Source organism: Musca autumnalis, unplaced genomic scaffold (assembly GCF_047663935.1).
Source record: "Musca autumnalis isolate F117 unplaced genomic scaffold, ASM4766393v1 scaffold_1, whole genome shotgun sequence".
Taxonomy (NCBI): Eukaryota; Metazoa; Arthropoda; class Insecta; order Diptera; family Muscidae; genus Musca; species Musca autumnalis.
Genome location: NW_027411644.1, coordinates 34,416,860 through 34,481,720, shown reverse-complemented (window position 1 = coordinate 34,481,720; position 64,861 = coordinate 34,416,860). Strand labels below are relative to the sequence as shown.

Sequence of the window (64,861 nt, the reverse complement as noted above, 5' to 3'; positions counted from 1 at the left end):
TACCCCTAACCGCAAGGGTATTCTCGAGGGAGAATATGTTATAATTGAATTCGTTTATTGAACTGAAAAAATGAGAATACATATTTGACAACAAACATATTGATACCAAAGCCAACTAAGATTATGTTAATAATATTGAACAAAGTGTTTAATGCTAAAGACCAATATTTGATTCAATTCTCAACACTGTACCTGAATTAAATATTTCTTACATTATAATTACAAAACAATACAAGTTGGAAACTAAGCAATGCCAAAAACTCCTTTAAAATATTCCAACTTCTGTGGAGTTACTGCCTTGGTAAAAACGTCAGCAACCATTTCTTTTGTTGAAAGATACTTCAAAGATATTTCATTGTTGTCAATTTTCTGTTTGATAAATTTGGCTTTAATATCCACATGCTTTGTCCTTGACGAATACTTGTTATTTGTAGCCACTTGTATAGCTCCTTTGTTATCACAATACAAAACCATGTTGACATTGTTGTTGGGATTGAGTTCTTTTTCTAGTCGTTTCAACCAAACAGACTCCTGTATAGCTGCTGTTATTGCCATGAACTCAGCTTCCGTTGAAGATAGTGCCACCGTTTTTTGTCTTTTTGTGGACCAGGATATTGCTGCTGATTGAAAAATAAAGACATAGCCAGTTGTCGAATGGCGGTCGTCCAAACTTCCAGCCCAATCTGCATCGCAATAGCCGGTAATATCTTCTTCTAAATTTTTCTTATAGATGAGCCCTTGTTCTATAGTTCCTTTGAGATAACGCATTATTCTTTTTACAGCTTCCCAATGCGCTCTACCAGGATTTATTCCGAATCGGCTCAGGATATTCACAGCGTAGTACATATCAGGGCGCGAAACCTGGGCAGCATACAACAAGCACCCAATAGCTTCCATATACGGTGTTTTCGACATTTTTTCCTTTTCAACTTCGGTTTTAGGGGACATACTTTCGGATAACTTCTTATTATAGTCCATTGGAGTTGAGGAAGGGTTACAGTCATTCATTCCGAAACGTGTCAAAACATCTAATATGTACTTAGACTGATCAATTTTGATTCCATCTTCAGTTCGGGATATTGTCATACCAAGAACATTAGACACTTCCCCCATGTCTTTCATTTTAAATGTTTTTGAAAGTGTATTCTTGACAGAATTTATTTCGTTTTCGTCATTGGAGAATATAAGTACATCGTCTACGTATATTGCAATATAAATCTTCTTTTCATCTGTCACCTTTGAGTATACGCATTGATCCACTTCTCCTTGTACAAAACCCATATCGATAAGTTCCTTGTTTATGGTTTCATTCCATACTCTCCCAGATTGTTTCAAGCCGTATATGGATCTGTTAAGCTTACAGACTTTATTAGAAGCATCACGGAAACCTTCGGGTTGTTCCATATATATGGTTTCTTTTAAAATCCCATTTAAATAAGCGCTAACGGCATCCATCTGATGAATCTTCATGTCATATTTTGCTGCTAATGCTGCTAAATACCTTATTGATTCATACCGAACAACTGGAGAATGTTTCCATATAATCGATACCTTCAGTCTGTGTAAAACCCCCTGTGACTAGTCTTGCTTTCCATCGCAACGTGTTTCCATTGGAACCTTGCTTGGTCTTGAACACCCATTTTGACTTCAGAGCTTTGCATCCTTCAGGAAGTTGAACCAAAGTCCAAGTATTATTGTCTTTCAAAGAATTCATTTCATCTTGCATGGCTATTTTCCAATGTTCAGAATCTTCAGACGACATTGCCTGTTTTATAGTCTGAGGGTCTGAAGAAACATATTCTATTGCAGAAAATGCCGTTGATCGTTGATTATGGTTTGCAATCCTTTCTGATCTTCTAATATTTTCAGACATTGGTATTGGTCGTGGATTACATTGATTTGGTTCCCATTCTTCATCATTTGGGTCCACATAGCCGTTGTTATCAAAACATTCTGAATCCAAAAACTCACTATCAGTTTCAGTATCACTACGAGGCTCATTTTGAATTACATTATTGCCATCCAATTCGCTTGACTCCATACTTGTTGATACATTATTCACTGTTTGGTTCAAAACATTATTCATTTCTTCATCTGGAGATTGAATTAGCAAAGGATTGTACAGATTAGAAGATGACGTTTCAATGTTTGAGTGAACATTTTCAAGAAATACCACGTCACGGCTAACAATTATTTTTTGATCACTTGGACCAAATAATCGATACGCTTTACTTTCCGTGCTGTATCCAACCATGATACATTCTAATGACTTTGGATCAATTTTAGATCTTCGTTGTTTTGGTACATGGACCAAAGCTGGACATCCGAAGACTCTAAGATGCTTCAAATTTGGTTTTCGACCAGACCATAGTTCTTCGGGACATGCTTCATTTCCTCGGCATGGCACTCTATTTATCAAGTACGATGCGGTAGAAGCAGCTTCTGCCCAAAAACGTTAATCTAATCCACTGTCGATAAGCATACATCTTACCCTTTCTATAATCGTCCTATTTATTCGCTCGGCTACACCATTTTGCTCGGGTGTATATGGACATGTTTTTTGATGTATTATTCCACTTTTTTCCAAGAATTCAGAAAAATGTTTGCCGGTGTACTCACCCCCATTATCCGATCGTAGAATCTTGATTTTTTTAGAACACTGATTTTCCACTAAAGCCTTGAATTCTAAAAATTTCGGAAATACCTCAGACTTTTTCTTGATTGGATAGACAAACAGTTTTCTTGAGTAGTCATCCACAAATGTCAACAAAAAACGAGCTCCTGAGAACGAACTTTCTTTTAGTGGACCAACAACATACGAATGAATAATTTCCAATAACTCTTTGGCTCGAGTACCGACTTCTCTACTCACTTTTCGGGTTTGCTTTCCCTTCACGCAGACAACACATGGTTCAGAACATTCTTTGCCAAAATTTATGCCAACATTTGCGCTCTTGACATCACCCAGTTTCGCATTACAGATATGCCCCATCCTGCGGTGCCACAAATTGAAATCATTGGCCATAGTAAAAGCTTTACCCTTTTCCTCTTTAAAATTGCATTCTAACCGGTACAATTGATTCTGCGCACTTGCCGTTGCTATAACACGTCCATTTTTATCAGAAATGCGGCATTTTTCCCCTTCAAAAGTCACCCTTTTTCCATTCTTAGCCATTTGTCGAACAGAGAGTAAGTTGGTACACAAATCTGGAACACACTCCACGTCTTTGATTGTAACACATCTCCTATTTTTTCCAGAGCCAACTTCAATATCAACATATCCAATGGAGTCCACTACGAGTTCATGCTTATTCGCAATAATCACCTTTTTATTAAAAACATCACGGATGTTGTACATGTGGTTCTTCTCATTCGTCATGTGGTTTCTTGCTCCACTATCAACGTACCAGGCATTTAAACAATCTGAACTTGAAGTGGATTCCGTAGCTTTTGCACACGCGCTCACATCGGTAGTTGTAGCAAATAAAACATCCGACTTCTTTTCATGCTTCCTTGTAGCTCCATTGTCATTTGACTTCAATTTGCTGGGACAATTTCTTGAGATGTGTCCAAGTCCACTGCAATTGTAGCATTTTATTTGCTTCTTACCTTTCTGATACCTTTAGATTGTAACGCCGATTCTTTTTCTGGAGCTCGATCAAATTTCGCATCTTAAAGTAAATAAATAATGCATATGTCGAGAGAGTACATACCTTCAAATACCTGGGTGTACTTATTAATGACCAATGGGATTGCTCGAAGGAAATACGATGTCGGATAGAGATGGCAAGAGATGCATTTTTTAAATATAAGAAAATCCTTGTCAATCATGATATAAACATCGAAACAAAAGCAAGGTTTATAAAATGCTACATCTGGTCAGTTCTACTGTATGCCGTGGAGACGTGGACTATTAAAGCTGCTGATATACGACGATTGGAAGCCTTCGAAATGTGGGTCTACCGCAGAGTTTTAAAAATACCATGGACTGCGCACGTAACAAATGCCGAAGTATTGACAAGAATGAATCAAAGAAGAGAACTCATAGCTACAATCAAAAAACGAAAAACCTCATATCTGGGACACATCATGAGAAATGTAAAATATAGATTATTACAAAAAATCCTGAAAGCAACAGTTGAAGGTCGGCGTACCAGAGGCCGAAAAGAGATGACCTGGCTAAAGAACATAGAAGAATGGACAAAATATAATAATTCGGCAAACCTTCTAAATGCGGCAAGAAATAGAAACACTTTTGAGATAATTGTTAATAATTTATAAATATATAGTACTAAATAATATCAAATTTAATATGTATATAAATAAGTAAATGAAATGTACCTCGATATGTATTGTATTGTATGGTCGCTTACATTCGAAAATCGAATTAGCAAATAAAGAAGAAAGTAGAACATTCTTCACCGTATGTGCGATCAACTCATCGTCAATGTTTAAGCCAGCATTTTTCACTTTAATAGCCACTATTACGATGTCATTGACGTATTCCTGAATGGATCCATAGTTCTGTAGCTTGATGTTCACAAATTGCTTCAGCAATTCAACTTTTCTGGTAAGGCCCGTATCTTCGTACGCATTCATCAACGCACTCCAGGCATTTTTCGCGGTAGTTGAAGTTGCAATGTGGCCGTAATTGTCTGGTTCAATCATCAATGTGATCTCGGCTAAAGCATCAGCGGCATTATCAACACATGCCGTCCAACACCCTTTAATGACCAGATATGATTGCGCTTGCCTGTTCCAAACATCAAAGTTTTCGCGTCCACGCAATCTTTCTAGCGGAAAAGCTATGTTATTACCAGCCATTTTAATTTTTTTCACAAACGTCACTAGTTTTCAATATTAAAAAATGTATCTATTTTGTTTTGCCGAATATTTTTTTCAAACGTGACTAAGGCCCATAACCTGTTATAATTGAATTCGTTTATTGAACTGAAAAATTGAGAATACATATTTGACAACAAACATATTGATACCAAAGCATACTAAGATTATGTTAATAATATTGAACAAAGTGTTTTATGCTAAAGTACAATATTTGATTTAATTCTCAACAGAATAACGGGCTTAACGACCCCGCGGTCCCCAATTTAGGATAGGGTATACCAGTCGCCCGATCACATGGGAATGTGACGAAAAAAAAACCCGCTTACGAGATCCAACCAAAGGTTGTTTTTAAGGCACTGCAGGTAGTACAGGGAAATTGTAAAGATACTTACGATCTTGTCGGGAAGCACCTTCACTCATAAATCTGTGCAATAGTCTAGAGTCACTATTCCATAAGACTGCCAACTGGAACCTGATAAGGAAAACAATAAGATATCGATGATTCTCCAGCTACTTAATCAGTGTGGTGCAGATTAACCTGCACCATTGCAGAGCTGCTGATACCGAGCTCCTACATACTCTCTCGACCTCCAATATTGATATTGCTCTGGTCCAGGAGCCTTATTTATACAATAATAAGGTTGCCGGACTGAGCAATAACAACTACACTGTCCTCGCTGCCTCGAATGGAGACAAGGTGAGAACATGTGTAGTTGCAAAAAAGAACCTAAAACTAATGCTTCTCTCCAATTTCAGCAGGGGAGACATCACCACCATAAGGATGGACAGAGGGCATAGGAAACCTTTTATAATGGCCTCTGTCTACATGCCTTATGAAGACCCCGACCCACCCGGTGGCATCGTAAATACTCTGATGGACGAAATGGAGAGCACAGGCCACATCATCCTTGGATGTGATGCAAATGCTCATCACTTCCATTGGGGAAGCAGTGATACCAACACTAGGGGTGAGTCCATTTTCAAATTCATTTTGCAAAATAATTTAAGAATTTGTAATAGGGGTATCACACCTACTTTCCAAAATAGAGTTAGAGGCGAAGTCATTGACATCACCCTAACCAATATGGAAGACTCCGAGGTTATGGACTGGAAGGTATTTGAAAAGTGTTCTTCCTCAGACCACAAGATGATACTCTTCAAAGTCCCCATAACTTCGGAGAAACAAAAACCATACAGGAATCCCAGGAGGACAGACTGGAACAATTACAGCTCACTAACGGCTTCGTTGCTAAGCAATCCCTAAAGATTGTCCACAGCAAAGGAAGTCGAGGTTACTGTAAATGATCTAAGTAAGTCACTCCTGAGATGTTATGAGGATTCCTGTCCAATTACCTACCCTGGGAAAAAATCTCAGCCGGTATGGTGGAGCAAAGACCTGGCCAGTTTTCGCAAGGCGGCCAGGAAATCATACAACAAAGCCAGCAAATCTTCGCTCAGTACAGATTGGGATACCTATAGGGTTAATTTCAATAAGTACAAAAGTGAAATTAAAAAGGCTAAACAGAGATCTTGGGCTTGCTTCGCTGAGTCCATAGAAGGAGTTAACGAAGCTGCCAGGTTTCGTAAGATTCTATCCAAGGATCCCAAACCCATGGGTAGCATCAAACGAGAAAACGGCACGTGGACTAACTCTGGTCTAGAGATTCTAAATCTGCTGTCAGAAGTGCATTTTTCAGGCTGTACAGACCTAGAGAGTGACTCGCAGGAAACGAATCACAATCAGACCTAGAGAGTGACTCGCAGCAATCGAATCACAATCAGGGCTGCACGGCACAGGACGAGCAACTGAATTACAGCTTAACTAGCATACCAAGAATAAAATGGGCGATAGACAGCTTCCAACCCTATAAATCTCCTGGACCGGATGGCATTATATTGGCTATGTAGTAAAATGCAGCTGATTCGGTACTGGCAACCATAAAGGAAATTTACAGGGCCTGCCTGCGTCTATCGTACATACCTAACCCATGGAAGGAGGTAACGGTGACTTACATTCCCAAAGCTGGGAAGCCTAGTCACACACTACCTAAGGACTATAGACCTATTAGTCTTTCTTCCTTCCTCCTAAAAGTCTAGAGAGACTACTCGACTACGACATCCGGTCTCATCTTGATTCCAATATTATAAGCAACTCGCAGCACGCCTATATTAAAGGCAAGGTGGTTGGATATATTGAGAGGAATATGGAGGGTTCGTGCTTCACACTTGCAGCCTTCCTCGATATAGAGGGAGCCTCCAACAATGTGAATCTGGAATCCATTCATAATTCGCTCACTAACGCAGGAGTTTGCTCTATCCTTGTTAGGTGGGTTGATGAAATGCTGAAGAGCAGAATCATCAACTCCCATCTAGGAGAGAGTTCCGTAAGGAAAAAGGTTTGCAGGGGTACGCCTCAAGGAGGAGTTTTATCACCCCTCCTCTGGCTCCTTGTAATAAACGAAATTCTTGTGAAATTCAACCAACTAAGGACCAAGGTGGTAGCCTATGCTGACGATGTTATTATCCTCATAATCGGCAAATTCTTGCCGACCATATCACCCCTTATGCTGCGTGCTTTAGAGCAGCTGTCTCGCTGGGCTCGCACCAATGGACTTGGTGTGAATCCAACAAAGACTGAGCTCGTACTCTACACGAAGAAGCGCAAAATTTCCGATTTCCCGCTACCAAAGCTGGACGGTGTTGCCCTAAAACTTTCATCGGAATCCAAATAACTCGGTGTTATCCTGGACCAACGTTTAAATTGGAAAAGGAATACTGAGGAGAGGGTTAAGAGGGGTTTTGTGGCACTCTATTCCTGCAAGAACTCCATTGGTAAAAGTTGGGGTCTCAGACCAAAGATCATACACTGGTTGTAAGATACCGTGGTTCTCCCCATTCTTACCTATGGTGGGCTTGTCCGGTGGCATGCACTCGAGAACAGTGCACTTCTGTCCAAATTATCTAGTTTTCATAGAGCCGCATCTCTGCTAATCTCTGGTGCCATTAGAAGTACACCTCAAGCCGCCCTGAATATGATACTTGATCTCCAACCTCTGGACATCACTATCAACTTTCAGGCGGCGAGGACGGCTTTCAGGCTTAGAGAGGCAGGTATGTGGTAGTGTTCACGACATTTGGACATGCAAAGGTCCTCTCCCCCTTTACCGATTTACCTGAGTTTAGTGGATCCAATCACATCAGTGATTATATAACCACTGTACTCAACTTCAACCAAATCAACGTTACAATCCCAAGCAGGGATGCCTGGTCTAGTGGTAGCCCTCCTCTTGGCGGTCTGGCCATCTACACAGACGGCTCCAAGATGGAGGATGGCACAGGTGCCGGTGTCTTCTGCGAAAACCCACCGATTAAGCAATCCTTCAAACTCAATGAGAATTGCAGCGTTTTTCAGGCAGAAATTTTTGCAATAAGGAAAGCAGTGGAGATGGTCAATGAACTTGGGAGCAGCCTTATAGGACCGGTGACTATTTTTGTCGACAGTCAAGCGGCCCTTAAGGCCCTCAAGTCGTGGACCATAAATTCAAAAGCTATCCTCGACTGCAAAAACGCTCTGCTTGAAGTACGTGATATCGTTGGTCTTTGCTGGGTTCCAGGACACAGTGATATAGAGGAAAACGAAGAGGCGGATGAACTAGCAAGGGGTGGCTCTCAGTCGATTGACTTACCAGCCGAGTCATCTACCAGACCACCAAAGTGCTACTACATCCGAAAACTTCGCGGCTTCTTTCTTGAGAGAGAGGGAACCTGGCTGTAAGGTATCCAAGGTAATCTGGCCTAGCTACTCTCAATCTAGAACCAATTCTCTCTTTTCACTAAATAAGTTAGGGATAAAGACCACTGTAGGACTCATTACCGGTCATAACATGGTCAGGTCCGTAACTTCTAGATGGGACAACAATAGTGTAGACTATTGTAGGCTATGTCAAGACCCAGAAGAAACAGAGACGGTCGAACATTTACTATGTAGGTGCCCCTCGCTACTCACGAGGAGACATCGATTCTTCGGTAGATATGAGATAAATACTCTGACTTTCTTCTCCGACATAGACCCCATCTACTTATACCAATTTGCCAAAAATCTTGCATGGCTGGCAAACAAAACTAATTAATCTTTTGCTTTTATTCCTCTTCACACAGGGGATAATAACCGGCTCTTCTCTGAACCATGGCCTCATCAGCCACACACCCACATCCACAGTACATCTTTTTCTTCACATCAAACAACCTCAGTCCAGCATCTATCTCATTACTCATCACTAGATGAGGATGGTTAGGATGGTCGTAGAGAAAATCTGATTAGACAGAAACTCGTTTTATTACAAAATAAAACAAATTAGGCCCAGAAATTTTTGCATTTTTTGCATATTTAGCATATCGTGCATTTTTTGACATATTTTGACATATCTGCATAAACTGAGCATATGCAAAACCACATGCAAAAATATATTGAAGGATTTGTGGTCTAAATATCCCACCGAAATGACTGAAATTTGGTACTAAGTCTTCGTTAGGGGTATGCAACTTTACAACTGAAATCTGTCCGCATAGGTCCACGTCTACATATAGCCGCCATAGAACGGTTCCTCCCGATTTTCGATATTTTGATGGTTGTGGCCTCAATATCCCACCGAAATGACTGAAATTTGGCATTTTGTCTTCGTTGTAGGCAATGAACGGAAAGAAACAAAACGATTCCCGTACCAATCACACAACGCCACAAACTTTTCAGCTTCTCTGAATCGTTTCATTCTCACAACCAAAACAAAAACACAAACTTTTCAACGTAAAAAGAAACCGTACGATTGGTGAAATGTAACTTCGGCTATGCTTTGCCAAGTTGTTTCATTCACCACCGAAACGACAAGTATTTTTGGGAAACGTTTGCCGTGCGTTATGGTCAATGACACACTCAGACACACACACACACACACACACACATGTGATTGCTTAACAACCCTATAAGTTAGCATCAGCATACCACAGTGAATTTTATCAACCACCAAACGTTTTTGATTTATTCACATGTGTTAAGTACTATTTAGTTTTCTATCTGTTGTTGTGGAGTTGAGTACTTTTCGCTTTTCGTTTTGTTCGTACTCACGAATGTAAACAAAACGAAACTAAACAGCGAGCTCGGTCAACGAGGGTTATGTTTCGTTTTGTATTGTTCCTATGGAAAGTACGAAACGAAACGATTGGAAATTTTATTTAAATTATTTTTACGAACTCTGGTTGTAGGTATAAAACTTTCCACCTGAAATTTGTCGGTATAGGCCCACGTCTTCATATAGCCCCCATAGAACAGTACCTCTGGATTTCTGAAATTTGGAATATCCCTCCGAAATGGCTGAAATTTGGTATTAAGTCTTCGTTGGGGGTATAAAACTATCCACCTGAAATTTATCGGTATTGGTCCACGTCTTCATATAGCCCCCATAGAATGGTACCTCCCGATTTTCGGTATTTTGAAGGTTGTGGCCTCAATATCCCACCGAAGTGACTGAAATTTGGCATTTTGTCTTCGTTGTGGGTATAAAACTTTCCACCTAAAATTTATCGGTATAGGTCCACGTCTTCATATAGCCCCCATCGAACGGTAGCTCCGGGTTTCTGGTATTTTGAAGGTTGTGCCCTCAATATCCCTCCGAAATGGCTGAAATTTTGTATTAAGTCTTCATTGGGGGTACAAGATTATCCACCTCAAATTTATCGGTATAGGTCTACGTCTTCATATAGCCCCCATAGAATGGTACCTCCCGATTTTCGGTATTTTGAAGATTGTGGCCTCAATATCCCACCGAAGTGACTGAAATTTTGCATTTTGTCTTCGTTGTGGGTATAAAACTTTCCACCTAAAATTTATCGGTATAGGTCCACGTCTTCATATAGCCCCCATCGAACGGTAGCTCCGGGGTTCTGGTATTTTGAAGGTTGTGCCCTCAATATCCCTCCGAAATGGCTGAAATTTTGTATTAAGTCTTCCTTGGGGGTACAAGACTATCCACCTCAAATTTATCGGTATAGGTCTACGTCTTCATATAGCCCCCATAGAATGGTACCTCCCGATTTTCGGTATTTTGAAGGTTGTGGCCTCAATATACCACCGAAATGACTGAAATTTGGCATTTTGTCTTCGTTGTGGGTATAAAACTTTCCACCTGAAATTTGTCGGTATAGGTCCACGTATTTATATAGCCATCATAGAATGGTACCTCCGGATTTCTGGTATTTTGAAGGTTGTGCCCTGAATATCCCTCCGAAATGGCTGAAATTTTGTATTAAGTCTTCCTTGGGGGTAAAAAACTTTGCACCTAAGATTTGTCGGTTTAGGTTCAGGCATTCATATAGTCCCCATAGAATGATACCTCCCTATTTTCGCTATTTTGAAGGTTGTGGCTGTAGCTATACATTTCTCTATTTTATTGACTTGTCTGAATAGAATTTTAAACAGAAAAATTGTACACACAAACATTTTTGTACCTATTATTGAAAAACTTGTTGCATAACAAAATATGTAAAATGCATAAATTTTGCATATGCAAAAATTTATGCATTTTGCATAATTTTGCATATGCCATATGTTTCGAGTGCAATGTAATCAGAAGCCAAAAATATGCCCAGTCCCAAAATTTGACATGAATCGGATCAAAAATAGGGGTTGCATAAAATTCCGCTGTCTACTCATCACATCCATTACTCATCACATCCATCACACCACTCCGTAACAACTAATCTGCAATAGACCAACCACCGCACATCAACACAGAATATACCAGTCATCACACACAACAGCTTTTTTTTTTTCATCACAACTCATCAACACCACACTCAACTTTAAACAAACAACCACAACATATAGCTAAATTTAAGGATGATCACAATGGACCTCAAGGTCTCCGAGTGAAGTAGCTGCCAACAACGGTAGCTGCGCGTCCTAAAACCAATCAAAATGGTAAACAGCTACCTTGAAGATAGATTTATTATTTTTCATAGAAGACCTCATGGCTCAAAATAAAAGACCCCTTTGGGTTTTTTTAGGCAAGTCTTGCTTAAAGTATTATAGATATAGAAGACTACTTTAAGATCTTCTACAGATAATAGAAGACCTTAAGGTCTTCTTTAGACCGTAGAACACCACAAAATCTTTTACAGAATGAAGAATACCTCAAAAAAACCTCTTCAATCGACCTCTATAGAATATCTTTAGGTCTTCTATGGGCAATAGAAGACTTCAAGGGGTCTTCTATAGACAATAGAAGACCTCAAAGGGGTCTTCTATAGACAGTAGAAACCCTCAAGGGGTTCTTCTGTAGACAGTAGAATACCTGAAGGTCATCTACAGCCCATAGAAGACCTCAAGGTCATCTATAGACCATAGAAGGCCTCAAGGTCTTCTATAGACAGTAGAAGACCTCATGGTCGTCCATAGACATTAGACGACCTCAAGGTTTTCTATAGTCAATAGTAGACCTCTAGGTATTCTATAGACAATAGAAGACCTCCAGGTCTTCTATAGACAGCAGAAGACCTCAAGCAGACTTTTTTTAGACATTAGAAGACCGCAATGACTCTTCTATAGATAGTAGAAGACCTCAAGAGCTCTACAAGAGACACTAGAAGACCTCACGCAGTCGTATGTAGGCAATAGAAAATCTTACGTGATCTTATTTAGACAATAGAAGACCTCAAGGTCTTCTATAGACAGCAGAAGACCTCATGGTCGTTCATAGACATTAGACTACCTCAAGGTCTTCTATAGGCAATAGTAGACCTCGAGGTATTCTATAGACAATAGTAGTCCTCGAGGTATTCTGTAGACAATAGAAGACTTCCAGGTCTTCTACAGACAGCAGAAGACCTCATGCGGACTTTTTTAGACATTAGAAGACCGTAAGGACTCTTCTATAGATAGTATAAGACGTCAAGATCTCTACAAGAGACACTAGAAGACCTCACGCAGTCTTCTGTAGGCAATAGAAAATCTTAAGTGATCTTTTTTACACTATAGAATACCTTAAGGTCTTCTATAGACAGTAGAAGACCTCATGGTCGTCCATAGACATTAGACGACCTCAAGGTCTTCTATAGACAATAAAAGACCCCAAGGTCTTCTATAGTCAATAGTAGTCCTCGAGGTATTCTATAGACAATAGAAGACCTCCAGGTCTTCTACAGACAGCAGAAGACCTCAAGCGGACATTTTTTGACATTAGAAGACCGCAAGGACTCTTCTATAGATAGTTGAAGACGTCAATAACTCTACAAGAGACACTAGAAGACCTCACGCAGTCTTCTGTAGGCAATAGAAAATCTTAAGTGATCTTTTTTAGGCACTGGAAGACCTCAAGGTCTTCTATAGACAGCAGAAGACCTCATGGTCGTCCATAGACATTAGAAGACCTCAAGGTCTTCTATAGACAATAAAAGACCTCAAGGTGTTCTATAGACAGCACAAGATCGCAAGCGGTCTTCTTTAGACAATAGAATACCTCAAGGGTTCTTCTATAGACAGTATAAACCTCAAGGGCTCTTCAATAGACATTATAAAGCACCACGCAGTCTTTTGTTGAGAGTAGAAGATCTCAAGTGCCCCTCAAGGAGTCTTCTGTGGAAAGTGGAAGGCCTCGAGTGTTCTTCTATAGACCGCAGAAGACCTCAAACTATTCTATAGACAGTAGAAAACCTCAAGGTCTTCTATAGACATTAGAAGATCTCAAGGTCATCTATGGACAATAAAATACTTCATGGTCTTCTATAAGGGTATCTTAAGGACTTTTATAGACAGTAGTGGAACTCATTCTATTGACAGTAGAAGACCTCACAATATCTTCTGTGGAAACTATAGGCAGGTCTTCCAAAAAAAAATTAGGAGACCTCAAGGTCTTCTATAAACAATGTAAGATCTTGGGGAAGATATGCCCATAAAAGACCTCGAGGTCTTCTACTGTCTATACGAGTAGAATACTTTGAGGTCTTGAACTGTCCATAGGCGGTCTTGAGGTCTTTCACAGTCCATAGATGACCTTGAGGTTTTCTAGTGTCTTGTATAGACATTAAAAGACCTCGTGGTCTTGTTTTACAGTAAAAGACCTCAAGGACTTCTATAAACAAAAGAAGACCTTAAACTCTTCTATACACAATAGAAGTACTCTGGGCCTGTTATAGAGAGTAGAAGACCTCGAAGTCTTTTGCAGATAGTAGAAAACCTTAAGGCCTGCTATGGAATGTGGAAGACCTCAAGGTCATCTATGGACAATAGATGCAGAGAGTAGTATATATCAAGGTCTTCTATAGACAATAGAAGACAGAAGAAGCCTCCTGGTCGTATATAGAGAGTAGAAGATCTCAATGGGTCCTTTAAATACAGTAGAAGACTTGACGGTACCCTCAAAGGGTATTCTATAGACAGTAGACGGCCTCAGGAGGTATTGTATAGACAGTAGAAGATCTCAGGGTGTATTGTATAGCCAGTGGAAGAGCTCAAGTTATGGTTAAGATATGGACATTAGAAGACCTCAAGATCCTTTATAAACAAAAGATCTCAAGGTATTCTAGAGACAATAGAAGACCTCAAAGTCTTCTATATACAAGAGTCTTCTATATACAGTAGAAGACCTCACGGTGTCTTCTGTAGGATACCACACGGGATCCTCTCTAGACAGTAGAAGATCTCAGGGGCTCTTCTATATATACTAGAATACCCCATAGAGTCTTCTGTAGACAGTAGAAATCCATAAGTGGTCTTCTATAGACAATTTAAGACTTCAGGGGGTATTTTTTAGACAATAGAAGGGTCTTTTAGGGGGTATTCTTAAGACAATAGAAGACCTTAAGACTAAAAGACCTCAAGGGGTATTCATTCTAAAGACAAGAGAAAACCTCAACAAGTCTACTGAAGATAAGACTTAAAGAGGTCTTCTAGGAAAATAACACATTTATTGGTGCTTTAAAAAAAAAAAACTTTTTTATTCTACATAACCTCACTTTTTTTTGTCAAAACATTATTCTTTTATAGTCATCGTTATTTGAAGATTTGCGCCGGCCAACGAAGGATGTGGCGTTTTTAATGGCATATTCTCTGGTTGCCTTGGTTCTAGACTCAAAGTTTTGCTTATAATTGGTGAATATAATTTCGGATCCAATTTTTCATCTTCTTCCGGTTTCCAAATGTAACTTAATGGAATGGCGGTAAGCCATACCAGAAGTACTCCGATCACTTGATACCAATAAAAGGATATTTCAAAGATTGAAAATGGACGATTGCTACCAAATGCTGTTGTCACCAAGGGAATATCGTCGGTGGGGATTGGGTTCGGTGTAGATACCAAATGATGGGTGGAGGAGGTGTTAGTGTTGCTGCAAATGGAACCAAGGTATTATGTATGCGTTATCTATACAGTCGATGGAATTATATACTTACATATCTTTCATTAATCCGTAGAAATTGTAATTTTCACATTCATCAATTCGGGTCGGAAGAGGATCGTATTTGATGGCACCGGAGTTAAAACGCATTTGGGCATTGCCAATAATCCACAACATTATGGACATGCTAACACCAATGGAAACTATGACCACCTGAAAAAAAGTGTATAGATATTATAAAGGATCTTGAGGTCTTCCAAAAGGGGATTGAAAATCTCAGGGTAATAAATATTACATTGAGGTCTCCCCAAAAGAATGGATGGTAAGCCTCTATGTCCAAATATGTACTATAGATCAAGGAGGTTTCTTGAATAGAAACTCTGTCTTAGTTTCCTAAAGATAATAGAAGGCCTCCACCTCCTCGTAATGTCTATCGAAGTCATTAGAATCTTCTCTTACCTTCCCCTTAACTCTTGGCACCAGCATGCCCAGGAGAAAAACGCCCACTACCACACCAGTATTTAGAGCTAGAATTGTCAAAATCGTTTGTAGAATGGAGCTGAATTGTTCCACCAAAAATCCTCCCACAATACAATAGCAACCCATGGCCACAACAAATATTTTCATTATGGCATTGGCCCGAGCATCGGTGTGACGAATAAACGGTTTGACATAATCGAAATATGCCACCCCGGCCAGGGAATTCAGGGTGGCCGACATGGTGCTGAGAGCTGCACTAAAGACACAGGAAACAAAAATTCCCGGCATACCGCGCAAATGGCCCACAACATCTTGTACGAAAAAGGGCATCAATTTATCGGGTTTCTCAACCACACCCGCCAATATGGGATCACAGCCAGCATAACGGGCATACATGATTACGCCCGTAAAACAATTCAAAAACATTATGATCAGGATACCAACGCCGGTAATGAGCAGCGATCTGTAGCGTAATATGAGAATTGGAATTAACTGGGGGTCTTATGATGTACCCTCAACTTACCTTTTGGCATTTTCCAAACTTGGCAGCGAAACAATGCGCTGTACACAGCTTTGATTGAGACCAATGTGACCAATCCATAGGCAGAAACCTCCGCTAAACATTCCCATAACCGAATTTCGTATGCGAGGATCAAATCCAAAACTGTAAGCCAATAGACAATAATATAAGATTTGTATTACTGTTTAAAACATTCTCTCTTACTATAGGTTCAAGCGTCCACCCTCTTCGGCAAGATTCAAAACTTTCTCCAAACCACCAACTTTGGCAACACCCAATACCGCAACCAACACTACGGAGGTTATCATTATTCCTGCTTGTACCACATCGGTCCAAACGACAGCCTTTATACCTCCCTGGGGGAAGACGAAAAATGAAACATATTGAGAAGAACGGGAAGAAGAATGCCGAAGGTAAACCGAAGAACTTACCAACATTGTATAGAATATGCAGATCGAACACACAATCGCATTTATCAGATGGATATTTATCCCAGTAACTGTAAGATAAGTGAACAATGTATTAGAATCTGACCTCAAGGTAAACAGAAGAAGTTAACTCAAGCTCTCCCATAGACAATGGCTTCTGAAGTCAAAAGAAGACATTAAGGTATTCATTCGATAATAGAGTACATCAAGTTCGTGTGAAGACAAGGTTTTCCATGGACAAAATCAGATCCTAGGCAATAAAATAACACAGTCTTCTGGAGACAACAGTAGATCTCAGGTCATCAGCAGGCAAAAAAAAAACGTAAATGCCTTTTAGAGACAATAGAAGACTGCAAAGTCTTCAATTCCGAATAGAAGACCTAAAGAAACCCTTATCGAAGGCCTATGAAGAAATCCCTATGGAAGAAATCCCCCTTTAGCAGTTCTTCCTTAGAGAGACAGGAAAAAAACCTTTCGGTGATCTTTTATAGAGTGAAGACCCCCTTATGAGGTCTACCATGGCGAAAAGGACACTTTCGGAGGTCTTCTATAGATCTTCAAGTTAAACAGAAGAAGTTAACTCAAGATCTTCTTCTATATAAGACCTTTTAAAGAGTCAGACTCTTTTCAGAAGGCCCATAGAGTGTCTTCTATAAGGAAAATACCCCTTTAACAGGCCTTATACAAGTACAAGAGCCATTAAGAGGTATTCAATAAGGGGAAGAGCCCTTTGAATGGTCTTATATAGAGACAAGACCCCTTTCAGAGGCCTTGCATAAGCAGAAGAACCTTTTTAAAAGTCTTCTATCTAAAGAAGACCTCTTTGGAAGGTCTTCTGCATAGTGAAAACACCTTTAGGAAGTCTACCACAGAGAGAAGATCCCATTAAGAGGTCTTCTCTGGAGAGAGGATCTATTTAGTGGGGGTCTTCTCCAGACAGATGATCCCTTTTGGAGGACTTTTATGGAGAAAAGACTTCAATGGAAAGTCTTTTATGGGGAAAAAATCTCTTTAGGAGATCACCTACATATAGAAGTCCCCTTTAGCAGGTCTCCCTTAAAGAGACGACCGATTTAAGAGGTCTTCCATCGAGAAAAAACCCTTTCGGCGGTCTTTTATAGAGTAAGGACCCCCTCATGAAGTCTTTCATTGAGAAAAGGCCCTTTTCGGAGGTCTTCTATGAAGAAATGACTTTTTTTAGGAAACTCTTTTTGTAGGTCTCCTATAAATAAAAGTTCCCTTTAGAAGGTCTTTCTTTCTTAGAGCGAAGACTCATTTATGAGGTCTGCTATAGAGAGAAGGCCTCTTAAGGAGGTGTTATGTAGAAAGAATAACTCTTTAGGAGGTCTCCCATAGAAATGAGGCATCCTTTAGGAGGTCTTCTATGAAGAGAAGAACTCTTCTATGGGGAAAAGACATATTTGGGAGGTCTCTTATAGATAGAAGACACTTTAGGAGGTATTTCTTAGAAGGAATACCCTTACGAGGGTTCTGCTATAGAGCGAAGAACCTTTTAGGATGTCTTCCTTAGAGAGAAGACTCATTTATGAGTTATTCAATAGATAAAATAACCACTTTAGGGGGTCTGATATTAATAAATTATCCCTTTCTGAGGTCTTCTATAAAGTGAAGATCCCCTTATGTGGTCTTCCATGGAAAAATGACCCCTTTCGGAGACATTCTATAGAGAGAGATGATCCCTTTAGGAGGTCTTTCTTAGACCGTAGACCCATTTATGAGGTATTCTATAAAGAGATGATCGCTATAGGAGGCCTTCTATGGAGAGAAGACTTCTTTAGAGAGAGATTTTTTGTAGGTCTCCTATAGATAGAAGTCCCCTTTAGAAGGTCTTTCTTAGAGAGCAGACCCATTTATGGGGTCTGCTATAGATAGAAGACCCCTTTAGCAGGTCATTTATAGAGAAGACCTATTAAGGAAATATTGTGTAGAAAGAATACCTCTTTAGAAGATCTCCCATAGAAAGAAGGTGGTTTTCTCTGGAGGGATTATCTGCTTAGGAGGTCTTCTGTGAAGAGAAGAACTCTTTAGGAAGTCTTCTATGGGGAAAATACATCTTTGGGAGGTGTCTTATACCTAAAGATCATGTGAAGACAAGGTCTTCTATGGACAAAATCAGATCATAGACAATAAAATAACTCAGTCTTCTAGAGACAACAGGTTGATGTCAGGTCATCAACAGGCAATAAAAGACGTAAATGCCTTTAAGAGACAAAAGAAGACTGCAAAGTCTTCAATTCAGAATAGAAGACCTGAAGAAAACCTTATCGAAGACCTCTGAAAGGGCTCTTCTTTCTATATAAGACCTTTTACAGAGTAAAGAGGTATTCTATAAGGAGAATACCCCTTAAAGAGGCCTCCTACATGTAGAAGAGCCATTAAGAGGTATTCCGTAAGGAGAAGAGCCCTTTAAAAGATCGTATATAGAGAGAAGACCCCTTTCAGAGGTCTTCCATAAGGAGAAGAGCATTTTTAAAGGTCTTCTATCGAAAGAAGATCCCTTTTTAGAAGGCCTTCTGCAGAGAAAAAAAACTTTGGAAGGTCTACAGAGATAGCATACCCCATTAGGAGGTCTTCTCTGGAGAGAGGATCTCTTAAGGGGAGGCTTCTGTAGGAAGAAATCCCTATGGAGAGAAAACTTCAATGGGAAATCTTCCTTAGAGAGACGACCGATTTAAGAGGTATTCCATCGAGAAAAAACCCTTTCGGTGGTCTTTTATAGTGTGAAGACCCATTTATGAGGTCTTCCATGGCGATAAGGACACTTTCGAAGGTCTTCTATAGAGAGATGATCCCTTTTCGCGGTCTTTTTTAGATAGACTACCGATTTATGAGAAAACACCACTTTGGCAAGCCTTCTATAGAGTGTAGACTTCTTTAGAAAGCCCTCTTTTATAAGTCTCCTATAGATAGAAGTCCCCTTTAGAAGGTCTTTCTTAGAGAGGAGACCCATTTATGAGGTCTACTATAGAGAAAAGACCTACTAAGGAGGTATTCTGTAGAAAGAATATCTCTTTAGGTGGTCTCCCATAGAGAAAAGTCACCCATTAGGATGTTTTCTCTGGAAGGATTATCTGTTTAGGAGGTCTTCTTCTTTAAGATGTCTTCCTTAGAGAAAAGACCCATATACGAGGTCGTTTAAAGAGAAAATAACCACTTTAGTGATCATTTATAGATAAAAGGCCACCTTAGGGTGTTCCATATTCAGTGAAGATCCCTTAATGAGGTTTTCCGTAGAGCGAAGACTCTTTTCGGGGTTGTACTATAGTAAGATGATCTCTTTAGGAGATCTTCTGTGGGAAAAAAGACCTCTTAAAGAAATCTTCTTAAGAGAAAAGACCCCTTTAGGAGGTTTTCTCTAGACAGATGGACCCTTTTGGAGGTCTTTTATGGAGAAAATACCTCTCTAGGATGTCTCCTTTCTTATATAGAAGACCCATTTATGAGGTCTACTATAGAGAGAAGACCTCTTAAGGAGGTATTCTGTAGAAAGAATATCTCTTTAGGTGGTCTCCATAGAAAAAAGGCCCCCTTTAGGAGGTTTTCTCTGGAGGGATTATCTGTTTAGGAGGTCTTCTATGAAGAGAAGAACTCTTTAGGAAGTCTTCTATGGGAAAATACATCTTTGGGAGGACTCTTATAGATAGAAGACCCTTTAGGATGTGTTTCTTAGAGAGAAGACCATTACGAATGAATGTCTTCCTTAGAGACGATCTATTTATGAGGTCTTTTAAAGAGAAAATAACCACTTATAGATAAAAGACCACCTTAGGGGGTTCCATATTGAGTGAAGATCCCTTTATGAGGTTTTCCGTAGAGCGAAGACTCGTTTCGGAGTTGTACTATAGTAAGATGATCTCTTTAGGAGATCTTCTATGGAGAAAAGACCTCTTAAGGAAGGCTTCTTAAGAGAAAAGACCTCTTTAGGAGGTCTTCTCTAGACAGATGGACCCTTTTGGAGGTCTTTTATGAAGAGAAGACTTCTTTATGAAGTCGTCTATAGAGAAAATACCTCTCTAGGATGTCTGCTTTCTTAGAGAGAAGAGTCATTTATGAGGTGTACCATAGAGACAAGACGACTTAAGGAGGTGTTGTGTGGAAAGAATATCTCTTTAGGTGGTCTCCAATAGAAAAAGGCCCCCTTTAGGAGGTTTTCTCTGGAGGGATTACCTGTTTAGGAGGTCTTCTATGAAGAGAAGAACTCTTTAGGAAGTCTTCTATGGGGAAAATACATCTTTGAGAGGACTCCTATAGATAGAAAACCCTTTAGGAAGTGTTTCTTAGAGAGAAGACCCCTTACGTGAGGTCTGCTATAGAGGGAAGAACCCTTTAGGATGTCTTCGTTAGAGAAAAGGCCCATTTATGGGGTTGTTTAAAGAGAAAATAACCACTTTAGTGATCATTTATAGATAAAAGACCATCTTAGGGGGTTCCATATTGAGTGCAGACCCCTTTATGAGGTTTTTCGTAGAGCGAAGACTCGTTTCGCAGTTGTACTATAGTGAGATGATCTCTTTTGGGAGATCTTCTATGGAGAAAAGTACTCTTAAAGAAGTCTTCTTGAGTGAAAAAAGACCTCTTTAGGAAGTCGTCTCTAAACAGATGAACCCTTTTGGAGGTCTTTTATGAAGAGAAGACATCTTTATGAAGTCTTCTATGGAGAAAATACCTCTCTAGGATGTCTCCTATAGATAGAAGTCGCCTTTAGCAGGTTTTCCTTAGAGTAACTACCCATTTACGAGGTCCTCTATTGAGCAAATTCCACTTTCGGAGGTCTTCAATATAGAGATGATTCCTTTAGGAGGTTTTTTTTAGAGAAAACCCCCTTTCGGAGGTCTTCTATAGAGTAAAGACCCCCCTTATGAGGTCTTCCATTGAGAAAAAACCCTTTCTGAGACCTTCTAAAGAGAGATGATACCTTTAGGAGATCTTTCTTAGACAGTAGACCCATTTGTGAGGTCTTCTATAAAGAGATGATACCTTAAGGAGGTCTTCTATGGAGAGAAGACTTCTTTAAGGAGTTTTTCTTTAGAAGGTCTCCTATAGATAAAAGTCCCCTTTAGAAGGTCTTTCTTGCAGAGAAAACCCATTTATAAGGTTTGCTATAGAGAGGAGACCCCTACATCTATACAGAGAAGACGTCTTAAGGAGATATTCTGTAGAAATAACACTCTTCACGTGGTCTCCCATGTAAAGCAGACCCACCTTTAGGAGGTCTTCTTTAGATACATAATCTATTTAAGAGGTCTTCTATAAAATAAGACCTCTTTAGGAAGTCTTCTATGGGGAAAATACATATGTAGGTCTCCTATAAAGGAAAGATCCCTTTAGGATGTTTTCCTGTCATTTATGAGGTATTTTATAAAAGAAAAAATAACTACTTTTGAGGGTCTTGTACTACTTGTGGGGGGCATATATTGAGAGACGATCTGTTTAGTAGGTCTTCTATGGAGAGAAGACCTCCTTAGAAAGTATTTTATGGAGAAAATACCTCTTTAGGAATTCTCCAATAGATAGAATACCCCTTTAGAAGGTCTTCCTTATAAAGGAAACCTCTTTGTAAGGTTTTCTATTGAGGTAAGATCCTCTAGGATATCTTCCTTACAGAGGCGATGCATTTATGAAGTCTTTTATAGCGTAGAATACCTATTTCGGAGGTCTACTATTGAAAAATGTTAACTTTAGGAGGTCTTCTATGGATAAAACACATCTTTAGGCATTCTTCTAAATAAAAAAGACCTCGTTAGGAGGCTTTCCATAGAGAAAAACCTCTTTGTGAGGTCTTCTATAGATAAAATACCCTTTATGTGGCCTTCTATGGTCCTCTTTAGGGATCAACTATAAAGGTAAGATCCTCTATGGTGTCTTCCTTAGAGAGGCGATGCATTTATAACGCCTTTTATAGCGAAGAAGGTCTATTTCGGAGGTCTACTATTGAGAGATGTTCACTTTAGGAGGTCAACTATGGATAAAACACATCTTTAGGAAGTCTCGTAAAAGGAATAGACCTCCTTAGGAGGCTTTCCATTGAGAAAATCTTTTTTGTGAGGTCTCCTATAAAGATAAGACCCTTCCTTAGAGAGGCGACTCATTTATGAGGCCTTTTATGGAGAAAAGTCACCTTTTTAGGGATCAACTATGGAGAAAAGGCCACTTTAGGCGGACTTCTATAGAGTGAAAGGTCTTGTATAGATAAAAGACCACTTTAGGAGGCCTTCTATAGACAGAAGACTTCTGCAGGAGGTCTTATATAGAAAGAAGGCGAACTTTGGAAGTATTTTACAGAATCTACTATAGAATAGAGTCCCCATTAGAAGGCCTTTTTTAGAGATAAAACTCTTTTCTAAGGTATTCAATTGAGGTAAGACACTCAGGGGTGTCTTCCCCAGAGGAGACTCATTTTTGAGGCCTTTTATAGCGAAGAAGACCTGTTTCAGACGTCTTCTATAGGGAGGTGTTATCTTTAGGACGTCTTCCTTAGAGAGAAAAACCTTTAGTAAGGACTTCTCGCTCGTTAGGGATCATCTATGGCGAAAATGCATCTTTAGGGGGTCTTCTATTGAGTGAAGACCCCTTTATGAGGATATTTGTATGAAAAAGACCCTTTGGGCGGTATCCAATAGAAAGAAGACTACTGGAGGTATATTATAGGCTGAGTACCCCTTTGAGAGATCTTGTATAGAAAGAAGACCACTTTAGGAGGTCTTCTATAGATAGAAGACGCCTTTTGGAGGTATTTTACGGGACCTGCTATAGAGGAGAGACCCATTTAGATGGTCTTTTTTAGAGCCTAGAACCCTTATAAAGGGTAGACCTATTTAAGAGCTAGTCTGTAGATAGAAAACCCCTTTAAAGGATCTTCTTTAGAGAGAGACCCCTATATCAGCTTTCCATAGAGAGAAGATCACTTTAAAACACTGATGGGCAGAAATGCTCTGCCTCACACACAAAAGTGTAAAAAATACATGAGTCTCTCGCAATTTGCCCATCAATGCTTTAAAACGGCAATCGGCACACAACAAGAACAAATTGAGCAAACGTTGTTGTTAGTTCATGGCAGAATGCGACACCTCTTTACTCGCGAGCAAGCAAAGAGAGTTTCTCTCTCCACTCACTAATTGAAAAACCATGCACTGACAACAGTGTTTGCTCAAATTGTTGTTGTTGTGTGCCGTATTCTGGTTCATGGTTTTTCAATTAGTGAGAGATGCGCTCTTTGCTTGCTCCCGAGTAAAAGGCTGCGGAATGTTGCTTTAAAACACACGCATTGCTTGCGGTCTCACGCATACGACTCTCTCTCTCGCTCTCTCCACAAGCAGCGTGTGCGTTAATGCATTGCTAAAATTAAAGATCATTGAAACAAGTGACAGAAGAACCTTCTTCATTGACTTCTGAACGAAGACTGAATGGTGGTTGTTCTGTTGTTATTCTCATCAAGGGCACGTGTGCCCCTTTTTGCCGGATGCTGCTTTAAAAGGTCTTATACAGTGAGAAGACCCTTTTGAATGGATTTTAGACAGAAGATACATTTATCAGTCTTTTATAGCGAGAAGAACCTTTTACGAGGCTTTCTTTAGGGGAAGATCCCTTTAGGAGTTATTCTATGGGGAGACTGCGCCTTTTGGAGATCTTCTAAGAAGAGAAGACTCATTTGGGTGATTTTTCTATGGAGGGAACAGCGTTTGGGAGGTCTTCTATAGAGAGAGAGAACCCCAGGAGATCTGCTATAAACGGAAGACCCTTTTAGGAAGGCTACCATACAGAGAAGAGGCCGTTAAGAGGCCTCACATATAGATAAGACCTCTCAAGGAGGTTTTCTACAGAAAAAGAACTCCTTGAGGATGGCTTTCATAAATAGAAGACTCCTTCAAGAAGATTTCTATTTATAGAACATTAGAAGATATCAATGTCTGAGATAAACCTTACCTTGAGCAAAGGCCAACGATGGAACAAACATGAGAACCGGTAGCATAAGGCATGCACTCATAACGAAGGTTCCGGTTATCAGTTTACGAGTCCATCTATTAAAACGTAACTGAAGATACTGCAAAGTAACGGAAATGTAGTTAATTTGGATTCTTGGGTTCTTTGGACCGAGCTTGAAACTGTATTCCTTACCTCATAACAATTTGTTATGTTGTTGTTGTAGAAGACTGGAACAATAATGTAATTTAAGATTGGTACAATGACAATAACCGAAGTCATCATAATCATGTAGCCAATGCCAAAGGAATAGTTTTCGGAGGGCACCGACATGATGGCTATACCCGAAAGTTGACTAAAAGAAAGAAAAACAAATAAAGAATTAAATTAAGGAATGGAATGAATGGATGGATGAATCTATAGTGCTTGGTGACCGTATGTTCCTTGAAGAAGATACTGGGCATCATGACAACTTGGAGATTTTCTGTTGTTAAATCAACCATTATTAACAGACTTAGACCTTGAGTTCTGAGATCTAAATCTCCTCTTCTCTTCCCATCTTTATTGCCGTGTTATAAAACTTATCCCAATCGATCTTATCTTCTTTTCACTTTCATTGCCTTCAGCGTACGTTTCGTGACTTACCTTGCTATCAGTGATATGGCTATGGGTAGGGTTTTCATTTTCTTGCCACCCATTAAATACTCCTCGGTGGTGTTTTTCGATTTCGAAAAGAAACCAAAATATACACCAATACCGGCGGATACCATTAGCATAACGGTGAATACGATATAGTCCACGGTGCCAAAGGAAAACATTTTGTCGGGTGTAGGTTTAGTTTCCATGGTGCTGGGAGAAGGAGATGCTTTAAACAATTTCACTTTTCCAGAGATTTTTTGTTGGCTCGCTACCTTGTGAAGATCTCAACATCTAAATCCAATCTGAAGCTGAAAATTTTGGCAGAAACACGAAAATAGCTGTTATTTGGTGTTTCTTATCAAATGCTACCCTACAACAGGGGGATCTAGTTAATTATATTTGTATTAGAAGTTATAACCTAGCCAGATTTTTTTTTTTTGACAGTGAAACATGGCTATCATGTATGACTTGTGTTTGCTATTACAGTCATAAAGTGTGGGACAAGCATCTTCCTGTAAAGTAATGCCCAACTGTAGTTTAGATTGACTCATCAGTTATGTACCTCAGATAGCAGCAGCAGTGTGGGTATCGTGATATCTTTATAGTAGCATTTATATGGCATTGACGCTGTCGGGATTATAAATTCTTGTTTTTTTTTTTTTGTAAGATAATCCGGTGCTCACCGCTTTCTATAACTTTTGGAATATGCTCTCTGTTGGAATGATGAAATCGTAGTGCAAAATTACTTCCAGAGATCAGATCGGAAAAAAGTATTTATGGTTATTGTTTTCCACACTTAGTAGAGGTAAGACCTGTTTATGAGGTGTTCTATAGAGTAAAACAACCATTTAGAGGCCTTTAATCGAGACAAAACTACTACAAGAAGGTCCGCTATAGAGAGAAGAGGCTTCAAGAAGGCTTTTATAGATATAAAATTCCTTTAATAAGTCTTCTATGAAAAAAATAACTCCTTAGAAAGTCTCCTACAAATACGGTAAATAGAGGAAACCCCTTTAAAGGAGGAGTGATCTTCTATAGGGAGAAGAACTCGTTTAAGGTATCCTTTAGGGGATCTTCTATAGACAAAGATCTTCTTAAGAGGTCTTCTTTACAGAGAAGACATTTTTAGAAGTTCATATATGGAGAGAAGACCTCATTAAGAGGCCTTATTACGAGGTATTCTATAAAAGAAATTCTCTTTAAGAGGTCTTCTATACAGAGAAGATCTCTTTAGGAAGATTTCTATGGAGAGAATTTATTAGGATGTCTAGTATAGAAAGAATACTTCTTTATGCTGTCTGATATAGAGAGAAGGCCTCTTTTGGAGATATTCTATAGAAAGAAGAGGTCGTATATACAGAGAAGAGGTCTTCTGAAGAGAGAAGGCTTCTTTAGGAGGACTTCTATAGATACTGCTATATAGAGAAGACTTTTTTAGAAGGTCTTGCATAGAGAGAAGTCACCTCTAGGAGGTCTTACATAGAGAGAAGTCCTCTCTATACAGAGAAGACCTTTTTAGGAAGCCTTCTTTAGAGAGAATACCTCTTTTAGGAATCTCCTAAAGGGAGAAAACCCCTTTAGATGGTCTTATGTAGAGAGAAGACCTCTTTAGATGATCTTCTGTAGAGAGAAGACCTCTTTCCATCATCTTCTGTAGAGAGAAGATAGATAGTCTTTTGTAGAGATAAAACGTCATTAGAAGGTTTTCCATAGAAAGAAGAGGTCTTCTATGTAGGGTAGACATCATTAGAAGGTCTCCTATAATGACTGCTGTAGAGAGAACGTCTTCTATACAAAGAAATCCTCTTTAGGAGATTTTCTATACAGAGAATACCTCTTTATGCGGTTTCTTAAAGAGAGAAATCCTCTTTAGGAGATCTTCTCTTTAGAGGACTTCTATGGAGGGAAGACCTCTATAGGAGGTCTTTTATAAAAAGAAAACCCCTTTAGGAAGTATTCTATTGAGAGAAGACACCATTAGAAGATCTTCTACAGAGAGAAGGCCTCTTTAGGAGATCCACTTTGGAGAGAATGCCTATTTAGAAGATCTTCTATAGAAAGAAGAGGTCTTCTATAGAGAGAAGAAGTCTTCTATAGAGAGAAACTCTTTTTAGGAGGCATTCTCTAGAGACTTCTCTAGAGAGAATACCTTTTTCGGAGGTTTTCTATAGAAAGAAGACTTTCTTACGAAGTCTTCTATAGAGAGAAGACATCTTTATGATGTTTAATATAGGAAGAATACCTCTTTAGAAGGTCTTCCATAGAGAGAAGTCTTCCCTGGGAGGTCTTCTATACAGAGAATATCTCTTTAGGCAGCCTTCTTTAGAGATAATACCTCTTTTAGGAATCTCCTAAATTAAGAAAACCTCTTTAGGAGGTCTTCTATAGAGAGAAGACCTCTTTAGATTGTATTCTGTAGAGAAAATACCTCTTTAGATGGTCTTTTGTAGAGATAAAATGTCATTAGAAGGTCTTCTATAGAAAGAAGAGGCATCACCAGAAGGTCTCCTATAATGACTGCCATAGAGAGAGCGGCTTCTATACAAAGAAGTCATCTTTAGGAGGTTTTTTTATACAGAGAATACCTCTTTATGCGGTTTCTTAAAGAGAGAAATTCTCTTTAGGAGATCTTCTCTCTAGAGAACTTCTATGGAGAGAAAACCTCTACAGGAGAAACCCCCTTTAGGAAGTATTCTATTGAGAGAAGACACCATTAGGAGATCTTCTACAGAGAGAAGGCCACTTTAAGAGGTTCACTATGGAGAGAATACCTATTTAGAAAGTCTTCTAAAGAAAGAATACCTCCTATAGAGAGAAGAAGTTTTCTATAGAGAGAACCCCTTTTTAAGAGGTATTTTATAGAGACTGCTCTAGAGAGAAAACCTTTTCTGGAGGTTTTCTATAGAAATAAGACTTCCTTACGAAGTATTCTATAGAGAGAAGGCATCTTTAGGATGTTGAATGTAGAGAGAATACCTATTTAGAAGATCTTCTATAGAATGAAGAGGCCTTCTTTGGAGAGAAAACCTCTTTAGGAGGTCTTCTATAGAGAGAAAACACCTTTACGAAGTCTTCTATAGAGAGAAGGTCTCTTTAAAAGATTTAATATAGAGAGAATACCTATTTAAAAGGTCTTGTATAGACTGAAGAGGTCTTCTGCTGTAGAGAGAATGTTTTTTATGTGGTCTTCTATAGAGAGAAGACATCTTCACGGGGTCTTCTATAGAGCGAACACCTCTTCAGGAGGTCTTCTGTACAGAGATTACCTATTTAGAAGGTCTTTCATAGAGAATAGACCTCTTTAGGAGATCTTTTGTAGAGAGAATTTAGAAACAAGATGTCTCATGTGGTTGGCAGAGGTCTTCTATAGAAAGAAAGCCGCTTTAGGGGGTATTCTATAGAGCGAAGTCCTCCTTAGGGTGTCTTCTATGGGGTGAAGACCTGTTTATGAGATATTCTATAAAGAGAAGACTTCTTTATGTGGTATACTATAGAGAGAAGACCTCTTTAGGAGGTCTTCTATAGAGAGAGGGCATCTTTATGAGGTATTCTTTAGAGAGAAAACCTCTTTAGCATGTCTTCTATGGAGTGAAGACCTCTTTATAGGGTATTCTATAGAGAGAAGGCCTAGTTATGAGGTAATTTTTTTAGAGAGAAGGAAGTCTTCTATAGAAAGAATGCAGTTTTAGGAAGTCTTCTATAGAGAGAAGGCGTCTTTAGGATGTTTAATATAGAGAGAATACCTATTTAGAAGATCTTTATAGAATAAAGAGGCCTTCTATAGAGAGAAAACCTCTTTAGGAGCTCTTCTATAGAGAGAAGACCCCTTTACGAAGTCTTCTATAGAAAGAAGGTCTCTTTAGGAGATTTAATATAGAGAGAATGCCTATTTATAAAAAAGTCTTCTATAGAATGAAGAGGTCTTCTGCTGTAGAGAGAATACTTTTTAGGAGGTCTTCTATAAAGAAAAAAAATATCTTCTATAGAGAGAAGAAATCTTCACGAGGTCATCTTTAGAGAGAACACATCTTCACGAGGTCTTTTGTAGAGAGAACACCTCTTTACGAGGTCTTCTGTAGAGAGAAGACATCTTCAGGAGTTCTTCTGTACAGAGAATACCTATTTAGAAAGTCTTCTATAGAAAATAGACCACTTTAGGAAGTCTTTTGTAATGAGAATTTAGAAAGAAGAGCTCTCTTCTACCGAGAGAAAACCCCTTTAGGGGGTATTCTGTAGAGAGAAGTCCTCTTTAGGATGTCTTTCATGGAGTGAAGACCTCTTTATGAGATATTCTATAGAGAGAGGGCCTCTTTAGGAGGTCTTCTATAGAGAGAATGCCTCTTTATGAGGTATTCTATAGAGAGAAGATCTCTTTATGAGATATTCTATAAAGAGAAGACCTCTTTAGAAGGTCTTCTATAGAGAGAAGACCTCTTTATGAGGTATTTTTTAGAGAGAAGACCTCTTTAGAAGGTCTTCTATAGAGAGAAGACCTCTTTATGAGGTATTTTTTAGAGAGAAGACCTCTTTAGGAGGTATTCCATGCAGAGAAGACCTCTTTGTGAGATATTCTATATAGAGAAGACCTCTATATGGGTTATTCCATAAAGAGAAAAGACCTCTTTAGAAGGCCTTCTATAGAGAGAAGGCCTCTTTATGAGGTATTTTTTAGGGAGAAGACCTCTTTAGGAGGTATTCCATACAGAGAAGACCTCTTTGTGAGATATTTTATATAGAGAACACCTCTATATGGGGTATACCATAAAGAGAAAAGACCTCTTTAGAAGGTCTTCCATAGAGAGAAGGCCTCTTTATGAGGTATTTTTTAGGGAGAAGACCTCTTTAGGAGGTATTCCATACAGGGAAGACCTCTTTGTGAGATATTCTATAAAGAGAAGACCCTATATGGGGTATTCCATAAAGAGAGAAGATCTGTTTACGATGTATTCTATAGAGAGAAGGCCTCTTTATGAGGTATTCTTTAGAGAGAAGACCTCTTTAGGAGGTATTCCATACAGAGAAGACCTCTTTGTGAGATATTCTATAACGAGAAGACCTCTATATGGGGTATTCCATAAAGAGAGAAGATCTGTTTACGATGTATTCTATAGAGAGAAGGCCTCTTTATGAGGTATTCTTTAGAGAGAAGACCTCTTTAGGAGGTATTCCATACAGAGAAGACATCTTTGTGAGATATTCTATAAAGAGAAGACCTCCATATGGGGTATTCCATGAGGAGAGAATACCTCTTTAGGAAGTCTTCTATAGAGGGAGGGCAATTTTAGGAAGTCTTCAATAGAGAGAATGCGTCTTGAATAAGTATTCTATAGAGAGAAGACACCTTTAAAAGGTATTCTATAGAGCAAAGACCTTTTGTGGAGGTGTACCATAGAGAGAATATCCCTATAGGAGGTTTTCTGTAGTGAGAAGACCCCTTGAAGGGGTCCGCCATAAAGAGAAGACCCCTTGAGGAATTATTTTATAGTAAGAAGGATGTTCTGTAGAGGGGTGTTCTGCCTTCTTTATAGAGAAGACCCCTTGAGTATGTATTCCATAGAGAGAATCTTATATATGGAGAATACACCTTGAGATAGGTGTAGAAGGTCCTTTTAGCAGCTCTTATAGAGATAGAAGATCTCTTTAGGAGTTATTTTGTAGAATTTCTTTTATAGAGAGAAGACACCTTAAGGTTATTTTATTGAGAGTAGAATCCATTAGGAGCTCTTAAGGGGGAAAACTTGTCTTAAATAGGTATTCTATAGAGAGAAGACACCTTGAAAAGGTATTCTATTCTTTTGTGGAGGTTTACCATATAGACAATATCCCTACAGGAGGTTTTCGGTAGTGAGAAGACCCCTTGAAGGGGTTCGCTATAAAGGGAAGACCCCTTGAGGAGGTATTTTATAGTAAGAAGGGTGTTCGGTAGAGGGCCTTCTTTGCAGAGAAGACCCCTTGAGTATGTATTCCATAGAGAGAGTCTTATATATAGAGAAGACACCTTGAGATAGGTGTAGAAGGTCCTTTTAGCAGCTCTTATAGAGATAGAACCCCTCTTTAGGAGTTATTTTGTAGAATTTCTTTTATAGAGAGAAGATCCCTTTAGGGTATTTTATTGAGAGTAGAATACATTAGGAGGTCTTAAGGGGAAAAACCTCGTCAGTAGTGCGATTTTCTAACTCATTTTTTGAGTTACCAAGAAAAATCGATAAAATTAAAATGCTTATAATTTCGGTAATTAACGAAAATTTTCGGTAAGTTAACAACCAAACCAAAGCTGTTGATAAATCCTACCGATAGCAACAGGGCTGTCAACTTTTATTGATACTTCTCATTCATAATTTTGCGTTTTACTTTTACCGACATTCGTCGGTAACTCAAAAAATGAGTTAGAGAATCGCACTACAGGAGGAGTTCTATAGGTAGAAGATCCCCGTCAGGAAGTCTTCTGTACAGAATATACCCCTTTAGGAAGTCTACTACAGATGGAACTCTGCATATGAAGGTCGTCAATGGAGAAAATTCACCTGTAAGAGGTCCTCTATAGAAAGAGACCGTTTAGGAAGTTGTTTAAAGATAGGAGAGTCTTTTAGGAGAACTTCTATAGAGAGAAGATCCCATTAGGGCCTCCCTTAATATGTTTCATTTTTCCTAAAGTCATCTTTAGTACCAATAGTATGACCATAGATGCAATTGAAGGATGTTTTGTTAACCCATAGAAGACACATTTAGGAGGTCTTCTGTGCAAAGAATGCACCCCTAGCAGGTTTTATATGAAAAGAAGACCGCTGTAGGTAGAAGTATTCGCAGAGACTAACCCTTAAGGAAGTCTTGTATCTATAGAAGATCTTTTGAGGATAATTTCTAGCCATGGATAAGCTCATTAGAAAGCCGTACATGTGTGAGAGATCTCTTATCTAACTTAGGATGATTTTCTATATTTTGAAGATCTCTGTAGGAGTGTTTATGGTCAAGAAGTTTTAGGATGTCTTCTATAGAGAGAAGGCGTCTTGAATAGAGGTCATTGGAGAGAAAACCTCGTTAGGAAGACTTCTATAGGAACCTCTTTAGGATGTCTACTACAGATGGAACTCTGCATTTGAAGGTTGTCAATGAAAAAAATGCACCTGTAAGAGGTCCCCTATAGAGAGAGACCGTTTAGGAAGTTGTTTAAAGATAGGAGAGTCTTTTTGGAGGACTTCTATAGAGAAAAGATCCCATTAGGTCCTCCCTTAGGAGGTTTCATTTTTCCTAAAGTCATCTTTAGTACATTCTATGGCCCTAGATGCCTTGGGACGACTTGTATCAATTGAAGTGTTAACCCATTGAAGACACATTTAGGAGGTCTTCTGTCCAAAGAATACACCCCTAGCAAGTTTTATATGAAAAGAAGACCTCTATAGGTAGAAGTCTTCGTATAGACTAACCCTTTAGGAGGTCTTGTATCTATAGAAAATCTTTTAAGGATGATTTCTAGCCATGGATGAGCACACTAGGAAGCCTTATATGTGTAGAGATCCCTTATGGAGATCTATCTAAGGATGATTTTCTATATTTTGAAGGCCTCTGTTGGAGTGTTTATGGTCAAGAAGTTTATATTGAGGATGTATTGTGTGAACACCTCTTTAAGAGGTGGTGTTTTATCTATGGAATATTCATTTGACAGTTCTTTCAAAAAATGTTCTATAAAGAACACTGTGTAACAAAATCGAATTAGTTGTCAATGAGAGCCGTACCTAAAATTTTCTGAGCGACATTTTTGCAGAACATTTCCAAGCAGAAAAACGTCATCTTGTGGTACTTTTATAGCTGCTCTTAAAATAAAGAACGAAAAGGACAATGAAGGAAGCGAGTTGGAAGGTCGAAGTGCTCTACGAAAATAATCCACATTCGATTTGACTGAAGACATGTCATCTCAAAAATATGCTAAAGCAACAGTGAACAAAGATATAACGCTAATTCCTGATGGCTTATAGGTTCTCTAGCAAAAACTTCATCACGCCTTCGGGGTTCTTAATATACTCACCAAGGGCTTTCTTCTCCAAATGAAATTATCTCTGTCCCAAAATTTGTGTTCACAGTGGAATCCACACGTCGGGGGGATATGACAAAAAAAAAAATACTCTTTAAAAATTAAACGCTAGTAAATTATTTATCCGCAGAGGAACCTTAATAGGTATTCCTTCTATAGAATGCACCTTTGAAAAATCTTGCAATTATAAAATACCCCTTTAGTAGTTGTTCAAGCCGTACAAGAGCTTTTAACAGATCTATATAAAAAGCGAGTCTAATATTATTGAAGTGATGTGAGTCGGGGTGAACTTATTCTTAATCCCCCCGTTTATGTTCGTGGAAATATATGTACATACATTGTAATATCTCCCAAGGAAGTCTTTTCTACAAAAGATTCTTTTATGCGTCCTTCTAACGCTGTTAGTGCTCAGTCTATACACGGTTCTTTTAGCCATCAAGAGCCTGGTAGAAGTTTTCCTATCATTCGATGAAATATTTAGGATATATTCCATCTATTGGATGACTCCTTTTTAGGGAATGAGAGACATAATATTTTCGACCCAGCCGAGTAATAAATTTTGTTTTATTAATAAATTTAACTAAACTACAAATACAAAACGATTCGAACTTATTAGCTAGCTAAGCAGGCAAAAAGGACCTTACGATTACTGTTTCAAATTGCCATTGCTTGGTGGATCTTCATTTCCCTCGGGTAAAATAATCGTTGTATTATTTCCATTTTCAGGATTTTGTGATTTCAATGGCACATTTTCCATTTCTTTGGGGACCTCTGGTAAAAATCTCCATATAATTGGAGAATATAGCTTCGGATCGTATTTTTCATCATCCTCACGCTTCCAAATATAGCTTGCGGCAATTGCTGTTACGGCAAGTATGACAAGGCCAACCAATTTATACCAATAGAAGGAAATTTCATAGATCGAAAAAGGACGATTACTTTCAAAGGCGGTGGTAACCAAAGGGGTTTGTAGGGGCGGCTCGGAGGTTGTTGTGGTATTCCTAAAGAGAAGCATAACAGAATTGTGATCTTGTAGTTTTTTAGGTGTGATAATTTAAAAATACTTACACATTTTTTATTAAACTATAGAAATTATACTCCTCACACCGCTCCAAGGTGGTGGGTAGTGGGGCATATTTCATGGCACCCGATTTGAAAAGCATTTGGGCATTCACAATAATCCACAACATAATGTATATGCTGACAGTAATACCGGTGAAGATACACTAAAGAGAAATGGAGGATAGAAAATAAACCCGTTATGATTCCTCTATTATACGCTTGTGTGTTTGCCTGGACTTACCTTTCCATTAACCCTTGGCACAAACATGCCCACCAAAAATACCCCAATCACAGCACCATAGCTAATACTGGTGATGGTGATAATAGTCTGCAAAATTGAATTGAATTTCTGCACAATCACCCCGGCAAAAATGCAATAGGTGCCCATGGCAACAACAAAGATTTTCATAATGGTATTGGCTCGGGCATCGGTGTGACGTATAAATGGCTTGATGTAATCGAAGTACACCACCCCAGCTAGCGAATTCAAATTGGCTGACATTGTACTGAGCGCAGCACTGAAGACACAGGATATGAATACGCCAGGCATACCCTTCAAATGACCCATTATATCCTGCACAAAGAAGGGCATCATTTTGTCGGGCTTCTCAACGACCTGCATGGAAAAGTTGAAGAAGAGATAAATTATATCAAATGTCAAAAAACCTAGATAATATATCTAACTCCAGAGAAAAATTATCTAGAAGCCTAGATGAATTATCTAGCACTTATGAAATTATCTCGAAGTAACTATCTAACAGTCTAGATAATTTATTTAACACCTAGAAAAACCCCTTATAATTTATCTATCACCTAAAAAATACCTAGCAGTCTAGATAATTTTTTAGCACCAAGAAAAATTATCTAGCTGTCTAGATAATATCTGTCTAGCACCTAGAAAAATATCTAGCAATCTAGATAATTTATCTAGTACCAAGAAAGAATATCTAGCAGTCTAGATAAATTATATAACATCTTGAAAAATTTTCCTGCAGTCTAGACAATTTGTTTAGCATCTCAAAAAATTATCTAGCAGTCTAGATAATTTATCTAGCACGTAGAAAAAATGTCTAGCAGACTAGAAAGTTTATCTAGGACCTAGCAAAAAATATCTAGTAGTCTAGATAAATTATCGAGCACCCGAAGAAATTATTTGGCACGCTAGATAATTTATGTAGCATCTTGAAAAAAATATTTAGCAGTCCAGATAATTTATGTGGCACCTGGGAAAACTATTTAGCAGTCTAGATTAATTATCTAGTAAAAAATGTATTTAGCAGTCTAGATAATTTATCTAGCATCGTGAAAATTATCTATCAGTCTCGGGGAAAACCAACGCTAGTCCGAAGGGGAACGGTGACGGTCCATCACCCTCAAAAATGGCCAGTGGTCAGAAGATAACGTCTTCACAACAACCTTGTGTGAAGAGAGTGAGACTTTCTGAGGATCCACACCCAGGTGCCAAGAGGATGATGGACCGCCAGTCAACCAGCATCGTTCGCGAAGGTGGCAGCTCTTCAATCGGTTAAGGGAGCTCAACCAGGGAGGGCCCGCAAGGGCAGCCCGGGACAAAATCCCCCAAAACCGGCCGGAGGGAAGCCACACGAGCTACATAGACCCGCGAGAATGACAGCCCCGGATGACCTTCTGGTAGCGATCATTGATAGGTCTGATCCTGAAGGCAGGATCAATGATGATCATTGGTTGCTGGTGGAGGGTCTTCTGAGGAGGGTCATTACGTCTGAAGATGTGGACGAGAGGAAGACCGGCTTTGGCAGGGCAAGGATGAGGAATCGCCAGATTTCCTCATTCAAACAGTGAATGGCTCTGACCCTCTGTGCGACGGTTGCAGGGTGGCTGCGCTTTCCATCCATGAAATCCCATCGAGGACTTTTCGACAACTTGGGTGCCACCTCCGGACTCGTATGTGGCAGAGGTGCTGAAGCTTATTCGGAAGCAGAATAGGCCTATCCAGACTGGCAGCTGGAAACTGGTGAGCTCCTTACCCGAAGGGGGAGGTACTTTAATGAAGTTCACCATGGACAGCTCGAGTGCGGAACTCATCAAGGCTCGTAAGGGAGAGCTGAACTTCGGGTTGGGTTGGCTTCGGTTCCGCTTCCCGCAGTCTCAGTAAGGAGTGTAGGCAGCAGGGCCTCTGCGTGGTGCAGATCAATCTGCACCACTGCAAAGCGGCAGCAGCCGAACTCCTTCTCTCCCTTACAAAGTCTGAGATTGACATCGCTTTAGTCCAGGAACCCTATCTCTACAAAAAAGGGTTTCTGGACTAAACGATGGGCGGACTCCCTATTCTACTCATCGAATGGGAAGAAGGTAAGAACTTGAAGAAAAGTCTAAATCTTATTCACCTCTATAATTACAGTGATGGCGACACGGCAGTAGTGAGGCTGGAAGTAGGCTCCGGAAGAGCCTTGGTGCTAGCCTCGGTCAACATGCCGTACGAGGTACCTGACCCACCAAGTCGATTGGTGCGCAAGTTAGTGGAAGATATCTCGGGCAATTGCAATCTCATAATGGGCTGTCATGTAAATGCCCATCATTTCCACTGGGTAAGCAGTGACACTAATACGAGAGGTGAGTCCATATTCGATTTTATGTTAATTAATAATCTACCTTCCAGAATAGGGTAAGGGAGGAGGTAATAGGCCTCACCCTTACAAATATGGAGGATACTTCCATAACAGACTGGAGAGGGAGGAATGCTCCTTTTCGGACCATAGGACGATACACTTTCGAGTCTCGAGTGGCAGTAAACGGCAACCACCTCATAGGAATCCCAGGAGAAACAATTGGGAGAAATACAACTCCATGGCCTCTTCAAGACTGTGGGAAATTTCTGAACTTCACACAGAGAGGGAAGTTGACAGTCGCGTTGAGGATCTCACAAATGTACTCAGGGATTGCTATGAAAAGACATGCCCAATAACTTATCCAGGTAGAAGAACACAGCCCGTTTGGTGGAACAAAGATCTGGCTAACCTAAGGAAGGCTAGCAGGAGAGCATATAACAAAGCGAACAGGACCAAGCTTAGTACGGATTGGGATTTGTATAGGAACAGTTTCAATAGGTACAAAAGTGAGGTCAGGAAAGCCAAGAGGAGCTCCTGGATTAACTTTAGTGAGGCGATAGAGGGAGTAAACGAGGCGGCAAGATTTCGTAAGGTAATCTCAAAGGATCCCAAACCTATTGGGAGCATCAAACAAAATGATGGCACGTGGACGAACTCCGCTCTAGAGACCCTTGACCTATTGGCAGAGACCCACTTCCCGGGATGCAAGGACGCTGATTCGTATCCGAGCTCGGAAATGAACAGAACCTATACACCCGACGAGAGGATCTTCGTTGATAGGTTGATAAGTGATTCAAGGATCTCTTGGGCGATCAGCACTTTTCAACCCCATAAATCTACTGGCCCAGGTGGTGTCATTTTGGCGATGCTTCAAAACGCACCACCGATATTGATCACTATACTGAAGGTTATTTTTAGGGCTTGTCTATTGCTGTCGCACATACCGGCACTGTGGAAAGAGGTAACAGTGTTATATATTCCCAAGGCTGGGAAACCAAGCCACGCGTTGCCGAAAGACTGCAGACCGATTAGTCTTTCCTCTTTTCTATTAAAAACTCTAGAAAGGCTGCTCGACTTGGAGATTAGATCCTATATAAATCGTGACCTTTTAAGCAGTTCTCAGCATGCTTATATGAAAGGGAAATCTACAGAAACAGCGCTACATGAGGTAGTGGGTTACATAGAGAAGAACATGGATAACTTGGATCACACATTGACCGCTTTTCTAGACATAGAAGGAGCGTTCAATAATGTGAAGCTTGAATTCCATTCATTCTTCTCTAGAGCAATTGAGTGTCCCCTCTATCCTAATCAACTGGATTGACGGAATGCTGGAAAGCAGACTGATCAATTCCAGTATTGGAGAGAGTTCCGTAAGGAAGTCAGTCACTAGGGGCACCCCACAGGGTGGAGTTTTATCTCCACTGCTGTGGCTTCTAGTGGTGAATGTGATACTCAAAGAGTTCGATAGACTGGGGACTAAAGTAGTAGCATATGCTGACGACGTTGTCCTTTTAATCAGTGGAAAATTCTTGTCGACGCTGTCGGAACTGATGCAGGGTGCGCTGGTTAAGCTCTCTCGCTGGGCCCACCACAATGGTCTTGGGATGATCCCTGCGAAGACTGAGCTGGCACTATTCACCAGAAAAAGAAATATTGCCGAATTTGTGCCGCCAACGCTGGATGGAGTGCGGTTGGATCTCTCTACGGAGGCGAAATACCTGGGAGTGGTCCTGGACCATCGGCTAAGATGGAAAAGGAACACGGAGGAGCGCACCAAGAGGGGTTTGATAGCGCTCTATTCCTGTAAGAACTCCATAGGCAAGAGTTGGGGCCTCAGACCACATGTAATACATTGGCTGTATAGGACAGTGGTCAGTCTCATTCTGACCTATGGTTGTCTCGTTTGGTGGCATGCCCTAGGCAATAATTCCAATCTGTCCAAAATAGCTACTGTGCAAAGAGCTGCGTCAGTACTCATTACTGGAGCAGCAAGAAGCACCCCTCAGGCTGCATTGAATGCCATACTGAACGTCCAACTCATGGATATTCTTGTACAGTATCAGGCATCACGATCTGCCTTGAGACTTAAAGAGCTAAATCTGTGGCGTGATTCACATCTGGGACATGCTAGTGTTCTACAGCGGATATGTAGTCAGATTGGACAGGAGACAGGGGAGATGAGAGTGACTACATCTCACCAAGCCTGGACTTCGACACAGCTGAAGTAATAATCCCCGACAGGAGTGAATGGGGACAAGGCAGACCACTTCCCGATAGCCTGTCAATCTTCACCGATGGGTCGAAGATGGAAGAAGGCACGGGATCTGGTGTGTTTTGTGAAGAACTAGACATCAGGAACTCGTATAAGCTTAATGACAATTGTAGTGTTTTTCAGGCAGAAGTCTTTGCGGTTTGGAAAGCCTTGGAGTTAATAGTGGGAATGACGGACCTTATAGATACGGCAGTCACTGTTTACGTGGACAGTCAGTCTGCTCTAAAAGCGCTAAGGTCATACAGTATTATGTCCAGGACAGTTCAAAGTTGCAGGTCTCTCTTAAAAACATGTAACATAGTTGTTAGGTTTTGCTGGGTTCCTGGGCATTGCAATGTTGAGCGAAACGAGATAGTTGATGAATTGGCAAGAAGAGGCTCCCAATCCTCGGACCTCACGGTGAAGGATTGTGTTAAGCCACCTCTCTGCTTTTTCCTCGACAAGCTCAGTAAGTTCTACGCAGTGAAAACCGTTAAAGTTTGGCAAGACGTGCCTGGATGTAAGGTATCTAAGTCAATCTGGCCGGTAATCTTAGGGCGTAGAACTGCGTCCCTCCTCTCACTGTGCAAATCAGAAATCAGAACCGTTGTGGGAGTCATAACTGGCCACTGCGGAATAAGATCTATGACATGCAAGTGGGATGGCAACAACATTGAGTATTGCAGGTTATGTGAGGATGAGGAGGAAACGGAGACAATCGAGCACCTTCTATGTAGATGTCCTAGACTGATGGTCAAAAAACATAGACTATTTGATGTACACGTGATTGAATCTCTTTCTTACTTCTCCTCTGTTGACCCTACAGTGCTGGTAGTTTACTGCAAGAGCCTTAAGTGGCTCTGGGGCAGGCCAGCACAGACCTAAAACCATTGGTAATTAAATCGTAGTTAGCTACTAAACCTTTTCTTCGTAAATAATTTGATTTCTCCTCTATAGTCACTAATTATTCTTATTCTTCTCTCTTGTCTTACCAATTTTCCACTTCCCTCCCTGTCCAACCTTTTCAACTTAATCTACCATCATCATTCTACACCGTCATCATCAGTATGCACACAACACCATATAGCCATCAGTCACACACAATCACCATCTGCGTGCACAAATCACCATATAGCTGCACTACACACACTACACCCCATACATAACTAACAACACATCTCACATCACTCACATGCCATCGCCAAATCAATAACCTGAACAACTTTTTAACAACACACATAGCCACATTCTTCATCTACAAACAAATAGCACAATCTATACACCATCACATCACAACAACAACCTGCATCTCTACAAAACACACAATTCAATAGTCTGGATGATCACAATGGACCTCAAGGTCTCCGAGTGGAGTGGCTGCCAACATGGCAGTTACGCATCCTAAACCTAACCTAACCTATCTATCAGTCTAGATCATTTATCAGCATCTTGAAGAAATATCTAGCAGGCTAGATAATTTATCTAGCACCAAGAAAAAATATCTAGCAGTCTAGAGAAATCATCTAGACCTTGAATTATTATCTAGCAGTCTAGATAATTTATCTAGCACCTAGAAAAAAATATCTAGCAGTCTAAATAATCTATCTAGCATCTTTAGATGATTTAACCATTTGTTCCGCTTATGCTCGCCGACCAGCCTGTTAACTTCCAGTGTCAGCTTCCTGACTCTGGGGTCATTGGGGTTGATACGGCGAAGCTCATCACGCTCATTTGCTAATCCCGTCGGCTCTGCTGGGAAGTTTGGTCTTACTTCGGGTATTCGACCAGCAGGGATATGGCGAGCGGCTGCAGCAGTGATGATGTCCCGGAACGTCCTTTCCGCTACCCGAACATCAGAAGGATTGGGCAATTCTCTGAAGCGGTGATTGGTGAACTCTCTGAAACTCGGCCAATCAGCTTTTTTATGATTGACGAACGTGCGGCGTTCAGAGGTGATGAAGTCGGGTGGTCTGCTAATGGAGACAATTATGGGGAGATGGTCTGATCCAAGGGAAATGACGGGTTGCCAGGTAACGTCATTTGTCAGACCAGGTGACACGATGGTTATGTCAGGCGAACTGTGACATTCTCCTCTAATTCTGGTAGGGGCGTCCTCATTGACCGTGCAAAACGTAGAGCTGTCAATCTGCTCAGCCAGCGCTGTACCTCTCTGGTCGTTTCCGAGGGCCGAATGCCACATCTCATGATGCGCATTAAAATCCCCCAGGACGATTATGACCTTGCAAGAGCGGGCTAATGTCAGGCCTATAATCAGGGATACAGCTATTTCTCGGCGGGATGTATACATTCAGCAACTCTATCTCGGCAGCTCCACACCTGACTGCTGCCCCCATACATTCCATGTATGGGTCACTAGAGACAGGCTCAAGCGAGATAGGTCTATATTGGACAGACTGGTGCAATAGGAAAGCCAATCCCCCACCTCCACTTCTGGTGCGATCTTTCCTCAGAACATTGTAACCATCACAATGCTCTAAGCTGTGGTTGTTGTTCAGCTTGGTTTCCTGCACCGCCGCGACCTTGATGTTCTTCCGACTCATAAAATCTACTATCTCCTCGATCTTACCTCGGAGTCCATTGCAATTCAATTGCAAAAAGGCTGCATTTTCGGGGATTGGGACAACAACGGCTGGTGTTAAAGGCTGCGTGTGCGGTTGTTGTCGTGGGGACAGCGGGGGAGTTTCGTAATCAGACGACGAGGGAGTCTCGTAATCCGACGACGACTCACTGGGAACTGTGTTCACACAGCATGCAGCAACATAGTCCCTGTCGTAGTCCCTCACGTGGACGAGTCCAAAACAACCCCTTAGATGCACCCACTCCTGCCATCTATTGCATCTCACCGAAGGTTTGATGTGGGTGAAGATGCGAATGAGACAAACTGAGCACAGATATATTGGTCCTGGGTTTTCCTCCGTCCCGGCACGGACCAATAGAATTCGGAGCAGGCATTCCGGGATATGCTGCTCCCAACACAGAAAAACGAAACAAATACGAACATGTACACACTGAGGTGGCAGCCGCTGGCCGGAACATTGGTTTTGTGTTGTTCCGGGTCAATCCGGTACGAAAGAACCCGCTGCCGTGGGATTGTCGCATCAGATCTCTTCATGCCGAGGATGAACCACCACAATTTACAATGGATGATGTTGCCAATGCCATCAGGAACGCTAAATCATCCAAAGCGTTGGGCCCTGATGGAATCTCCATGGTAATGTTGAAGCAGCTGGATGAGCCGGGAGTCGAGTATCTCACCAAAGTCTTCAACTTGTCGCTAGCCACCCTCGTTGTTCCCGAAGTCTGGAAAATGGGCAGGGTGGTCCCACTACGGAAGCCAGGCAAGGATGCCAGCAAAAGTGAATCGTACAGACCGATTTCGCTTTTGTCGCTCGTAGCAAAGACACTTGAGGCCTTGATCCTCCCCAGTATCAGAAATAGCTATCGAGTTGCCGATCATCAACATGGATTCCGTAAGCAGCACAGCACGACAACAGCGCTGCACGCCATTACCACATATATCTGTAAAGGACTCAACCAGAGACGGCCGTGCGATAGAACAGTGATGGTGGCTCTTGACTTATCAAAAGTCTTTGATACAGTCAGGCACTCCACGCTGTTTGAGGACATTGAGCAGACAACCCTCCGGCCAAGCTTGAAACGTTGGATAGTCAACTATATTTGTGGACGTCAGTCGTACGTGGAATTCAGGAATAAGCAGTCCAAACCTCGTAGAGTGAAACAGGGAGTTCCCCAAGGAGGGGTGATATCTCCGGAACTGTTTAACCTCTACCTCTCCTGTATTCCACCCCCTCCAGACGGCATTGAGATCGTGACGTATGCGGATGATTGCACGATCTTGGCGTCGGGTACCTATCCTGATGACATCTGTGAGAGACTGAACAACTATTTAACTGATCTTACCACCTTTTTCCATTCGAAGAATATGCAGATTTCCCCCACAAAATCTACAGCCACTCTGTTCACCACATGTACAGCGCAGTTTAGACGTGAGTTGAATGTCGTGGTCGACGGTAGCAGAATTCCGACCACAAACTGCCCTAAAATTTTAGGGGTCACATTCGACACTACATTCACGTCGTGCGCACACGCCACAGCTATCTGCGACAAGTTGAAAAGTACGAACAAGGTCCTCAAGTCCCTTGCCGGCAGCACTTGGGGTGCAGATAAAGAAACCTTGTTGACCACATATAACGCGATAGGTCGGTCTGTGGTAAGCTATGCGGCTCCAGTCTGGTCCCCGAGATTGTGTGATTCGAACTGGAAAAAGATTCAAACTTGCCAGAATGCCGCCCTGAGAACAGCGACAGGGTGCCTCCTCAAATCTTCAGTGGACCATCTACATGAGGAGGCAAAAATTCTTCCTGTAAAGCAACACAATGAGATGCTTTCGTTGCAGTACCTGCTTGGATGTTATCGTGTGAGCCATCCCAATCACCATCTTGTGGGTAGGCCCGGCCCATTCAGGGAGATCAGAAAGGATATCCATGCTCTAGAGGGAGAGGTCCAACGATACAGGAGAGAACCCCTAGATCAACAAGCATATCAAGCAGGATTGAATAGCATTCACACGGACGCAGTTGCCAAGGCCTTAAGCAATTATAGTGTGAATAAAGTACTCGGAGTACATCCTTCATCTATTGCAGCTGAGGAGCGTCAGCTGCCAAGACAAACTAGAGTAGTTTTGGCTCAACTACGCTCGGGATATTGCAGTCGCCTAAATTCTTATTGGGCGGAAATCGATCGCGCCGTGCAAGACATCTGCCCAGTATGCGGCATGGGCCCGCACGACACACAACAACTTTTTAACTGCCCCGCCAAACCTACCCATCTAACTCCAGTGGATCTGTTCCTACATCCCATCGAAGCAGCCACTTTTCTGGAACTGGAGATAGACCCAGAGCAAGATTGAACAGAGGAACGAACAAATAAACATAACAAAAACACTGTTACAACAACAACATCTAGCATCTTAAAAAAATAATCTAGAAATCTGTATAATTTATCTAGCATCTAGAAAAATTTTCTAGCAGTCCAGTTAATTTTTCTAGCACCCAGAAGAAATATCTAGCAGACTAGATAAATTATCTAGATTTTATATGGTAGATAAATTATCTATGGTGCTAGATGATTTTTAAAGATGTCCGATAATTTATCTAGACAGCTAGATAATTTTTCTAGCTACTAGACAATTTATCTAGACCCCTAGTTACTTTTTCTAGGTGCTAGATAAATTATCTAGACTGCTATATAAATAATCTATATTGCTAGACAATTTTTCAGGATGCTAGATAAATTATCTAGACTGCTAGATATTTGTTCTAGGTGGTAGAAAAATTATCTATGGTGCTAGATAATTTTTAAAGATGCTCGTTAATTTATTATACTGCTAGATAATTTTTTAAGATACTAGATAGCTTGCCTAGACCGCTAGAATTTTTTAGGTGCTAGATAAATTATCTAGACTGCTAGATATTTTTGATAGGTGATAGATAAATTATTCAGACTTCTAGATAATTTTTCAAGATGCTAAATAAATTATCTAGACTGCTAGATATTTTTTCTAGATTGCTAGATATTTTTGCTAAGCGATAGATAAATTATCAAGACTGCTGTATAATTTTTCAAGATGCTAGATAATTTATCCAGACTGCTAGATAGCTTTTCTAGGTGATATATAAATTATAAACACTGCTAGATAATTTATCTAGTTGCTAGTTAATTATCTAGACTGCTAAATTATCTAGATAATTTATCTGGCATCTAGAAACATTTTCTAGCAGTCCAGATAATTTTTCTAGCACCTATAAGAAATATCTAGCAGTTACGATAATTTATCTAACATCTTGAAAAATTATCTAGCAGTCTAGATAATTTATCTACCATCTTGAGCAATTATTTAGCAGTCTTGATAATTTATCTGTCGCTTAGCAAAAAGATCTAGCAGTCTAGATAATTTATCTAGCATCTTGAACAATTATTTAGCAGTCTTGGTAATTTATTTATCGCTTAGCAAAAATATCTAGCAACATGAAAAAATATCTAGGTCTAGATAAATTGTCTAGTATCTTGAAAAATTATCTAGCAGTCTAGATAAATTATCGAGCATCTTTGAAAATTATCTAGCACTATAGATAATTTATCTACCACCTAGAAGATAATTTATCTAACATCCTGAAAAATTATCTAACACTCTAGATAATTTGTGTAGCATCTTGAAAAATTATCTAGCAGTCTAGATAATTTATTTACCACCTAGAAAATGTATCTAGCAGCCTAAATAAGTTATCTTAGACCTAGGAAAAATATCTAGCTGTCCAGATAATTTATCTGTGACGTGGAAAAATGATCTAGCAGCCTAGAGCACCCAGAAAATTATCTAACAGTCTAGAAAATTTATCTAGCAGTATAGTATTTTTGTATTTTGCAGTCTAGATAAATTATCTAGCATCCAGAAAAATTATCTAGCAGTCTAGATAAATAATTTAGCACCTAGAAAAAATATCTAGCAGTCTAAATAAGTTATCTTAGACCTAGGAAAAATATCTAGCAGTCTAGATAATTTATCTGTGACGTGGATAAATTATCTAGCAGACTAGATAATTCATGTAGCACCTACAAAAATTATCTAGCAGTATAGATAATCTATATAGCACCAAGAAAAATATTTTGCAGTCTAGATAAATTAACTAGCATCCAGAAAAAATATCTAGCAGTCTAGATAATTTATCTAGCATCCTGAAAAATAGTCTAGTAGTATAGATTATTTATATAGCGGTCTAGATGATTTATCTAGCACCTAGGAAAAGTATCTAGCGGTCTAGATAAATTGTCTAGTATCTTGAAAAATTATCTAGCAGTCTAGATAAATAATCGAGCATCTTTAAAATTATCTAGCCCCATAGATAATTTATCTACCACCTAGAAAAAATATCTAGCAGTCTAGATAATTTTTCTAGCATTCTGAAAAATTATCTAGCAGTCTAGATAAATTATTTAGCATCTAGAAAAAATATCTAGCAGTCTAGATAAAGTATCTAGATAATTTATCAAGCATCTAGAAACAGGTTCTAGCAGTCCAGATAATTTTTCGAGCACCTAGAAGAAATATCTAGCAGTTACGATAATTTTTCTAGGAGCTAAATAATTTATCTAGACTGCTAGATAATTTCTGAAGATGCTAGATAAATTATCGTAACTGCTAGATATTTCTTCTAGGTACTAGAAAAATTATCTGGTCTGCTAGAAAATGTTTCTAGATGCTAGATAAATTATCTAGCATTGTGGATAATTTATTTAACATCTTGAAAAATTATCTAGCAGTGTAGATAATTTATCTAGCACCTGAAAAAATTATGAAGCAGTCTAGATAATTTAGTTAGCACCCAGAAAAAAATATATAGCAGTCTTTTTAATTTATCTAGCACTTGAAAAATTATCTAGCAGTCTAGATAAATTATCTAGCAACTTGATAAATTATCTAGCAGTTTTGATAATTTATATATCACATAGAAAAACTATCTAGCAGTCTAGATAAATTATCAAGCATCTTGTAAAATGATCTAGCAGTCTTGATAATTTATCTATTGCTTAGCAAAAATATCTAGCAACCTAGAACAAATATCTAGCAGTCTAAATAATTTATGTAGCATCTTGAAAAATTATCTAGAAGTCTGGATAAATTATCTATCACCTATCAAAAATATCTAGCAGTCTAGATAATTTATCTAGCACGTAGAAAAATATCTAGCGGTCTAGATAAATTATTTAGTATCTTGAAAAATTATCTCGCAATATAGATAAATTATCGAGCATCTTTAAAAATTATCTAGCACCATAGATAATTTATCTACCACCTAGAAAAAATATCTTGCAGTCTAGATAATTTTTCTAGCATTCTGAAAAATTTTCTAGCCGTCTAGATAATTTATATAGCAGTCTAGATAAGTTATCTAGCATGTAGAAAAATATGTAGCGGTCTAGATAAATTATTTAGTATCTTGAAAAATTATCTCGCAATATAGATAAATTATCGAGCATCTTTAAAAATTATCTAGCACCATAGATAATTTATCTACCACCTAGAAAAAATATCTAGCAGTCTAGATAATTTATCTAACATCCTGAAAAATTATCTAGCAGTCTAGATAATTTGTTTAGCATTCTGAAAAATTCTCTAGCCGTCTAGATAATTTATCTAGCACCTGGAACAAATATCTAGCGGTCTAGACAAATTATCTAGTATCTTGAAAAACTATCTAGCAGTATAGACAAATTATCGAGCATCTTTAAAAATTATCTAGCACCATAGATAATTTATCTACAACATAGAAAAAATATCTAGCAGTTTGGATAATTTATCTAGCATTCTGAAAAATTATCAAGCAGTATAGATAATTTATATAGCAGTCTAGATAATTTATCTAGCACCTAGAAAAAGTATCTCGCGGTCTAGATAAATTGTCTAGTATTTTGAAAAATTATCTAGCAGTCTAGATAAATTATCGAGCATCTTTAAAAATTATCTAGCTCCATAGATAATTTATCTACAACATAGAAAAAATATCTAGCAGTTTGGATAATTTATCTAGCATCCTGAAAAATTATCAAGCAGTATAGATAATTTATATAGCAGTCTAGATAATTTATCTAGCACCTAGAAAAAATATCTAGCGGTCTAGGTAAATTATCTAGTATCTTGAAAAGTTAGATAAATTATCGAGCATCTTTAAAATTATCTAGCACCATAGATAATTTATCTACCACCTAGCAAAAATATCTAGCAGTCTAGATAATTTATCTAACATCCTGAAAAATTATCTAGCAGTTTAGATAATTTTTTTAGCATTCTGAAAAATTCTCAAGCCGTCTAGATAATTTATCCAGCATCATGAAAAATTATCTAGCAGTCTAGAGAATTTGTCTAGCGTCCTGAAAAAATATCTAGCCGTCTAGATAATTTATCTAGCACCCAGAAAAAATATCTAGCAGTCTAGATAATTTATCTAGCATCCTGAAAAATTATCTAGCAGTCTAGATAATTTATCTAGCATCTGGAACAGATATCTAGCGGTCTAAACAAATTATCTAGTATCTTGAAAAATTATCTAGCAGTATAGATAAATTATCGAGCATATTTAAAAATTATCTAGCACCATAGATAATTTATGTACAACATAGAAAAAATATCTAGCAGTCTAGATAAATTATCTAGATAATTTATCAAGCATCTAGAAACATTTTTTAGCAGTCCAGATAATTTTTCTAGCACCTAGAAGAAATATCTAGCAGTTACGATAATTTTTCTAGGAGCTAAATAAGTTATCTAGACTGCTAGATAATTTTTCAAGATGCTAGATAAATTATCGTAACTGCTAGATATTTCTTCTAGGTACTAGAAAAATTATCTGGACTGCTAGAAACTGTTTTTAGATGCTAGATAAATTATCTAGCATTGTGGATAATTTATTTAACATCTTGAAAAATTATCTAGCAGTCTAGATAATTTATCTAGCACCTGAAAAAATTGTGAAGCAGTCTAGATAATTTAGTTAGCACCCAGAAAAATATATATAGCAGTCTTTTTAATTTATCTAGCACTTGAAAAATTATCTAGCAGTCTAGATTATTTATCTGTGACGTGGATAAATTATCTAGCAGCCTAGAGCACCCAGAAAAATTATCTAACAGTCTAGAAAAATTATCTAGCTGTATTGTATTTTTGTATTTTGCAGTCTAGATAAATTATCTAGCAGAAAAATTATCTAGCAGTCTAGATAGATTATTTAGCACCTAGAAATAATTTATCTAGCATCTTGAACAATTATCTAGCAGACTAGATAAATTATCTAGCATCTTAAAAAATTATCTAGCAGACTAGATAAATTATCTAGGATCTTAAAAAATTATCTTGCAATCTAGATAATATATCGAGCATCTAGAAAATATATCTAGCTGCCTAAATAACTTATCTAGCTCCTAGAAAAAAATATCCAACACTATAGGTAATTTATGTGCACCTAGAAAAATTATCTAGTGGTCTAGATAATTTATCTAAGAGAGTAGATAGTTTTTAGGTGCTTTAAATTTTTATATAGAAAATGTTATATAATTTATTTCTTTTTTTTGGTTTAGTTTTTATACTTACCCCAGCTTTTATTGGATCACAACCGGAATAACGGGCAAACATGACAATACCACTGAAGGAGTTAAAACCCATTATAATTATTACACCAATGCCGGTAAGAAACAAGGCTCTATGGAAGAAGAAAATCGATTAAAATTTTTTCAACTTTTACTTTTTAAAAATTTTTGCACCTCACCTTCGGGCATTTTGCATTGTTGGCAGTGAAACAATACGCTGGACACAGCTTTGATTTAAACCAATGTGACCGGTCCATAGCAAAATTCCACCGGTAAAGAGGGACATGACCGAAGTTCTTATGCGTGGATCTAAGCCATAGCTAAAAATAGATAAATATTTAAATAATTTATAAATTTTGGTTCGAAATGTTCTCGTTCTTACTAGAAATCCAAACGGCCACCTTCTTCGGCCAATTCGAAAACCTTGCCTAGACCTCCAACTTTAATGGTGCCCATTATGCCGACCAAAACAACGGAGGTTACCATAATTCCAGCCTGCACAACATCGGTCCAGACAACAGCTTTGATGCCACCCTAAAGAGACGGGGGAAGGGTTAAATGTTTTCAATCTGAGGAGGCAGAATGGAGCTATATCCGCCACCACTTACCAACATTGTATAGAAGATGCAAATCGAACACACAATGGCATTAATCAAATGAATATTTATGCCCGTCACTGTAAATGAAAATGAATTTTAATCAATTTTTTTTTAATTTTTTTTTTGGTTCTTCTTTTGAATTAAAAATTTATTTCCATTTTACCTTGTGAGAAGGCCAAGGCGGGTACAAAGATGTATACGGGCAGCATAAGGAAGGCATTGAACACAAATGAGGCGGTAATCAATTTCCGTGTCCTTTTGTCGAAACGCATTTGTAGATACTGTAGGGAAAGGAAAAAAAAAAACAAAATATTTAGTGGGTATTTGAAGCTCAAGGAAAGGGTCTTTCCCTTTTCCGCTTACCTCATAACAATTGGAAATATTGTTCTTATAGAATACCGGTACAATAATATAATTTAAAATTGGAACCACCAGAACCATGGCAATAACCATAAAGAAATAGGAAAAGCCAAAGGAATAGTTCTCAGCAGGCACCGACATGATGGCAATGCCGGAGAGTTGACTGTAAGGAAAAGAAAAAAAAACAAATGGGGCGGGGATTAGAGAAAAGGTGGATTGTAATTCTCGAGTACTTCTTACCTTGCCACCAATGATATGGCAATCGGTATGGTCTTCATCTGTTTACTGCCCATCAAATATTCATCGGTGGTATTTTTCGATTTGGAAAAGAAACCAAAGTACACCCCAATACCAGCTGAGGTCAGCAGCATTATTACGAACACCACATAATCGGTCACTCCAAAGGTAAAACTTTTTGCTGCTGCCTCAGCAGCAGCTGCTGCTGAATTTTCAAGTACCGTCATTTTGAAAACTAATGGAATTCAATATTATTTTCAATTTCACTATTTCTGGTATAAATGTATCAATTTCACACTTCCTTCCGTTGCGTTAACCGGATTCAAAGCTACATCACGTTACAATGGTCCGCTATTAAATGACATCTGAAGATGAAAATCGCGAGAATCGCAATTCAACACCACTTTCTCAATCTTAACGAAAGGGTGGTAAGTTCGGGTAGAGTTATAAATGGCAAGAGATACAGGGCGGGACAGAGTAGTATCATTGCTGGCGTCATGCTACTTTTTCAATTGTTGAAGTTTATTGTTTTTATTTTTCATTCGCTTTTACGATTGTCTATATTTAAGAAGATTTACACCATCAGCTTATCATCTTCTAGCATCCTGACATTTTTATGGCATGGCAAAGACATTCACTGGTTATTTTTCACGCTTAGTGGCATACTATTTTGTGGTGGAATATTGTTATCATTGTCTGAAGAAAAGAAATAAAAATAGTTTTTAGTAAAAAAACTTAGTTGAATAACAATTCAGCAAAGCTGAATTGCGATTTTATAAGGGATCTTTCATTAATATATGATATTTTTAAAGAAATGCCTAATTTAGAAAACAAAATTCAGCCGGGCTGAATTGAAGTTTTCCTATAGAAAACAAAATTCAGCCGGGCTGAATTGAAGTTTTCCTATAGAAAACACAATTCAGCCGGGCTGAATTGAAGTTTTCCTATAGAAAACACAATTCAGTCAGGCTGAATTGAAGTTTTCCTATAGAAAACACAATTCAGTCAGGCTGAATTGAAGTTTTCCTATAGAAAACACAATTCAGCCAGGCTGAATTGAAGTTTTCCTATAGAAAACACAATTCAGCCAGGCTGAATTGAAGTTTTCCTATAGAAAACACAATTCAGCCAGGCTGAATTGAAGTTTTCCTATAGAAAACACAATTCAGCCAGGCTGAATTGAAGTTTTCCTATAGAAAACACAATTCAGCCAGGCTGAATTGAAGTTTTCCTATAGAAAACACAATTCAGCCAGGCTGAATTGAAGTTTTCCTATAGAAAACACAATTCAGTCAGGCTGAATTGAAGTTTTCCTATAGAAAACACAATTCAGTCAGGCTGAATTGAAGTTTTCCTATAGAAAACACAATTCAGTCAGGCTGAATTGAAGTTTTCCTATAGAAAACACAATTCAGCCAGGCTGAATTGAAGTTTTCCTATAGAAAACACAATTCAGCCAGGCTGAATTGAAGTTTTCCTATAGAAAACACAATTCAGCCAGGCTGAATTGAAGTTTTCCTATAGAAAACACAATTCAGCCAGGCTGAATTGAAGTTTTCCTATAGAAAACACAATTCAGCCAGGCTGAATTGAAGTTTTCCTATAGAAAACACAATTCAGCCAGGCTGAATTGAAGTTTTCCTATAGAAAACACAATTCAGCCAGGCTGAATTGAAGTTTTCCTATAGAAAACACAATTCAGCCAGGCTGAATTGAAGTTTTCCTATAGAAAACACAATTCAGCTCAGGTGAATTGAAGTTTTCCTATAGAAAACACAATTCTGCTCAGCTGAAATGAAGTTTTTCTATAGAAAACACAATTCAGCCAGGCTGAATTAAAGTTTTCCCATAGAAAACACAATTCAGTCAGGTTGAATTGAAGTTTTCCTATAGAAAACACAATTCAGCCAGGCTGAATTAAAGTTTTCCCATAGAAAACACAATTCAGTCAGGTTGAATTGAAGTTTTCCTATAGAAAACACAATTCAGCCAGGCTGAATTGAAGTTTTCCTATAGAAAACACAATTCAGCCAGGCTGAATTGAAGTTTTCCTATAGAAAACACAATTCAGCCAGGCTGAATTGAAGTTTTCCTATAGAAAACACAATTCAGCTCAGGTGAATTGAAGTTTTCCTATAGAAAACACAATTCTGCTCAGCTGAAATGAAGTTTTTCTATAGAAAACACAATTCAGCCAGGCTGAATTAAAGTTTTCCCATAGAAAACACAATTCAGTCAGGTTGAATTGAAGTTTTCCTATAGAAAACACAATTCAGCCAGGCTGAATTGAATTTTTCCTATAGAAAACATAATTCAGCTCAGCTGAATTGAATTTTTCCTATAGAAAACATAATTCAGCTCATTCATGGGCCACAACGGAAAATTAAACATTACCCAACGATTCCTCTTGACTTTGAATGACAACCGCGTCTTTTTCTTCTATAAAAAGAAAAGAATTTTCTCCTATTTTGAAAACCAATAAACTGAAAACAAACGACATTCATACATACATGTATGTATGTACGTTCACTATCTCTCTCCATGATGATAACAGAATGAATCTCATCGTAGTCGTAGCAAAAATGGGCTATGAACTCGGGTTTTTTATGACCATAATTTATTTATATATTTTAAAATTATTCCGTGTTTTATTTGAAAATGGCTTAGAAAGTTTACGAACATACGACCAGAAGAGCAGCAGCACCTTGGCTATGCCATTGAATTAAAAATTAAACAACGATATTGCAATTCATGTCCATAAACATTAATCCGCCCTTGGAATGATTTTAAGAATATTATATTTTAAAATATTGTTAAGCATTAAAAATTAAGGCTTCATAGACTACAAAGTTACGCTACTTCATAACTGAATTATGCTTTCTTTAGGGAAAACTTCAATTCAGCGTAGCTGAATGATGTTTTCTATAGGAAAACTTGAATTCAGCGTAGCTGAATGATGTTTTCTATAGGAAAACTTCAATTCAGCGTAGCTGAATGATGTTTTCTATAGGAAAACTTCAATTCAGCGTAGCTGAATGATGTTTTCTATAGGAAAACTTCAATTCAGCGTAGCTGAATGATGTTTTCTATAGGAAAACTTCAATTCAGCGTAGCTGAATGATGTTTTCTATAGGAAAACTTCAATTCAGCGTAGCTGAATGATGTTTTCTATAGGAAAACTTCAATTCAGCGTAGCTAAATGATATTTTCTATAGGAAAGCTTCAATTCAGCGTAGCTGAATGATGTTTTCTATAGGAAAACTTCAATTCAGCGTAGCTGAATGATGTTTTCTATAGGAAAACTTCAATTCAGCGTAGCTGAATGATGTTTTCTATAGGAAAACTTCAATTCAGCATAGCTAAATGATGTTTTCTCTAGAAAAACTTCAATTCAGCATAGCTGAATGATGTTTTCTCTAGAAAAACTTCAATTCAGCATAGCTGAATGACGTTTTCTCTAGAAAAACTTCAATTCAACATAGCTGAATGATGTTTTCTCTAGAAAAACTTCAATTCAGCGTAGCTGAATGATGTTTTCTCTAGAAAAACTTCAATTCAGCGTAGCTGAATTATGTTTTCTATAGGAAAACTTCAATTCAGCGTAGCTGAATTATGTTTTCTATAGGAAAACTTCAATTCAGCGTAGCTGAATGATGTTTTCTATAGGAAAACTTCAATTCAGCGTAGCTGAATGATGTTCTCTATATGAAAACTTTAATTCAGCGTTGCTGAATGATGTTTTCTTTAGGAGAACTTCAGTTCAGCGTAGCTGAATTATGTTTTCTATAGGAAAACTTCAATTCAGCGTAGCTGAATGATGTTTTCTATAGGAAAACTTCAATTCAGCGTAGCTGAATGATGTTTTCTATAGGAAAACTTCAATTCAGCGTAGCTGAATGATGTTTTCTATAGGAAAACTTCAATTCAGCGTAGCTGAATGATGTTTTCTATAGGAAAACTTCAATTCAGCGTAGCTGAATGATGTTTTCTATAGGAAAACTTCAATTCAATGATGTTTTCTATAGGAAAACTTCAATTCAGCGTAGTTGAATGATGTTCTCTATATGAAAACTTTAATTCAGCGTTGCTGAATGATGTTTTCTTTAGGAGAACTTCAGTTCAGCATAGCTGAATGACGTTTTCTCTAGAAAAACTTCAATTCAACATAGCTGAATGATGTTTTCTCTAGAAAAACTTCAATTCAGCGTAGCTGAATGATGTTTTCTCTAGAAAAACTTCAATTCAGCGTAGCTGAATTATGTTTTCTATAGGAAAACTTCAATTCAGCGTAGCTGAATGATGTTTTCTATAGGAAAACTTCAATTCAGCGTAGCTGAATGATGTTCTCTATATGAAAACTTTAATTCAGCGTTGCTGAATGATGTTTTCTTTAGGAGAACTTCAGTTCAGCGTAGCTGAATTATGTTTTCTATAGGAAAACTTCAATTCAGCGTAGCTGAATGATGTTTTCTATAGGAAAACTTCAATTCAGCGTAGCTGAATGATGTTTTCTATAGGAAAACTTCAATTCAGCGTAGCTGAATGATGTTTTCTATAGGAAAACTTCAATTCAGCGTAGCTGAATGATGTTTTCTATAGGAAAACTTCAATTCAGCGTAGCTGAATGATGTTTTCTATAGGAAAACTTCAATTCAATGATGTTTTCTATAGGAAAACTTCAATTCAGCGTAGTTGAATGATGTTCTCTATATGAAAACTTTAATTCAGCGTTGCTGAATGATGTTTTCTTTAGGAGAACTTCAGTTCAGCGTAGCTGAATTATGTTTTCTATAGGAAAACTTCAATTCAGCGTAGCTGAATGATGTTTTCTATAGGAAAACTTCAATTCAGCGTAGCTGAATGATGTTTTCTATAGGAAAACTTCAATTCAGCGTAGCTGAATGATGTTTTCTATAGGAAAACTTCAATTCAGCATAGCTGAATGATTTTTTCTATAGGAAAACTTCAATTCAGCATAGCTGAATGATTTTTTCTATAGGAAAACTGCAATTCAGCATAGCTGAATGATGTTTTCTATAGAAAAACTTCAATTCAGCGAAGCTGAATGATGTTTTCTATAGGAAAACTTCAATTCAGCGTAGCTGAATGATGTTTTCTATAGGAAAACTTCAATTCAGCGTAGCTGAATGATGTTTTCTATAGGAAAACTTCAATTCAGCATAGCTTAATGATGTTATCTATAGGAAAACTTCAATTCAGCGTAGCTGAATTATGTTATCTATAGGAAAACTTCAATTCAGCGTAGCTGAATGATGTTTTCTATAGGAAAACTTCAATTCAGCGTAGCTGAATGATGTTTTCTATAGAAAAACTTCAATTCAGCGTAGCTGAATGATGTTTTCTATAGGAAAACTTCAATTCAGCGTAGCTGAATGATGTTTTCTATAGGAAAACTTCAATTCAGCGTAGCTGAATGATGTTTTCTATAGGAAAACTTCAATTCAGCGTAGCTGAATGATGTTTTCTATAGGAAAACTTCAATTCAGCGTAGCTGAATGATGTTTTCTATAGGAAATTTTCAATTTAGCGTAGCTGAATGATGTTTTCTATAGGAAAATTTCAATTCAGCGTAGCTGAATGATGTTTTCTATAGGAAAACTTCAATTCAGCGTAGCTGAATGATGTTTTCTATAGGAAAACTTCAATTCAATGATGTTTTCTATAGGAAAACTGCAATTCAGCATAGCTGAATTATGTTATCTATAGGAAAACTTCAATTCAGCGTAGCTGAATGATGTTTTCTATAGGAAAACTTCAATTCAGCGTAGCTGAATGATGTTTTCTATAGGAAAACTTCAATTCAGCGTAGCTGAATGATGTTTTCTATAGGAAATTTTCAATTCAGCGTAGCTGAATGATGTTTTCTATAGGAAAACTTCAATTCAGCGTAGCTGAATGATGTTTTCTATAGGAAATTTTCAATTCAGCGTAGCTGAATGATGTTTTCTATAGGAAAACTTCAATTCAGCGTAGCTGAATGATGTTTTCTATAGGAAAACTTCAATTCAGCGTAGCTGAATGATGTTTTCTATAGGAAAACTTCAATTCAGCGTAGCTGAATGATGTTTTCTATAGGAAATTTTCAATTCAGCGTAGCTGAATGATGTTTTCTATAGGAAAACTTCAATTCAGCGTAGCTGAATGATGTTTTCTATAGGAAATTTTCAATTCAGCGTAGCTGAATGATGTTTTCTATAGGAAAACTTCAATTCAGCGTAGCTGAATGATGTTTTCTATAGGAAAACTTCAATTCAGCGTAGCTGAATGATGTTTTCTATAGGAAAACTTCAATTCAGCGTAGCTGAATGATGTTTTCTATAGGAAAACTTCAATTCAGCGTAGCTGAATGATGTTTTCTATAGGAAAACTTCAATTCAGCGTAGCTGAATGATGTTTTCTATAGGAAAACTTCAATTCAGCGTAGCTGAATGATGTTTTCTATAGGAAAACTTCAATTCAGCGTAGCTGAATGATGTTTTCTATAGGAAAACTTCAATTCAGCGTAGCTGAATGATGTTTTCTACAGGAAAACTTCAATTCAGCGTAGCTGAATGATGTTTTCTATAGGAAAACTTCAATTCAGCGTAGCTGAATGATGTTTTCTATAGGAAATTTTCAATTTAGCGTAGCTGAATGATGTTTTCTATAGGAAAATTTCAATTCAGCGTAGCTGAATGATGTTTTCTATAGGAAAATTTCAATTCAGCGTAGCTGAATGATGTTTTCTATAGGAAAACTTCAATTCAGCGTAGCTGAATGATGTTTTCTATAGGAAAACTTCAATTCAGCGTAGCTGAATGATGTTTTCTATAGGAAAACTTCAATTCAATGATGTTTTCTATAGGAAAACTTCAATTCAGCATAGCTGAATGATTTTTTCTACAGGAAAACTGCAATTCAGCATAGCTGAATGATGTTTTCTATAGAAAAACTTCAATTCAGCGTAGCTGAATGATGTTTTCTATAGGAAAACTTCAATTCAGCGTAGCTGAATGATGTTTTCTATAGGAAAACTTCAATTCAGCGTAGCTGAATGATGTTTTCTATAGGAAAACTTCAATTCAGCATAGCTTAATGATGTTATCTATAGGAAAACTTCAATTCAGCGTAGCTGAATAATGTTATCTATAGGAAAACTTCAATTCAGCGTAGCTGAATGATGTTTTTTAAAGGAAAATTCAATTCAGCGTAGCTGAATGATGTTTTCTATAGGAAATTTTCAATTTAGCGTAGCTGAATGATGTTTTCTATAGGAAAACTTCAATTCAGCGTAGCTGAATTATGTTTTCTGTAGGAAAACTTCAATTCAGCGTAGCTGAATGATGTTTTCTATAGGAAAACTTCAATTCAGCATAGCTAAATGATGTTTTTTATAGAAAAATTTCAATTCAGCATAGCTGAATGATGTTTTCTATAGGAAAATTTCAATTCAGCGTAGCTGAATGATGTTTTCTATAGGAAAATTTCAATTCAGCGTAGCTGAATGATGTTTTCTATAGGAAAATTTCAATTTAGCGTAGCTGAATGATGTTTTCTATAGGAAAATTTCAATTCAGCATAGCTGAATGATGTTTTCTATAGGAAAATTTCAATTCAGCATAGCTGAATGATGTTTTCTATAGGAAAATTTCAATTTAGCGTAGCTGAATGATGTTTTCTATAGGAAAATTTCAATTCAGCGTAGCTGAATGATGTTTTCTATAGGAAAACTTCAATTCAGCGTAGCTGAATTATGTTTTCTGTAGGAAAACTTCAATTCAGCATAGCTGAATGATGTTTTCTATAGAAAAACTTCAATTCAGCATAGCTAAATGATGTTTTTTATAGAAAATTTTCAATTCAGCATAGCTGAATGATGTTTTCTATAGGAAAACTTCAATTCAGCGTAGCTGAATGATCTTTTCTATAGGAAAACTTCAATTCAGCATAGCTGAATGATGTTTTCTGTAGAAAAACTTCAATTCAGCATAGCTGAATGATGTTTTCTATAGGAAAATTTCAATTCAGCGTAGCTGAATGATGTTTTCTATAGGAAAACTTCAATTCAGCGTAGCTGAATTATGTTTTCTGTAGGAAAACTTCAATTCAGCATAGCTGAATGATGTTTTCTATAGAAAAACTTCAATTCAGCATAGCTAAATGATGTTTTTTATAGAAAATTTTCAATTCAGCATAGCTGAATGATGTTTTCTATAGGAAAACTTCAATTCAGCGTAGCTGAATGATCTTTTCTATAGGAAAACTTCAATTCAGCATAGCTGAATGATGTTTTCTGTAGAAAAACTTCAATTCAGCATAGCTGAATGATGTTTTCTATAGGAAAATTTCAATTCAGCATAGCTGAATGATGTTTTCTATAGGAAAATTTCAATTCAGCATAGCTGAATGATGTTTTCTATAGGAAAATTTCAATTTAGCGTAGCTGAATGATGTTTTCTATAGGAAAATTTCAATTCAGCGTAGTTGAATGATGTTCTCTATATGAAAACTTTAATTCAGCGTTGCTGAATGATGTTTTCTTTAGGAGAACTTCAGTTCAGCGTAGCTGAATGATGTTTTCTATAGGAAAACTTCAATTCAGCATAGCTGAATGATGTTTTCTCTAGAAAAACTTCAATTCAGCATAGCTGAATGACATTTTCTATAGGAAAACTTCAATTCAGCGTAGCTGAATGATGTTCAATTCAATTCAGTGTAGCTGAATGATGTTTCCTATAGGAAAACTTCAATTCATTGTTCATGGAACACTGATGGAATAGTGGGCCTATCATGTTAAGGTTTGCTTTTTGTACAGTCATAAGCTGAGGGTATTTAGCTGCCGGTAATGCCAACTGATTATCTAAAATCTAAACACTGTGGCGTTTTTTTGATTGGCATTTATTATCGCGGAACTCTTAGCATCGACATGCGATATCTTTTTTTCCGCCAAATCATTTTTGATAAAACATTAAAATGTTTTTATCAGATTTCATAAAATTTATCCACTTCCAAACTTTAGGCGTTAATAACCTTGGCTGTCTGAGCCGTTGCGGGGACATTTGATAAGAAACTTTCCAATCATTTTTTTTTTGTATTTTTTTATTGAGCGATAGTGAGACGGATGGATATAAACCAGTTTTGTTTAGTTATAATTTGTATTTATTTATTTTTGTTGTTGTTATTGTGTCTAACGGTGGGTGAGAAATGTACATAGTACATACATACTTATTTAGATCTACTTATAATTCTACTACACGAATAAACATGTTTATTATGATTATATAATAGTATTTTTATCTATCAACAATGTTTATTGTTTTCTGTTGAGGTTTGTTTGGTTAATTTTTGGTTTTGTTTTATCTTCTCTCTTTCTTTTTCACTTTTTATTTAGATTTATGACTTGGTTTTTGTTGTGATAACTTCTAACACTTCCTCGGTCTGGGCCAGTTCATACTTGGCGAAAGGTTGGATGATAGGTGACAAAAGTTTGACATCAAATTTGGCGGTTTTCTCGGGTTTTAAAATATAACTGAGCGGTATGCCAACAACAAAGACAATAATGGCGCCCAACGTAACATACCAATTGAAAGAGAGATCGAGTATGTTGAAACCTTTATCGCTGGCAGGAATGTTATCGAGGATGTTCGCTGCTGTGGGCAGGAGTGGTGACATATTGGAGCTGGAAAGAAGAAGAAGAAGAGCAAACCGATTAAAGATAATCCCCATGAAACCCATATTTTCAACTTACCCGGTAATATTCAAGGCGGGACAAGCTTCCACTGAACTTGGTAGCGTGTCATAATGATTACGACCCTGTGACCCGGCCACAATATAAAACATTGCCACCATACTGGCAATGACAGACCAAAATGCTGCCCGACCATGGGCCCGTGGTACCAGCATACCCAACAAAAATACACCAAACACCGAACCAAAAGTAACACCACCAATCGAATAGACCATTTGCAGAATCGAAGAGAATTTCTCCACCACGGTACCGGCTATAATGCAATAAACTCCAGTAACGAAAACAAAAGTTTTCATAATAAAATTGGCACGACGCTCCGTATGCCGGATATGTGGTTTAATGTAATCGAAATAGACTATACCGGCCAAGGAATTCATACCCGCCGACATGGTACTCAGCGCAGCACTGAAGACACATGAAATAAAGACACCGGGCATACCCTTTAAATGGCCCACAACATCCTGCACAAAGAAGGGCATCAATTTGTCAGCTTTGCTAACGAAGCCGGCCGCCAGCGGGTCACAGTCATGATAACGGGCATACATTACAATACCCGTAAAGCAATTGAAGAACATAATCATGATGAAACCGAAGCCAAAGATGATCAGGGATCTGCAGGGAAGGAGGAAGTAAGTGAGCGATGTGATTATATTTAAAATTCCAAATTAAATAAAACTAAATAAAAAATAAAATGAATGAATAAAATTTAAATTAAATACAACTAATGAGGTAAAATTTAATAAATAAAATTAAGAAAATAATTTTAGATTCAATTAAATAAAATTACATTAAAAACTAAAAAAACTTTAATTAAAACAAAATTAAATAAAAGGTTAGTTGAATTAATGAAATAAAATTAAATAAAAACAAAGTAAATAATCTTAAAAAATACAATTTTATTAAATTAAATAGTCCTAAATAAAATTAATATATAATAAATAAAATAAAATGAAATAATACCAAATTTAATTAAAAAACTAAAATTATTATAAATAAAAAATAAAATAAAAAATTAAATATAATAAAATAAAAATATATATAACATAAAACTAAAGGAAATTAAAATAAAATATAATTATAAAAAATAATATTACATTTAATTAAAACAAATGAAAAAATACCGGAATAATGACATAAAAGGTTAGTTAAATTGATGAAATAAAATTAAATAAGAAAAAAATTAAATAATATTAAAAAATAAAATTTTATTAAATTAAATAGTCCTAAATAAAATAAAACTAATTAAAAAATAATTAAAATTAATAAAATATTAACAGATAAAATAAAAAAAAATAACATCAAATTTAATTTAAAAAAATAAATTTATTATAAATAAAAAATATAAAAAATTAGATCTAATAAAATAAAAATTTTTATAAAATAAAGCTAAAGGAAATTAAAATAAAATATAATTATATAAAATAATATTACATTGAATTAAAATATATGAAAAAAAATGAATGAAATAAAATTAAATAAGAAAAATTAAATAATATTAAAAAAATACAATTTTATTAAATTAAATAGTCCTAAAAAAATAAAATTTTTTAAAAAACAATTAAAATTAATAAAATATTATCAGATAAAATAAAATTAAATAATATCAAATTTAATTTAAAGAAAAATTAATTATTTAAATTATTATAAACAAAAAATAATATAAAAAATTAAATCTAATAAAATAAAAATGTATTGAAAATAAAACTAAAGGAAATTAAAATAAAATGAAATTATATAAAACAATGTAACATATAATTAAAATAAATTAAAAAGAATAAATTGCAAAAATAGTACCAAATAAAATAAATTTTAAAAATAAATTAAACTATTATTGAAATTAATTAAATATTATCAAATAAAATAAAATAAAATTTAATTAAATTATATTACAATTATTAAGTTAAATAAAAATAATTTAAATACATTTAAATATAATGAAAATAAAAATTTTATAAACTAAAATGAAAGAAAATAAAATAATATAAAATTGAATTAAAATAATTGAAAATAAATTAATTTAAATAAGATTGTAAATATTACACAAAATAAATTAAACTAAATTAAATATGATAAAATTAAAGTTAATAAAATAATATTAAATAAAATAATTACAATAAATGTAAATAAAATAATTTTATTGAAAAAATATAAAGTAAAATAAAATTAGAATAAAAATTAAATAAAATATGAATCAAATTAAAACTATAAAATTAAATTAGAAACAAATTAAAAAATTATATTAAAGTTTATTGCATACAATTAAATTAAATAATATTAAATCAAATTGAATGCAATAGTATTACATAGAATAAAATTAATTAAAATAAAAAATAAAGAATAGTATAAATAAACTTAAAGTTAATAAAACAAAAATTAAATAAAAAATTAGAAAAAATATAATTAAATAAATTTAAAATATAAAAATACTAAATTGAATGAATTAAAATAAAACCTAATAATATTAAATAAAATAAAATAATAGTAAATGCATTAAAACAATTCAGCGTAGCTGAATGATGTTTTCTATAGGAAAACTTCAATTCAGCGTAGCTGAATGATGTTTTCTATAGGAAAACTTCAATTCAGCGTAGCTGAATGATGTTTTCTATAGGAAAACTTCAATTCAGCGTAGCTGAATGATGTTTTCTATAGGAAAACTTCAATTCAGCGTAGCTGAATGATGTTTTCTATAGGAAAACTTCAATTCAGCGTAGCTGAATGATGTTTTCTATAGGAAAACTTCAATCCAGCGTAGCTGAATGATGTTTTCTATAGCAAAAACTTCAATTCAGCGTAGCTGAATGATGTTTTATATAGGAAAACTTTAATTCAGCGTAGCTGAATGATGTTTTCTATAGGAAAACTTCAATTCAGCGTAGCTGAATGATGTTTTCTATAGGAAAACTTCAATTCAGCGTAGCTGAATGATATTTTCTATAGGAAAACTTCAATTCAGCGTAGCTGAATGATATTTTCTATAGGAAAACTTCAATTCAGCGTAGCTGAATGATATTTTCTATAGGAAAACTTCAATTCAGCGTAGCTGAATGATGTTTTCTATAGGAAAACTTCAATTCAGCGTAGCTGAATGATGTTTTCTATAGGAAAACTTCAATTCAGCGTAGCTGAATGATGCTTTCTATAGGAAAACTTCAATTCAGCGTAGCTGAATGATGCTTTCTATTGGAAAACTTCAATTCAGCGTAGCTGAATGATGTTTTCTATATCAAAAACTTCAATTCAGCGTAGCTGAATGATGTTTTCTATATCAAAAACTTCAATTCAGCGTAGCTGAATGATGTTTTCTATATCAAAAACTTCAATTCAGCGTAGCTGAATGATGTTTTCTATAGGAAAACTTCAATCCAGCGTAGCTGAATGATGTTTTCTATAGCAAAAACTTCAATTCAGCGTAGCTGAATGATGTTTTATATAGGAAAACTTCAATTCAGCGTAGCTGAATGATGTTTTCTATAGGAAAACTTCAATTCAGCGTAGCTGAATGATGTTTTCTATAGGAAAACTTCAATTCAGCGTAGCTGAATGATGTTTTCTATAGGAAAACTTCAATTCAGCGTAGCTGAATGATGTTTTCTATAGGAAAACTTCAATTCAGCGTAGCTGAATGATATTTTCTATAGGAAAACTTCAATTCAGCGTAGCTGAATGATATTTTCTATAGGAAAACTTCAATTCAGCGTAGCTGAATGATATTTTCTATAGGAAAACTTCAATTCAGCGTAGCTGAATGATGTTTTCTATAGGAAAACTTCAATTCAGCGTAGCTGAATGATGTTTTCTATAGGAAAACTTCAATTCAGCGTAGCTGAATGATGTTTTCTATAGGAAAACTTCAATTCAGCGTAGCTGAATGATGCTTTCTATAGGAAAACTTCAATTCAGCGTAGCTGAATGATGCTTTCTATTGGAAAACTTCAATTCAGCGTAGCTGAATGATGTTTTCTATAGGAAAACTTCAATTCAGCGTAGCTGAATGATATTAAATATAATAAGCATAAATTTAATGATATAATATTGTATAAAAAAATAATTTAAATAAAACAAAATTAAATAAAATAATTTAAATTAAAAATTAAATAACTTTAAATTATAAACTTATATAAAATAACATTAAATTAAACATAACAAGAATTAATGAAATAAAACTAAATAAGAATAAATAACAAGTAATATTAAATTTATTTTTTGAAATTTTGCCTGTTAAGGCGAATATCATTTTTTTAATGATTTTTATTAATGTTCTCGTTTAGAGTTAAGCTTGATGATCGGAAATTTTTTGCAAGTAAAAAAAGGAAAGAAATTTGGTGACTGTGTGGGTTCGAGTCCGTGGCTTTTCTTTTTCACTTGCAAAAAATTTCCGATCATCAAGCTTAACTCTAAACGAGAAAATAAATAATAAAAATATTAACTTTAATTGTATAAAATTAAACAATAAAAAATAAAAATAAATAGAACTAAAACAAATTAAAATGAAATAAAAATTAATTGACTAATTAAAGAATAATCTAAATGAATTAAATGTTATGAATAAAAATAAATAAT

The 64,861-nt window shown here is 37.2% G+C and overlaps 3 protein-coding genes across 3 annotated transcripts; all 3 read right to left on the bottom strand.

The window, feature by feature from the left end:
* Nucleotides 1-14,867: 14,867 nt before the first annotated feature.
* Nucleotides 14,868-25,522, bottom strand: LOC141396543 (sodium-coupled monocarboxylate transporter 1-like). Its single transcript, XM_073972101.1, has 10 exons — nt 25,512-25,522; nt 25,246-25,449; nt 24,796-24,955; nt 24,604-24,721; nt 16,663-16,730; nt 16,436-16,587; nt 16,235-16,375; nt 15,691-16,174; nt 15,287-15,444; nt 14,868-15,222 (listed from the first exon to the last, which is right to left on the bottom strand). Exons 2-10 carry the CDS (start codon nt 25,443-25,445, stop codon nt 14,868-14,870), a joined length of 1,836 nt encoding a protein of 611 aa, XP_073828202.1. The 5' UTR covers nt 25,446-25,449; nt 25,512-25,522.
* Nucleotides 25,523-33,801: 8,279 nt separating this feature from the next.
* On the bottom strand, nt 33,802-50,942 carry LOC141396534 (sodium-coupled monocarboxylate transporter 2-like). The gene is made up of 11 exons (XM_073972089.1): nt 50,849-50,942; nt 50,554-50,785; nt 50,317-50,476; nt 50,117-50,234; nt 49,963-50,030; nt 49,737-49,888; nt 49,534-49,674; nt 49,359-49,467; nt 34,572-34,946; nt 34,337-34,494; nt 33,802-34,269 (listed from the first exon to the last, which is right to left on the bottom strand). Exons 2-11 carry the CDS (start codon nt 50,775-50,777, stop codon nt 33,915-33,917), a joined length of 1,860 nt encoding a protein of 619 aa, XP_073828190.1. The 5' UTR covers nt 50,778-50,785; nt 50,849-50,942; the 3' UTR covers nt 33,802-33,914.
* A 9,001-nt stretch (nt 50,943-59,943) lies between these two features.
* Nucleotides 59,944-60,952, bottom strand: LOC141390332 (sodium-coupled monocarboxylate transporter 2-like). The gene is made up of 2 exons (XM_073963249.1): nt 60,299-60,952; nt 59,944-60,229 (listed from the first exon to the last, which is right to left on the bottom strand). Exons 1-2 carry the CDS (start codon nt 60,877-60,879, stop codon nt 59,944-59,946), a joined length of 867 nt encoding a protein of 288 aa, XP_073819350.1. The 5' UTR covers nt 60,880-60,952.
* Between the last annotated feature and the right edge of the window lie 3,909 nt (nt 60,953-64,861).

Coding starts and splice junctions, on each gene's coding strand:
- LOC141396534 (XM_073972089.1), bottom strand. CDS start 50,777: ATGACGGTACTTGAAAATTCAGCAGCAGCTGCTGCTGAGGCAGCAGCA. Junction 50,477..50,553: donor GCCATATCATTGGTGGCAAG/GTAAGAAGTACT, acceptor TTTTCCTTACAG/TCAACTCTCCGGCATTGCCA. Junction 34,270..34,336: donor TATAGTTTAATAAAAAATGT/GTAAGTATTTTT, acceptor GCTTCTCTTTAG/GAATACCACAACAACCTCCG.
- LOC141390332 (XM_073963249.1), bottom strand. CDS start 60,879: ATGATTATGTTCTTCAATTGCTTTACGGGTATTGTAATGTATGCCCGT. Junction 60,230..60,298: donor CCCGCCTTGAATATTACCGG/GTAAGTTGAAAA, acceptor TCTTCTTTCCAG/CTCCAATATGTCACCACTCC.
- LOC141396543 (XM_073972101.1), bottom strand. CDS start 25,445: ATGGAAACTAAACCTACACCCGACAAAATGTTTTCCTTTGGCACCGTG. Junction 24,956..25,245: donor GCCATATCACTGATAGCAAG/GTAAGTCACGAA, acceptor TCTTTCTTTTAG/TCAACTTTCGGGTATAGCCA. Junction 15,223..15,286: donor TACGGATTAATGAAAGATAT/GTAAGTATATAA, acceptor TTCCATTTGCAG/CAACACTAACACCTCCTCCA.